General features: G+C 47.4%; 1 protein-coding gene, 2 long non-coding RNA genes and 1 pseudogene across 3 annotated transcripts; 1 reads left to right on the top strand and 3 right to left on the bottom strand.

Annotated features, from left to right (window-relative positions):
- Positions 1-45,121: 45,121 nt before the first annotated feature.
- LOC139059362 (uncharacterized) lies at positions 45,122-47,117 on the top strand. The gene is made up of 3 exons (XR_011514111.1): positions 45,122-45,445; positions 46,403-46,515; positions 46,857-47,117. It is a non-coding gene; the product is annotated as an uncharacterized lncRNA (long non-coding RNA).
- A 9,015-nt stretch (positions 47,118-56,132) lies between these two features.
- Positions 56,133-56,860, bottom strand: LOC139054398 (uncharacterized; annotated as a pseudogene).
- A 2,149-nt stretch (positions 56,861-59,009) lies between these two features.
- On the bottom strand, positions 59,010-61,771 carry LOC135902854 (uncharacterized). The gene is made up of 4 exons (XR_010564627.1): positions 61,655-61,771; positions 61,468-61,590; positions 60,737-60,832; positions 59,010-59,126 (listed from the first exon to the last, which is right to left on the bottom strand). It is a non-coding gene; the product is annotated as an uncharacterized lncRNA (long non-coding RNA).
- Positions 61,772-62,705: 934 nt separating this feature from the next.
- On the bottom strand, positions 62,706-67,104 carry LOC139054392 (uncharacterized). Its single transcript, XM_070531326.1, has 3 exons — positions 66,955-67,104; positions 66,557-66,737; positions 62,706-62,752 (listed from the first exon to the last, which is right to left on the bottom strand). The coding sequence occupies exons 1-3, from the start codon at positions 67,102-67,104 to the stop codon at positions 62,706-62,708; spliced, it is 378 nt and encodes a 125-aa protein (XP_070387427.1).
- Positions 67,105-72,089: the final 4,985 nt, after the last annotated feature.

The raw sequence follows: 72,089 nt of genomic DNA, 5'->3' as shown, positions 1-72,089 counted from the left end.
AACAGCTTACTTGTATCAAGGTCGCCTTGCCACAGTTGTAGAAATATGATTACCGGTCAGACAATCTATATTTATATATTCTGGGAATGTCGCAAGAACTTTCTTGCATTCAGTCTACTCCATCTTCAAGTAAAATCCCGGAAAGCCCAGCAAACACAAAACGAGGATAACAATATCCGAATCTACGCTTTTCAAAACACTTGAATGTGTTCACCTATAGCAATTTGTATACCATATATGAGTAGTGCTGTAACATTCTTTCTCTTCTGCCTAATCAATTGCTACTGAAGCTTGAGGTATGCTGAGGAATGGTACTAAATAAGCTAACCTAATGTTTTACTTCTGTAGTTCTAGTCACAATTAAGTTTGAAGGCTTCACAAAATTGTAGTAGACGATCTAACGTGGCTTGCACTCCCACTCTTCGCCGTAACAGCGTATAATCCATGGTAATATATATATATATATATATATATATATATATATATATATATATATATATATATATATATATATATATATAACAGCGTAAAAATATGAATTGGTTATAGAAGCGAGTACAAAGGAACTTCAAGACATTACACCCGTCTTAAAGCGCTTAATTGAAAATAACGTCTGAGTGCATAAGCGTCCTGGTGCTATGTCATCGCTCATCAAGGATGTCACTGGCAGCGTCATAGCAACGCCACGCCACTGTGCTTTTGGTTACGTGCATTGGCCACCATAGCATGGCTTGTTTGTGTTCCTTAACACACGACGGGAGTTCCAAAGCAGTACTATTAACCTTACTGTGTGTGTTTCATGAGTGTTTTAATGTTGCACATTGCTAGTCGACGCAAATACTGAGTGTTGCACCAGGTTGACTGATCTCGGCTTGCTGATCTTACAACGCATAGTTGCTATATTGTATTATGGTAGCATATTGACACGTGTTCTTATCTTTGTCGGACGATCACGTTTCCCCGCCTAACAATAGTTATCACCCAGCGCGGGACGCGCCTGCATGTATCCGAAGTTTCTGGAAACTTATCGATGCTTCTCTCCGCTGTCCGTTGTCGCCGAACCTTATGTTATCTGATTTCATCGCATGACGCGAATGGTGTAGAACTTTGTGGAAGGCACGCGGTCCCGACGATTAACCTGGAACATTCGACGATTGATGTATAAAAGCCAATGCGCTTGACCGGTTGATCAGATTTTGACGATCGCCGACTGTGTACGCCGTTATCGCCGTCCTTTAAGTGTAGCCTGTTTTTGTGGGCACAGGTACGCGCAATAAAAGTTAGTTTCGTCTTCCACAGTATTGCTACTGTCTTCTTCACACGCCACTCCACGTGACATCTGGTGGAGGTGTTGAGTAACTGAGGTTACGCCTCAGGAACTCTAAGCGATCGCTGAACCTCATCTTTCACGATGTCGGCGATCGAGGCCACTTGAGGCTGCGACGAAGGCAAGACCTTGCGCAGATCATCGCGCACAATGGTCCTGATGGTCTCTTGAAGGTCGTCAGAACCCAGTCCTTGGATGGCGTGCTGCGGCGATAGCACCTGGCGGTTATATTGCCGGGTGCGCATTTACAGAGTTTTCTCGATCGTCGATGCCTCTACAGAAAATTCGGACCGCCGGAGGACACCTCATCATGCCGACTGGAATCTGTACGGCAAGAATAACCATTCATAACCGGACTTACCCTGCCACCTTCGTTATCCTCCAACAGTGTTCACGAGACGTCATTCTCGGTGTGGACTTCCTGAACCAACACGGCGCAATCATCGACCTGAAGTCCAAGTCAATAACGCTGTTGGAAGATAAAGCGATACCGCCGGAGAGCCCTCGTAGTCACCACGCCTTGAGTGTGCTCGAAGGTCAAGTGAGCATCCCGCCTCGCTCCAGCATTGTTATTTCGGTCGGCACCGAAAGACCCGCTGACGTAGAACGCGTCTTCGAAGGCGACCAACGTCTACTGCTAGACCGTGAAATTTGCGTCGCAAGAGGTATCGCTCGACTGCACTGAGGGAAAAGTGAAGTGTTGTTGACAAACTTCAGCCAGGAGTTCAAGCACATCAACAAGGGCACGACGATCGCCTACATCGAGGAGTTTCTGGAAACCAGTAATGCATTTGTCTTCTCGGATTCCGCCGCATCTGCCCCGACGACCATGGTTCCCGAACCACACTACGAGATTAATCCAGTTCTTCCCGTGAATAAGCAACAGCAGCTCAGAAGTCTGCTCCGACGATACAGAGGATGCTTTTCGACGTCATCGAGGATTCGACAAACACGAGTCGCCAAGCATCGCATAATCACCGACGAGTGCGCTCGACCACTCCGCCAAAGCCCTTACCGAGTTTCGCCGCGAGAACGTGAAGCTATAAAAGAATAAATCGACGAAATGCTGCGCGACGACATCATCTATCCGTTGAAAAGCTAGTGGGCATCCCCTGCTGTCCTGGAGAAGAAAAAGGACGGAACCCTACGTTTGCGCGTCAATAATCGTTGTTTGAACAAGGTCACGAAGAAGGACGTATACCCCCTCCCACGGATAGACGACGCATTGGATCGGCTCTGCAACGCTTAATACTTCTCGTCGATGGACCTCAAGTCTGGCTATTGACAAATAGAAGTCGACGAAAGAGATCGCGAAAAGACTGCCTTCATCACCCCAGACGGCCTCTACGAGTTCAAGATTATGCCATTTGCACTGTGCTCGGTGCCTGCGACGTTCCAGCATGTGATGGACACGGTTTTAGCAGGATTGAAGTGGCACACCTGTCTCGTTTACTTAGATGACGTCGTCGTCTTCGCCGGAAATTTCGACTATCACCTTAGGCGGCTTGCTACAGTACTAGAGGCCATCAAGTCATCAGGGCTCACTCTGAAGCCAGAAAAGTGCCGCTTCGCTTACGATGAGCTTCTGTTCCTAGGCCACGTCATCAGTAAGTCTGGAGTCCGCCCCTACCCGCAGAGGACAGCTGCCATCACAAATTTCCCGCAGCCCATTGACAAGAAGGCAGTGCGTAGATTTCTTGGCATGTGGGCCTACTACAGGCGATTCGTCAAGGACTTTTCACGCATCGCATAGCCGCTGACACAGCTAACTAAATGTGACGTCGTGTTCAAGTGCGAAAAACCGCAGGCCGACGCATTTCAAGAACTCAAACGACGCATGCAGTCCCCGCCCATACTTGCGCACTTCGACGACCACGCCGATACCAAAATACACACTGACGCCAGTAGTCTAGGCCTCGGTGCCATCCTAGTCCAGAGAAAAGATGGACATGAACACGTGATAGCTTACGCAAGCCGGTCGTTGTCAAAAGCGGAAGGCAATTCTTCTACAACGGAAAAGGAATGCCTCGCCATCGTTTGGGCTACAGCGAAATTTAGCCCTTACCTATATGGCAGGCCATTCAAAGTGGTCAGCGACCATCACGCGTTGTGTTGGATAGCTAACTTTAAAGGACCCTTCAGGACGGCTGGCACGGTGGAGCCTCTGACTACCCCCGCAGGGGCGTCTGCGTCAGCGGGCGTTTGGTGTGTTGCGACACCACGTACCCGAGCACACGAGGGTTGGAGCCTCCCTCGTGTAGCCGTGCGCGGCTTAGCCGTGTCTGGGGAAAGGGGAATCCTGGGGGCTGAGCTGATGCTGGGTGTTTGGACCTTTAAGGCCCCCCGGCGGAGGCAACACACCCCTTTGGCCTCTGCTTCACATAGGCGGCACCCCCGGACTGACCCACCCGGGGGAAAGTGGTAGTTGCCTTTTCCTGTCTCTCTCTCCCTCTAGCCTTCGTCTTTCTCTCACTTTTCATCTTTCCTGTCTTCTCCTAGCTTCTCTTCCAATTTTTCCAGGCAGCAAGGGTTAACCTTGTGTGAATAGCCAACCTAGGTTATTTCATATTTGGTTATAGTGGTAACGTACGGCTGGCGTTTGCAGGCCCTGTTTTTCAGGCCCTGCAGCGTCCCCTTGTAGGACTCCACGGTGGGTGGCTCGCGTTACTGCCGAAATTCCACATATATTTATGGATAGCTCCTTTCCTCCACTCCCTGATCGCCCTCAGAAAAGATGGCGCACCGATGAAGTTTTTCAATTTTTTGGACGCCAAATCCACAACTTCCCACGTTTCCACGTAGTTCACTCGGAAAAACCCGGAAAACCAGTGCGCACTATTTCACCGTTCCTTGTATCAAAGACTTGGACTGATGTTTTTGGAGCCGGTTATAAGGCGACTAGGATGGCAAGCGGTGATCTCCTTTTAGAGCTCCGCGATAAGAAACAATACGAGAAACTGCCTAAGCTTGGGTCATTTGGGGATAGCCAACTAACAGTAACCCCGCACCGTACTATGAACACCACCCGCGGCGTTGTGTCGGACGATGGCTTGCTCGAGCTCACTGAGGCCGAACTCTTGGAGGGCTTCAGTGAACAGAATGTAATCAATGTGAAAAGAAATAATATTAAACGAGATGGCAAAGAAATCCAAACCAAGCACTTGACAATCACCTTCGGATCAAGTGTCCTGCCAGAGTCAATCGAGGCAGGGTATATCAAGCTCCGTGTTAGGCCATATGGGCCCAATCCGCTCAGATGTTTCAAATGCCAACGTTTCGGCCACAGTTCGCAGAGCTGCCGAGGCCGTCAAACCTGTGCGAAGTGCAGTGCCCACGAACATACCTCTGAAGCTTGTGAGAACACTCTCCATTGTGTAAACTGTGAAGGGGAGCACGCCGCATACTCGCGGTCATGCCCATCCTGGAAAAAAGAAAAAAGAAATTGTGACGATAAAATTCAAGGAAAATATTAGTTTCAAGCAGGCACGCAGGCGAGTATCCTACCTGCCCAAAAACACATTTGCCGAAGTGGCGCGTCAGGGGGCAGCGCCACAACGGTCTCCGGCGACTGTCCGTCTCACACCCAGTGAGGCCGCAGAAACGCTATCCGCCCCCCTGGCGGGTGCAGCTAGCGCTGCTACGCCAACCCCGCAGCAGGGGCCATCTACCTCCGGGCAGGTGACCTCAAAGGCCTCGTCCAACGTGCCGAGGCCTTCATGCCAAACAAAGCGCTCGGAAGAGCGCCTGTCCAGCGCCTCGCAAGAGGCGATGGACACAACCATCAGCAAGATGGCGCCACCAGCGCCTAAGGAGCGGCGAGGCACTCTCGATCGCTCCAAAAGAGACAAAACTCCCGTCATGGCGCCTGAAAAAGGCCCGTGATCTTCCCCTTATCTCTTAAACACACAGCACCCAATACATTATCATAATGGAAACACAAATACTACAGTGGAATGTACGAGGACTTTTGCGTAACCTCGACGACATTAAAGAACTGTTACAGAAACATAATCCAAGGTTGCTGTGTGTTCAAGAGACACATCTGAAACCCACACAGACAAACTTTTTACGTCAGTACATAATCTATCGCAAAGACCGCAATGAGGCTAACGCCTCCGGCGGTGTTGCAATATTTGCGGAAAAATCTGTAGCTTGTCAACAGATTGCCCCCCAGACGCCCCTTGAGGCCGTATCGGTTCGGGCAATCCTTTTTAACAAACTGGTGACTGTGTGCTCTTTATACATACCGCCTAACTGTCGCCTCGAAAAAACCGATTTCCATAATCTAATTAATCAGCTTCCTGAACCCTACATACTCGTCGGTGATTTTAATGCCCACAACACGATGTGGGGAGATTCGCGATGTGATGCGAGAGGTAGATTAATTGAAAATTTCCTTTTGACCTCTAGTGCCTGCCTGGTTAACAAGAAGGAGCCGACGTATTACAGTGTCCAACACAACACATATTCAGCAATAGATTTAGCAATCGGTTCTGCTTCTCTTCTGCCCCTCCTGGAATGTTCCGTGATCAATAATTTGTATGGAAGTGACCACTTCGCTCCGATTTTAAACCTGATAACTTTGCATGAAAACCCCCCGCATATTCCTCGATGGAAATTAGCATCGGCGGATTGGGAGCATTTTAATGAATCATCTTATTGATCACCAGATTTTATAAATAATTTTACTATAGATGATGCCATTGCATATTTTACCGCTTTTATTATTGATTTAGCCGAGAAGTTTATTCCACAGACGAATGGTAGTTCACTAAGAAGACGTGTTCCCTGGTGGAACGAAGACTGTAGGGAGGCGCGCAAGAGACAGAGCAAGGCATGGGGCATATTGCGCAGATCGCCTAATGCCGAAAATCTAATTCACTTTAAACAGATTAAATCACAGGGAAGGCGGACACGACGTCAGGCAAAGAGAGAAAGCTGGGTTAGGTTGCTCTCCGGCATTAATTTATGCACGCAGGAGGCAAAAGTGTGGAATGGCTTGAGAAAGCTACAAGGGCAACAAATCCATCCAATGCCTCTGGTGAACGACCAAGGGGATACCTTGCAAGACCAGGCAGACTCTCTTGGGGAACACTTTGAGCATGTGTCGAGCTCAATACATTATTCTGAATCTTTCCTTAGATATAAAGAGATAGAAGAGCTTAAGCCAGTTATATGTAAATGCAGACACGACGAAGCGTATAACCGGCCATTCCGTATTGCAGAGTTGAGAGCTGCCTCGATCTCATGCAACAGCACTGCATCAGGACCTGACCGAGTGATGTATGACATGATCAAAAACTTCTACACTGACACACAAGTTACACTACTCGCACTCTTTCACACTATTTGGGCTGCCGGATATCTTCCGCACACATGGAAAGAAGCAATTGTGGTCCCTGTTTTGAAGCAGGGGAAAGACCCATCCCTGGCGGCAAGTTATCGCCCCATAGCTCTTACGAGCTGCCTGTGCAAGCTTTTTGAAAAAATGATTAATCGCAGACTCATACATTTCCTTGAATTCAACAATATACTTGATCCCTATCAGTGTGGCTTCAGAGAAGGCAGGTCGACAACAGATCATCTTGTACGCATTGAAGGATATGTTCGTGATGCATATGTACATAAACAGTTCTTCTTATCAATATTCCTTGAAATGGAGAAGGCGTATGAGACAGCATGGCGTTACGGCATCTTGCGAGACTTGTCGGTAATTGGCATCTATGGAAATATCTTTACAATATTTGAAAGCTATTTGTCACATCGCATCTTCCGCGTGAAAATCGGCAACGTATTGTCACGACCTTTCACACAAGAAGCAGGTGTACCCCAAGGAGGCGTGCTTAGTTGTACGCTCTTTATTGTGAAAATCAACACGCTTGGTGCTTCATTACCACCTGCCATTTTTTATTGCATATACGTCGACGACATTCAAATTCGTTTCAAATCCTGTAACCTCGCAGTATGCGAGAGGCAGGTGCAGCAGGGTTTGAACGAGGTTTCCAAGTGGGCAGACACAAACGGATTTAAAATCAACCCCCACAAAATTTCTAGTGTTCTTTTTACTAGAAAGAGAGGCCTTGTTCCAGATCCTTGTGTCCAACTGCATGGACATCAAATACCTCTCAACAAAGAACACAGATTTCTAGGTATTATACTTGACTCCAAGCTTACGTTTATTCAACACATTAAATATCTTAAAGAAAAATGTCTAAGGACAATGAATTTACTTAAAATTCTATCCCACACAACATGGGTAGTGACAGGAAGTGTCTGATAAATATTTATAAGAGTCTAATTCGATCACGATTGGACAATGGTGCCGTCGTATATAACTCTGCCGCTCCGAGCGCACTAAAGATTCTAGATCCTGTTCACCATCTAAGTATCCGCGTAGCCACTGGCGCTTTCAGGACAAGCCCTACTGAAAGCTTATACGCGGAATCAAATGAATGGTCCCTCCATCTACAGAGAACTTACATCAGCCTTACATATTTCCTGAAAATACATTCCAATCATCAACATCCATGTTTTCACACTGTTAACGATATGACATGTACTACACTTTTCCATAATCGTCCCTCTCTAAGAAAGCCTTTCTCGCTTCGAGTGAGGGTGCTTAGTGATGAAATACGTGTCCCACTCCTCGAGCTTCATCTAATGCATCCAATCAAGCTGTCACCACCTTGGGAGTGGCAGCTGATAGAATGTGACATATCCTTTTTAGAAGTAACAAAACACGCACCAGAGATACAAATCTGAATGCGTTTTCTAGAACTCCAGCACAAGCACTTCTGTGCAGAGTTCCACACAGACGCTTCGAAGTCAAATGCCGGGGTGTCTTATGCTGCCTTCGGCCCATCCTTCTCGGAGTCGGGTGTACTGCATCCTGAAACAAGTATCTTCACGGCGGAGGCCTACGCAGTACTGTCTTCTGTAAATCATATAAGAAAATCAAAATTTCAAAAATCAGCGATATATACAGACTCCCTAAGCGTCGTTAAGGCCTTGATGTCACTCTATAAACACAAAAATCCAGTACTTTTTGAAGTCTACATCGTCTTGTGCAAAGCGTACATATCTAACCAGCATATCATTATATGCTGGGTGCCTCGCCATAGGAGCATCGAGGGCAACGTTCTGGCGGACGAGATGGCCACGTCTATCGCATCGCAAGCCGCTAACCCTACCGCTGAGGTGCCTGTCACAGATCTGAGGCCTTTCTTGCGAAGGAGATTGCGGGACCACTGGCAACGCATGTGGGACGCGGAAACGAATAATAAGCTCCACCTGATAAAACCACAGTTAGGATTCTCGCCCTCTACTACAAAATCGCGCAAAACAGATGTCCTATTCTGTCGTCTCAGAATAGGAGACACGTTTGGCACCCATAATTTTCTACTCACCGGAAGTGAGCCCCCAACCTGTGGTAGATGCGGGGAGAGGCTGACCGTACTCCACGTCCTCCTGGAGTGTCGGGAAGCCGAATCTGAGAGAAAGAGACATTTTTCCTTAGCATACCGACAGTACATTACCCTTCATCCTGCGATGTTGCTTGGTCCAGAACCGCTTTTTAATACAGACACAGTTCTAGGATTTCTCAGAGGTGTGGTCTTACATGTTATTAGTCCCATGCATTCGTAGCGCCTCCTCTCTCCAGAGGATGCCGCTGCGATAATTGTTTTGCATAGCACATGCCTCCAGGCCCTTGTGCTCCATGCCCTTGGCCCTTGGCAGTAGTGCTCTAGCATTTCTCATAATCTTATATTTTTACCTATCGTATCATTCTTTTTAAATGCATCGAAGTGTTCATAGTACAAGTCATATGTCATCGCCATAATTTTATTACACAGATTTTACGCACTTTAGAGGGTATATTTTAAGGCCCCTTTACAGACAGGTCGCACCAATTTCATAGTTATCATAGTTACACTGCACAACCACCACCACAGACATGGCGCTCTTTGACCACACCTGGCCCTTGCGCCATTAAACACCAAACATCAATCATCAATCAAAGCCTCTGACTACAAGAATACGACATCACTGTAACATACAAATCCGGACGAAAACACTCAGATGCTGATTGCCTATCACGCGCCCCCACTGACCCGCCGCTGCAAGATGACGAGGATGAGTCGAGTATTTGGAAGGGCACGCCGACGTTGTCCGTAGGGAATTTAAGCGTGGATTGTCTTCGTTCACGTTTCAAAACAACCTACTCGTGAAGAACAAGAAAGGGGCTGGCAGATGGAATGGCACACTTCCTACCTCCTAACCTCCTAACCTACCTCCTACCTCCTACCTCCTAACCTCCTAACCCTACTAACCCTCCTCCTCCTAACCTAATACCTCCTAACCCTTCGCATCCCCAACACGCTCCCAAGCCCCCGTATTTCTTAAAGATTTCATTTTTCTCTTTCTTTTTCTTTCACCCCCCCCCCCCTTTGTTGTGTCTTGGCACGACCCTGGCTCCCCCTCCTTTTTTTTTTTTTTCTCCTTTTTCCCCCCTTTTGTCCGCTTCTATTTCCTTTCTTTCCTCCCCGCGTGCCCACTCTCACACTCTTGTCCCTTCGTCTTGAGAATGAGGCTCACAGACGTCGGACGAGAACGCCTGTTCCCTCTTGTAATCTCTCTCTTTAAAACCAGCCGCCAGCGACAACACCCGCACGTGACGTCACTACACTAACCCTTTAAAACTAACACGCCGAGGATGACGAGGCCGCCTTTGACGAAGATAGGTCCACCTATCGAAACGTTGGCCAGCCTGTCTGAGGCACTTCAACCCTGTTTTAAAAAAGTTTATACCACAGTACTCGTGAAGAAGAACTTCTCACCAGTCCGCGCGAACTACTTTTGTTCCGTCGGCACTGCGTCCAGAAGTACTGCACGCCCTACATGACGATTCGAGCGCTGGGCACCTCGGTTTCTCCCGGATGCTATCGAGGATACAAGAAAGGTATTGCTGGCCGCACCTAACCGCCGATGTCGCCCGTTACGTCAAGACATGCCGAGACTGTCAGCGACGCAAGACACCACCGACAAGGCCAGCGGGATTACTACAGCCGATCAAGCCTCCTTACCAACCTTTTCAGCAGATCGGGATGGATTAGTTGGGATCGTTTCCGACATCAACTTCCGGAAATAAGTGGATCGTTGTGACGACGGACTATCTCAACTACTTCGCTGAAACTAAAGCTCTACCGAAAGGCAGCGCAGCCGAAGTGGCGAAATTTTTCGTCGAGAAAATCCTGCTGCGACATGATGCTCCAGAAGTCCTCATCACCGACAGAGGAACGGCGTTTACAGCAGAGCTCGCGCAAGCCATTCTTCGGTACAGCCAAACAAATCACAGGAGGACAACTGCCTACCATCCGCAGACGAATGGTCTCACGTAGCGCCTGAACAAGACCCTCGCCGACATGCTAGCAATGTACGTCGACGTCGAGCACAAGGCGTGGGATGCGGTCCTGCCGTACGTAACATTCGCTTATAACACCGCAGTGCAAGAAACAACACAGACCACGCCATTTAAGCTGGTTTACGGCAGGAACCCCACGACGACGCTCGACGCCATGCTGCCGCACGTCACTGAGGAGGAAAATCTGGACGTCGCTACCTATCTCCAGTGCGCCGAAGAAGCCCGACAGCTCGCCTGCCAATGGATGAAGCACTAGCAGAGGACCGTCAGCCGACACTGCAACCTCAGACGACGCTTCGTCGAGTACAAGCCCGGCGACCGTGTTTGCGTATGGACCCCGATACGCCGGCGAGGACTCAGTGAGAAACTACTGCGACGCTATTTCGGACCCTACGAGGTCATCCGACGTATTGGCGCACTAGACTATGCGGTCGTGTCAGATGGCATTTCCCATTCACAGCGCCGCCACGCACGATCTGAAGTGGTCCACGTAGTGCGCCTTAAAACCTTTTGCGGACGCTGACGAACTTCCGTATTTTGTTGTTTTCTTTGCTACGAGTGCTTTTCTTTATTACTTTCGTTTGTTTGCAGCATCGGGTCGATGCTTTTTAAGAGGGGGGTAATGACACGTGTACTTATCTTTATCGGACGACCACGTTTCGCCACCTAACAAATGTTATCGCACAGCGCGGGACACGCCTGCATGTATCCGAAGTTTCTGGAAAGTTATCGATGCTTCTCTCGACTGTCTGTTGTCACGGAACCTTATGTTATCTGATTTCATCTCCTGACGTGAATGGCGTAGAACTTTGTGGAAGGCACGCAGGTCCCGACAATGAGTCTGGAGCATTCGACGATTGATTGATGACCCGTTTATCAGATTTTGACGATCGCCGACTGTGTTCGTCAGTATCGCCGTCCTTTAAGTGTAGCCTGTTTTTTGTGGGCACAGGTTTGCCCAATAAAAGTTAGTTTCGTCTTCCACAGTATTCCTACTGTGTTGTTCACACGTCCCTCCACGTGACAATATATTACCACTTTTTTTAGAAGCTTTTCCGGAATAAAATTTGATGGACGCATCGTCTGAAACGACTCGATTCGGAACATGTCGATTCTGCAGCACGGAAAGCTAGCAAGATCTGTCACGGCAACTGAGAAAGACAGCTCGTGCGAGGTGCCGCTAGACGAAATGTGGAAGGTGTCTTCTGCATGGCCGTATTTTTTATGTGTTCTTCGCGTAAAAGATCAACTTAACTGACAGAAATCGCTCTTTTTACAGCGAAGCAGTGTACCTCGGGTACCGTGTGCTTCCCCGGCATGCGTTTCCAGGAGGGGTTCCTTGGGCAGCTTACGTCCCTATAAGGTACACGGGGCGTGGTCAGGTATAGAGACGGGTAAGGAAGAGGGAAAAATGGCTGTGGCTTAGCTAAGGTTAAGCCCAGGATGCGAAGCATACTAGCCTTTATTTTAGTTGTTGAACCATTGTTTAGCCTGGTGAACTGCTGTTGCTTGGCTATATTTGGTTCGGCTAGACGAAGAAACAACTCATGCAGGCGAGCGCACGAGCTGAGACCCGGCTATGTAGCTACGCGGCCGCAAGCGAGCGCACGAGTTGAGCCTCCGCTTTTGCAGCTGTTATGACGTCATATGGTAGCTACGCGGCCGCGCGCGGCGCAGCAAGGAAGAGCGTGGTTGTGCGGCTAGTATGCTACGCATAAAAGGATGTGGGCGACGGGGCTGCAGCAATGCATACGGATAGGTGGAAACATTGCTGCGACGGAGCCTGTGCAAGTGCCCTGCGCTTTTGTGTTTATAACGTCAAACGCGTCGGGGGCACTGGTGCGACTGGAGCAGCGGTTGTGTGGCACTGTGGTGTCGTATGAAAAAAAAACTGTTTTCTTAATGTACGCTGCTTAAGCAGCCTCTCTGGCAATCCACCGCAATATTAAAGTAGCGCCAACACATATTTCGGCACTTTAGAGGCAACTGCAATTAGCACGTAATTTTCGTTCTCAATAAAATGATTTCGTCCGTACTTCTTTGTCGCCTGGTCTCTGTGTTGCTCTGCAGAGGGAATTTATTATTGAAACAGAAAATAATATTTGCTTTGCAGTTTTAAATAATTCACCACTTAACCATACTTGTTGCTTGGCTAGTTGGCTAATCTTAATACACAAAGTTAAGACGCAACCAGAGGAGGATAAAACGTTTTAAGACAGGAAAGAGCGTCTTTCGAACAAGTTTGTTTCATTATCCGCTTATATAGTGCAGAAACTGTCGTTCAGCGCTGCGTAAATCCACAGATGTATCGCTGACACAGATGCTACGTTTCATGTCAATGAAATAGGCATCCATTAATTCCCGTGACAAGGAATATTTGCGTTTACCAAGAATGCAGATACGGAAAAGATCTGCTCACACATGCAGGAATCGCACTCCGTACGCAAATGTACATTAATCTTATTCTTGACAGACAGCTCATGACAGACAACCCCCCTAATCACGACAGACACCCTCTCGCAATAAAGTGGAATTTCGTACACCATACCGACCGCGGAAGTCACATACGGTCTTGTATGCTGTTTACTACAAAAGGTCAGTTTCTACGGCTCTGAGATGCGTAGGCACAGGCGGGCAAGCTTCTGTGGAGCCGAAAAAACAATAGATACTTTGTACCTGCAGACCACTTTCTATATATCGTGAGCCACTTTAGGCATGTACAGAACAATCTGCAGCCTTTTTTCACAGTAGCGGCTTGGCTTTCCGCTTACCCATCAATATTTATGGAGGACTTCCGCTACTTCCATTGTGATGGAACGAGGGTATACAGTTCCTCGGTGCCGTGTAACCTGAGAGTTAAAGGTCGCCTGCATTTTGTTAGATCAAGACCTCACCAACCGTGCCGCAAGACACAAGAGGCTATTGCCCTTTTAACTAGTTTAGTTTGCACCGAGACACACGGTAGAAGCTCTATCCGCAAGCTCGGGCAATACGGCCAACAAATTCGTCTTTCAGAAAAAATAGACTTAAATGTAAAAGCTGCAGCTTGTCATGTAAAGGAAGCTCATGCATAAAGAAAAGCCCTTTGCCATGTTGTCCAATTAAGGCTAAAATTTCTTCCACTGTATTAGTGGTCGTCCGGGAAAGGTAAGATTTTAAAATCACCAGAAAGACGTTCACATGCCTGAAAACATCTTGCACTTTTGCAGCATCAAAAGCAAAAGCCAAGCCCCAATCAATAGCAGATAAAAATGCGTTACATAAAACTGGCACGCCAAAGGAACTAATACAAATACCCTTAGGCTGATTGTAAACACAACCATCATGCGAACTAAGTGTCGAACAAAGATAAAGTTTTAGCAAAGTCACAAAGTTATTAATAGACATGCCTGCACCACTCCCAGAACAGAGAACACCATTTTGTTCGATGCAGTCCAGAACTACCATTAACAGTTTTGCATGTGGGACTGAGTCCCACCGGCGTTCAGGTATTGCAGATACTGTGTGAGATCTCTTGAATTCTTGACAATAAACGGGTCATCTACACCCAGTACACTAAGATGCTTTAGAAAAACACAGCTAACATTTTGCAGCCAGCATTCACGCTGTGTAGCGACGGACCTAAATGCCATATCTGACTTGTGGGTTTTACACTAAAAGACACTGGCAAGGAGTTACGTTGAGAAACATTACCAGCATTACATAATTTCTCGAGATGACGTTCGTTACACAGCGTTGTGGCCTTCGCCTTTACCTTATTTATATGGTCCTTTGCTGGGATGACATTCTCGGCGAAATCTTGGGCGACTTCTCCATAAAAAAAGACCCGGCGCGGTAACATAACAAGGCCATCTTCCTTGTATGCCAGTAGCAGGTGAATGTTGTTTCGTTTGAAGTGACGACGTCACAGTTTAGATCATGAGGGTTTGGCAGTCTGTATCTGAGGGCCCTCAGAAGGCAGTGCACAGCATCCAAAAGGCACCGTTCGCGGTCGCTGCTACCACCTTGTTGACTACACGCCTGTTAAGTGCCAGCAAGACATGCGCCTATACACCAAATAGAGTATGCGGGTCCTTTCTAGATTGTGATCTAAATGTCTTCACGTACCGCGACGTCTCCCAGTACAAGAAACTGAGCCGGCTTACACATTGCTCGTCTGGATTCCCTGGGCAGGCGATTCAGCGTACAACGCTACCAGAACTCGGCAGTTCAGGCAGCCGCTTGGTTAATGACTTGAATTTCCGTTTAGCAATCGACCCAATGACGATTTGGTGGCAAAACATCTTCAGACAATCGTTCATAAGCCGAATTCTCCTCCACAATGCCTTTTTCCGTTCATTCCTGTATTCAAGCTTTGCTCCTTCCTTGATTGCGTCTTAATTTCGGGGAAAATATCCACCGCTGGTTACGCACTCCCTAATGCGAAATTCCAGCGCTATTAGACGTGGTTGTCATTTCGCGATATATTGTCTGGCGCGGAAAATGTGTCTCGTGCGGAACGTTGAAAACGGAGCGAAGTGAGGCACTACTGCTTTGCTAATCTGGAGATCGCAAGAGGCACCGTTTGAGTGAGGTGTGGGCCGGATTCACAGCAGCCGCCACAAACAGACCTTCGCTCGTGCAGTGCTTCATTTTCATACACACGATGCGTCATCTCGTAGCCATCGTCGCCGCAAAGCCCGCCTTGCGCGCTACTACCATCTTCTCACGCTTTCGGCATATCCTTCTCCTCCGCTTTCCGCCTCATGCTGCCGCTGTACCCTCCTCTCCTCTTCCCTCCTCGCTTTCCGTTCACTATCACCGTCTTTCATCTTCCACTGAACTCCACGTTTGCTTTCATCCTTGACTGTGCTCGTTCGCTCGATTACGAGCGACAAAGCCGATGCTCGCCGCAGTAACGAGCGCCTTTGAGCTGCGCTCTAAAACAGCCGCGGGTAAAACTCCTACCTCGCTCCCATTAAGCGACACGTCGCGTACGCTATGCCTCGCCGTAGTGGCTACCGGAGGTGACATCGGTAAATATAATAATATCCTTGAGTTCTACTTGCCGAAACGAGACTTATTATGAGGCACGTCATAGTGTGGGGCTCCATATTAATTTTGACCGCGTGTGGTTGTTTGGCGTACAGCTAACGCATAGTAAACAAGCTTGTTTCATTCCGACCCCATCGCAACTCGACTGCCGTGGACGGGTTCGGTCCCGCGACCTCGAGCACAGCAGTTGAATGACTAATTAAATCATGGGGTTTTACGTGCCAAAACCACTTTCTCACTTTGAGGCACGCCGTAGTGGAAGACTCCAGAAATTTCGACCCCCTGGGGTTCTTTAACGAGCTCGTAACTTACACGGATGTTTGCGGATTTCGCCCCCATCTATATGCTGCCGCCATGGCCCGGATTCATTCCCGCGACCTTGTCCCCAGCAGGCCAACACCATAGCCACTGAGCGACCACGGCGGGTCGCAGTGCAATGCCTAGCCACTAGACTACTGCGCCGGTCGTTCCATCGCTCCGCTGCAACGTTATCAGAGGTGGCGACGTTCGAGATGATCCGAACATTATTGTAACGTGGATGAAAATGATATGTAATGCCTGAAAACATGATGGTATACTAACCTTCACGCAAGAAGAGGAAGCCAGTGGTATAGCAGGAAAAATCACATATGCAGTTTTTGATGCAACGCTCTGCACATTACCACCTGTGCTGGTACATAGCATCTGCAGTCGTCTGCTGTGCAGAGCGTCTGCTACTAAATACTTGTAGTGCAGCGAAATCTGGAGAGCGCGTGAGCCAATAAGAGGAGATAACTTTCAGACAGCGGCAGTACACAGAGTATCACTCCGCAACTCTGCTGTTTTCACCGGGGAGATAGCAATAGACGAAGAAGCAAGTGGTATGCCTAACCTTCCTATTTGTGTTTGCCACGGTATACGCGTACAAATAATTTGCGTATATTTATTGCTATATTTATTCATTGCTATATTTATTTATTTAGTTAGTTATTTGCATCTCGAACGCCTGCTTAAGGGATGGTATACGAGCGGTGGAGCGTTTGTATAAGAAATGTTATTCGGTGCTTTCTTGAAGACGGCAGCAAGGCACTGCCATACAATTCAGGAGTGAGGGTGTTCAAATCTTTCGTAGTTTGTATGAAGAACGACACAAGATGAGAGGAGGTGCGAGCTGGAGCAGGGTAAACATCTTTATTGTGGCTTCCAGGGAAAGATGGTCAGTGCCGAGGTCCGATGAATGAATTGCACAACTGGAAGTAATGCAATTTATAAAAAAAGGCTAAGGTGGGTTAGTTTACGTCCGTATTCAAAGCTGGGCAAATTGGGACATGCTTTTAGTTGGGTGTAGCTGGAATGTTAAGAACACTTGAAAAAAAAATATCAGTTAGCCGCATGGTTCTGAATGCTTTGAAGGGTTTTTGTTAGGCCAGATTGGTACCGATCTCATTCTCAGCACGCGTAGTCTACCAGTCTAATTATATGACAGAGGGCGTAACTAGAAACATGTTACTGCGCCAGTAGCCTCGAACGTTGTGGGCTTAGGGTGACAAAGATAGAAGGTATTTTACAGAAGGGAGATAGGTCGACCCGAGCTAACGCGCTTTAGCATGCTACTCTGCACAGGAAGAGGGGGAACGGGGACATAATGGTATGATGAGATATGATAATTACGTAGAAAGAGGGATGCAGAACGGTGAGAGCAAGTTCAACATTCTGATGACAAAAATTAAGAAATGGCGTCCGCGAATCCCCTGCAGGGTTCCATATCTTGTCTATACTGGCCAGTTCAAATGAACTTTCAGATAAAGGCTCTGAGACAAACCAGTGAGATATGATCACAGCGAGGTACTTGCTGAGACGTACCGACCATGCAGCAACGAAGCATGTTGCTCGACGTTTGGTGCACACTAATGTGGTTTTGTTCACATATCACGACATGAGCCAACCTCTGCACCAGTGCTGCACGTGGTCGAGATTTCTCTAATGAGCATCAGTGTCGCAAGTGTCGGCAATGAAGCCATGGATGGCATAATCGTCTGCGAATAAAACAAAGTTGAATGATATAGATGATGGCAGGTCATTAATATAAATGAGAAAGAACAATGCGCCTAGGACGTTGCCATGAGGTACGACAAAAATTACTAGTCAGAAGGTAAGAGGCCGAAGTCGCACGGACAAACTGTGAGCGATTATTCAAGAAACAACGTGTCCACGGGAAAGCGTGTTGGTCAAGGACCATACGAAAGACTTTTAGGAAAGTCGTCAGATGCGGAATTTTACTGAACGCCTTGTCAAAATCGAGAATGGCACCTACTAGCAGGTTAATATCAAGGCAGGAACTAAAGCCTCTAAATAATAGGGCGAGATATGTTTCACATGACCTAGTATTTTGAAACCCATGTTGTGTGACAGATTGCAGGCCCTTCATAAAGCTGGAATAAACGATATGTTTCATTAATTTTGAGAGGATGCATGTAAGATATAGTGGTCAGTACGTACGATCTTAGACTAATAAGCTGGTTTCGGTGCAGGAATAATCTTTCCTATCTTCTAGTCATGTGATACTACGCCAATGAATAACGAGTGCTCACAAATATGCATTAAAGGATAATAGTAATGTTCTTTGTGTCCTTTAGAATATTAGTGTTGATTCCATCAGTACCAGCGGATGAAGTAAATATAAGACATTGAGGTGTCGTAAAAGATGGTCTGAGGCGGATTATGCTTACGTGGAAATTCTGGAATATGGCCAGGAGGTTGATCAGTGAAAACTGAAGAAAAGAAACGGTTTGACACATTTACGAACAACAGAGTCCGCGATGGAATTATTGAAATTGTCCCTTTAGTAAAAGTTTTGAGTGGGTTTAGGGTATAAAACCCTTCATAATCCACTCAATTATTACAAAACATAATAGGTAATGTATACCAATGAAACGGTCGCTTGGTTTTCGAGGCCAGATACTCTAATTCCTTCTCAACAGAATAGTATTCATCCCAGATGGGCGGCTCTTACAACGTTAAGAGAAAAAGTATCTTTTTACTACTCTTTAGACGTTTAAGCGTGCTATTAAACCACGGCAATGATGCGCGCTTTTTTGCAGTTAAGATAGGTAAACGTTTCATCCAAGCTTTCAAAGGTGACCAGTCTTATTCGATGGAACGCTCTGACAAAGATGGAATGAACCATGCGTAGAAGCTAGTTTGCTGTTAATGTTTTCTAAGTCTGCCTTATGGTAAAGAGCAATGACACTTTAAAAAATCCGAGGACACGTAAGCACTTCTCATGAATTGTGAATGCGAAAGCAATTATGTCTAATTCAAGGCCGCTGACCTGTTCTTTGAGTCAGGAACTCCTTGATGGCAAGGGAGTGCGTTGAGACGCTTGGCAAGGCTTCTTCGATGGCACAAGGTGCACTTCGATTAGTAGCGTCACGCTACGTCGCCCGAATGCCATAGAATCTAATCATTACGGTCCCGATGTAAGCTGCGATGATTTGACGTCACCGCTTTCGTTTCGCTGGGCTTGGCGATGGAAATTTCTGTCAAAGGAATATAATGTCATAAGGCGGAGCGCACAGGCAAGCTATCTAGGAGGTGCTGGTTTAGCCAATGTGTAACATATTAGGCTTCTCAGCGACGGTTGATACGTGCGAATCTTCCTACCGCCAACCTCTTCCTTTCAAATGTGTGCTGTTCTTATAGCAAAGCTCTATTTAGAAATCCGATACGTCCGTTCGTCCATCCATGTGTCCCGTTTACGCCGGAAGGTCCTCCTACACAAACCCATGAGCATGCGCCAAAAGGAAAGAAAAAACTGGAGGACGCTTAAGCTTCGCCTTCAAGAGTGGAACGCGACAGCGTTCCCGTCGACCCGCCAAGGGATGTAAGACAATGGGCTACGGCGCAGCGACTACGCGCCCCGCATCGGACGCGGTGAGCGTCGAGCAACGCAGCGTTCGGCGCGGCAACGAAATGTGCCCCTGAGCAAGCGAGGCACGCCTCACTAGAGGCGTGTTTGCACCACTTTGAAGCATCGAACTCGTGGCTCAGTGGTAGCGCCTCCGTCACACACTCCGGAGACCCTGGTTCGATTCCCACCCAGCCCATCTTGCAAGTTGTTTTATGCGAAGCATATTACGAGAGCTCAACCCAGCTCCTCAGGCGCGGCGGTGTCGCCTTCAATACCACGTGACACCGTGACGTCACGACAGAGGAGAAGTGGCTTAACTCTTGCAAGATTGGCTGGGTGGGAATCGAACCAGGGTCTCCGGAGTGTGAGACGGAGATGCTACCACTGAGCCACGAATACGAGGGTTCAAAGCGGTACAAAAGCTCCTCTAGTGAATGCGGTGTTGCCTTAGAAACGAGCTGTTTCTAAGGCTCAGGCGTGCGTCGCTTGCTCAGGCGCACGTTTCGTTGCCGCGCCGAACGCTGCGTTGCTCGACGCTCACCGCGTCCAATGCGGGGCGCCTAGTCGCTGCGCCGTAGCTCATTGTCTTACACCCCTTGGCGGGTTCGACGGGAACGCTGTCGCGTTCCACTCTTGAACGCGAAGCAGAGTAACGCATGAGTTGTTTCTTCGTCTAGCCGAACCAAATATAGCCAAGGAACAGCAGTTCACCAGGCTAAAAACAGTGGTTCAACAACTAAAATAAAGGCTAGTATGCTTCGCATCCTGGGCTTAACCTTACGTAAGCCACAGCAATTTTTTTTATTCATGAAGTGCCTGCTGGCATTTATCACTCACGGCCAACGCCGCCGACACCGACGCCGTAGACACCGGCTTTTTTGCGAGACGAGCTCCTTAACGCTGTCGCGTTAAAACAGAGACGCGCGATTGGCTGCGCCAGTAGAGACGTCGTTGCTTTCCGTCACCGCCGAGCGCGCGCAGCAATTTCAATCCGGCTCCGAAACGGGTAGTCCCCGCGCCATACGTACTGCTGAATAGCAGTCGGCGTTTGATCAGCGACGCCGCAAGCAGAACCGTGAAGGCGCTCGTATACGACGTGCCCATGCTGCAGCCCGGGCCCAAGAACGAGCTCCTGCAGCCGAGTGCAAGCAGAAACAGCGCACCGAAGATGCTGCAGCGTACGAAGCCGTCATTTAATGAACCATCGGGATTAACCCATTGATAAACACCGGCACGCACGTTCCAGCTTTGCTGGTTAACCAGCGGTGATTTATTTACACATTTATTTCTTTACAGCCATTATTCAGCCGGAGTCAAAACGCAGGCGAGAGCTTGCGTCGGGAAACAGTACGCGCATAAAAAAGGCTTCCAAGAGCGAGGGTGACGTGCACTCATGGCGATGGCATCTACCCTCACGCAACACCTGCCGCTCCAGCGCAGCCGCAGGTGTGCCCGTTCACCTGCTTCGCTCCGTAGAGATGGGCACGTGGCGTGGCGTCGCAGCAAATGGGAACGCAGCGCCGTTTCGCTGCTATAGACGAAGGCTTCTCCGCTCAATGGGTCATTTGATGCTTTGGCATCAAGATTATTCGGACGAGGGGACGTAACCAAAAATGAGGCATGCAGGACTACGTGGTCACTAAGGCCAGGATGATAATCGTGTGAAGATTAAAAGTCCGCACGTGAAGCAAATATAAACAAGATCGAGCACATTACTGTTCTCGGTCGGTTGTTTTCGTGGAAGACAGTAGAGTTGGGAAAGATTAAATGTTTATCACGTGTTCACAAAAGCCCTCCCAATGGAGTGATTGAAAGTTAATACTGCTATATATTGCCAGGTGATTCCAGGGAAACTGAAATCGCCACACAAAAGGATTTGAGCGTGACGATACTGAGAAATAACCGAATATAGAGCGACATGAAAATCTTCAACGAAAGTAATGTCAGTGTTTGGCGCAAGGAAGCAGAAGCCCACAACTTCGGTATACCATGCATTTCAGAAGGACAAAATGATTTCAAGGTCGGAGGGAACACCGACAAGCTCCCGATGAACGCTACGGTGAGCTGCCATGAGAACGCTCCACCACGCTTGTTAGCCCGAGATATTACAAGTGGCGCCCTCTCTCGTGTGACGTTAGTGGGCGTACTCCGTTGCGACGCAACGTGAAGGCAACTTGAAGTAGTCGGCCGGTGTGCTCTGCTCGAGTATGCGAAATGCGAGTCCGCAGGTTGGTAGAAGAGTATATAGAGAATTCTCTAGGGCACCATTCCCTGCGAAATCGGGTGTAATCGCAGTCGTCGCCACTCTTAGGGTGCACTGCTTCTGACGCCATCCGACAGTCATCCGAGTGTACACGTGCGTGTACGACGGTGGTCTTTCGTCATTGCAGTTGGCACTCAATGATTTGTCAGCGTTCTTTGTTTTTATGATGAACTGCAGCAGTTGCCCTGCAGCTACTGTGTTTGCGCTGTAATACCGTGTCCGGCTGTGCATCGTGTGCTGTGTATTCGGTCACCCTCTCCGCTGGCCGAAGACTTTCCCATTTTTCGACGCCAAGCGCGTAAAGCGTATCACGAAAGACCTTTGATACCATTCTCAGGAAGCTATGGGGTAACTGTGGCGCCTTAATGCATGCACTTCTTTAGCGGCATTGCAGCAAAGTGCGGTCTAGAATGTCTGATGCGAGGGTGGACAAAATTATTCGTGAAAATAAAGTTATGTAGTCTTCTGCTGCAGTGCTTACCTTCGCAAGGTAATTTTATTTAAGCTTCGTTCCTTTCACCGTGACACAGCTCAACTCCAAATGCCCGTTAGTCGGCTATGCTTAAACTTTTCTTTGTTCCGGCCAAGGGTAGCGAGCACATTCCATGGATGTGGTTCGTCCAACGATGAGAATTTGTGCTATTGTCTAAGCAAATCAAGCGAAACCTTTGCGTAGACATCATCATCATCAGCCTGATTACGTCCACTGCAGGGCGAAGGACTCTACCATACTTCTCCAACTACCCCGGTCATGTACTAATTGTGGCCAAGTTGTCCCTGGAAACTTCTTAATCTTATCCGCTCACCTAACTACCTGCCGCCCCCTACTACTCTTCCCTTGCCTTGGAATCCAGTCCGTAACCGTTAATGTCCATCGGTTTTCTTCCCTCCTCATTACATGTCCTGCCCATGCCCATTTCGTTTTCTTGATTTAGACTAAGATGTCATTAACTCGCCTGTGTTCCCCCACCCAATCTGCTCTTTTATTATCCCTTAATGCTACACCTGTCATTCTTCTTTCCATAGCTCGTTGCGTCGTCCTCAATTTAAGCAGAACCCTTTCCGTAATCCCCCAGGTTTCTGCCCCGTACGTGAGTACTGGTAAGACACAGCTGTTATACACTTTTCTCTTGGGGGATAATGGCAATCTGCTGTTCATTATCTCAGAATCCTGCCAAACGCACCCCAGCCCATTCTTATTCGTATGATTATTTCAGTCTCATGATTTAGAAACGGTTGCGTTGACAACTGTTTTCTAAGTATTTCAATCTGTAAACACATCGTACGTATTTAGAACTAAAACAAGCAAAGTGAGAAGCTTACGTTTAGTGGTAGTTGACGGAACAAAGAGTTAAAGCGCTAAGCACACAAATGAATAGGACACAGTAAACACACGGGCACAGAAATATGCACAACAAAATGTTCAAAGGCTTTCCGGTGTCATTTTTTTTCTCTTCAGACCATAATATTTTATAATGCTGATAAATGTTTCGTAGTTGCTTCCGGCATTTTGAAAGTGCACTGAACTGAAGCAGTTTTATGTTAACCGAAACAAACGTGAAATATTTGCTGTAGAAAGTCATAATGCAATTTATTTGCAAGAACATAGGGCAAGGCGTACTTGACGATTGCGAAACATGGTAGACCAGGGGACATATATTGTTAGAGATAAAGCCTGCGAAATCTAAATTTTCTATTCAACTACAATATCTCTTAGCCGAAGTGAAATTTTGCGATATCACCCTGCGAGCGGGATTCATATGGAAATTTGAGTATACTTTCATTTACTAGCTGGTACTGTGCCTGCCCGCGAGGCCTGTGGTTATGTGAAAAAATATATGTACGTGAATATAATTCTGGAATTTTCAACGTGAAACCACCATATAGTTATTGGGCACACCGAAGCGCAGGACTCCGAATTAATTTCGACCACTTGCATACACTTACCGTGCATTTAAATCCATTTATACATGAAAATTCTCGCATTTTGCCCCCTTTGATATGCGGCCGGTGTGGAATCAGTGACCTCAAGCTTGGCAGCGATGCGCCATAGAAACTGAGCTAACACATAACAGATACATAAAAAAGCGGTTACATAAAAGATGCAATATATATCTATGGCTTGTAGTGCTCCTAATGCTCGAATTTATTAGTCCAACACTATCAAAACATACAGATAGTAATACGAGAGCACTGTGCTAAGTGAGCACACAGTGCGAGCGCGAGAGAATGCGTGAAAATGAAGCTACTTTAGCGGGAGCGTAGCAGACGATATAGACAAGTCCCTCGTCTGACGTCACAGGAGTTCCATTCACAGCGCCGCCATTGGTGGCGCAAGAGGCTAATTACTGCGGTCATTCCTGAAGATATGGAACCTCGGAAAGAAAAACAGGACTGCGTTATTGGACTTGGACAAGCATAACCAAGTCTCTGACAACGCATCAACATTGGGTTGTGCTTACTAGAGTAAAGCTTAGCAGGAATCACGCTTGGGCCGAACTATTCTAATGTTAGTGTAAAGAAATGAAAATGACCTTGCGTGGCAATCAGCGGGACGTGAGGGCCCTAGCTAAGGAAAACTGGAAAGAGCTTGACTGGTCAGATGAGAAAAAAAATATACGTCTTGTCCATCAGGAACCTGTCATGTGGCATCTTAAGGAGTTTCCGCTGTGACTTTGCATATTGAACTATAGACGCTTGCGCGCTGTCTGAGGATCAGGTCAACAATGGTCTGAAAAGCAGTATCGCGAAGTTTTCAGCTTGCTCGGGAATGAAGAGAGAGAGAGAGAAAACATTTATTCGGACCATCGAGGTGGTTGCTCTTAAGGTCGAGTGGTTGGTGTCCTCATTCCAGGACTCCACTGGCCATGGCTGCTCGACGTACTTGCTGGGCGAGATATTCTTGTCTCGCCAGGTTATCACCGGTCAGCTGTACCTCCCACCGCTCAAATGACGTGCTGGGCGTCTTTAAGTGTTGAGGTTTGCCTCCGCACCCCCACGAGATGTGAAACAGTGTAGGGTGTGTGTCGCCGCACCAGGGGTAGATGCCGCGATATGTGTGCGGGAGAATTTTACTGTATCTGTGTAAGTTTAAGTCGTTTAAGTTTTATCTGTAAAGTGTAAGTTGGAGAGCTACTGCATCTTCAGTGCTGAGCTTTCTGTGAGGCGGAGGATAAATCCTGCGGTTGGGTCGCTGGACCTCGAGTCGGTCGGAGTGATTGGACGCCAGGGGCATGAAGGTGAAGGGTGGGGATTGATGAGACGATGGGTCTTGCCCCGGTCGGTCTGGAATGCGTTCTTTATTCTCGAAATGAGCCAACACGAGCATGGGCTTCGTCCCATTCTCCTGAAACGTGTCAGGCCTGTGTACGCTTTAGATATTCATTGGCTGAAGCAGGATGTTAAGATGCGAACTACAAGGGTAAAAAGCTAAATTACCGGTCTGCGCCCACGACTAGGCGCCACGGTTTTTGAAACAAAAATAAGAAATACAAGGTTTGAGCGGTGGGCGTGGTCTTCAGAATATTCTTTAAGTGATCGTTGCGACATGCGATGCCTCTTCCTCACATGAGGAGAGAGAGAGAGAAAGAAAGCTTTATTTCGTCCAGTAAGGGTTTAGCGTAACGGACCAAATAAAGTTTTCTCTCTCCCTCTCTCCGCATGTGAGGAAAAGACATCTTATATCGCAACGATCATTTAAAGAAGACATTGTAGGCGCGCCTCCATGCCCACTGAGCGGCGTGAAGGTTTGAGATCGTGTTTGGTAACGGCGACTGCGGCGACGCTGCTCTGTGCTGTCTGGCGTCTCGGATAGCCAATGGCGGCGGTATAGTTTCAGAAAAGACGCGGTAGAGCAGAGCTGTGCATTTTGTGTTGTGGGACAATACAAGGCTAGTAATCCATGCACATCGTCCAATCACTCGTCCGACAGTATAGCCAGGGTCCCAACAGGTACATATAGGTACATCTCGACTGGTGGTCCATGCGTGCAGGCAGGCGAAGCGGACAGCGACAAGCAGGCCATCCGAATAACAGACGAAGCTGCCAGACTTCACTGCGTGTCGACATTTTATGCTTTGCGCTCATCGCAGATCCCTTTCAAGAAAAGTTCGGTAGGTGTCACTCTCTTGTAACAGAAGAAGGCGAAATCCTGCAGCACATTTGGTAATACATGAATTTACACACTCGTGCTTAGACTTTTGCCAGACATAACGAGCCGCAATTGGAAGCACATGCATGGCACTAATGCACCCTCTTCACTACGGTGCAGCGGTACGTGCTTCTTCCGCAGGGCCGTAATTGCGCGGCCGTCCTCGCGAGCCGGATGAGCGTCCACGCTCCTCCAACGTTCGCAGCCGCCACCGCTCCGGCTGTGACGTCAATGCGCGAAGCATGCTTGCTTGCCTTTCTGCGCAATGGCACTTGGCGCGACGGCAATAACTTTGCTGAAAACCTCGGCAGACACCTAAGAGTGCTTACGTGTGAGAATGCGAAAGCATTATACCGTTCGGACACCTCGGAATGTCATGATGCTCTAATTTTACGCACTCATGGCGTGGCGCCAGCTCCTCCGCACCGTCATGTGCACCGCCCAACGACGCACGCCAGCGAGATGGCTGCGGCGTGACGCGTGCAAGCAGGCACGGAATAGGCACACCTTTCGTAAGCCAGAGCCGTGGAGCAGCTGTGGCTTCAGGGAAGCGTGCTCATTTCCCACCACAAAGACCCGGGTTTACTTCCCACCCAGGCCAAAATGTACCAAATGTTCGTTTCAAAGCCTCTAACTTAGGAGCGCGGAAAGTCGGGCGAGTTGGTTGAAATGCATACTGAAAAGGTTTGTGCGTAGACACGAGGAGAGGGCGAGAAAAAACAAGGTCGACCGAAACAGGACAAAAGAAGGCTGTTATCTTGAAAATCATGTGTTTCCCCGTGCACCCGGTTGTGTTGGCCAAGAACCAAAACTCTCCATCAGAGATGCGGACGGAAGTCTGACTGACGCACTCCCTCCGTAACCTCCCTAAACATTGCCAAACGTGTGGCAAGAACAGTAAGAGAAAAACGTACAATGGAAACCACCCTTCGACAAAACAACAATTCTACTCAGGCAGCGGGATCAACTCGGGCGCGAGCTCACGAAAGCCTTCCATATGCGTATCGACGGAGATAAGTGCGCCAGTCAGAATTCCATCTGCTTTTCTGATAGCGATATTGCGGTTGTTGGCCAACTCACTCTGCTTCACGCGGTAACACGTGATGTTGAATACGACAGCGTTATTTAGTTCTGTTTCAGTTTTCCTAAATATTCGTGCATATGTTTGGAAGAAACTTCAGGTGTGAGTTAGCGCTCATCCTTGTTTTTTTATTGGCTTGTCCTCTTGTCTCCGCGCAAGCGTTTCCAGTATCCAATAACTTACTTTGTTTACAAGATCGTTGCTGAGAAACGTTCCACCAATCGGAGCATTTTTGGACGTGATTTGGCCCGTTGCGGCGTCGGCCTATTTTCCCCACGGCGCAGTTTCGCCAATGCCACCACCAACATAGACACTTAAGGCTTTCGTCTTAACGCGGCCCGCGCAGCCTCGGTCGGACACCCCAAACGCGGACGATGCCGGAGTACAACCAGCCCCCGCACCACACCTTAAAGTTTAAGCGATCGCCACAAAGAGCGAAAGATCAAGCATGGCGCGTTACAGCAAGAAGTGTGCAAGTGGAGATGCTGTAATTTGATCGCTCACTTTAATGTGTATCCTTTCTGCTAAAGGCGCTCAAAGCGGCTATAAAATTGGTCTATAAATGAACATCCATTAAATTGTATTCGTTTAGAATATGAGAAAATAATTGTCTTCATTTCACTTCTTTTAATAAAGTTTCTGAGCTGTTGCTTGAATAAAGGTTTTGAGACTTCAATGACGTCTGATATGTAGCAGCACACTGGTATGGATTGCAGTCCCAGCCCTTGTCTTTTTAAATGGTACAGCAGCAATATTGGCGAACGGGGTGATTGTTTAATTTGAAGAGCATCCAGCAGTTCATTTTAATTCGATTACAATAATATCTCAGCCAGGCTATGCGCCTCCAAGCGAACGCGTTGAAATACGAATTTTATCAGCTGTCGCATTTCACTGGCTTCCATCGTTAATTATCTGACGAGTATTCCCGCGTAATTACGGGTTGGTTGAAAATAGATGTGCTGGCTGACACGAAAGTTCATCGCTGGTTCCCAACACAGTCTATTTGGAGGATACCCATGCAAGCGGATTAACCTCGTAGCCAGTGCATGTCTACACCGGTGAGTAAAAAAGCACGGCTTCGCATTCTCAACATTGAATTTATTTGCGTGCGAGGCAGATAAAACAAATTCTTGTAGTCATTTCACGAAACTGGGAAACAATAGTAAGTATAATGTTACTTCTATTTAAAAACAATTCAACGAAGGCTTCTGTTATTTTCGCCATGTTGCTAAAATTCCTAGCACAGAGTACAGCATAAATAATAAATAGTTTTGCCTTGCTCATCAAAAATGATCCACTGCGATAGATTCAAAGCGCATTACCGCAAGTTTACTTGCGGTGATACGCCAGGATTAATTGCATTTGACACATAATAAAATTAATGTGTTTAATCCTTTGTATCTGGCAAAAGAAATGTAAGCGAGGCTTCATCATGCACAGAACACACAAGGACAGCATTGAAAGAAATCCGCACTCACTGTGTGTGTGTGTGTGTGTGTGTGTAGTGTGTGTGTGTGTGTGTGTGTGTGTGTGTGTGTGTGTTTGTGTGTGTGTGTGTGTGTGTGTGTCTTCTTAGTCATAATAGAATCACAACCTTACTTACACTTTCACCATAGTAATTGAAGACTTGAAGACTTGAGAAAGATCAAAGACTTGAAAAATTATCGCCCGATCAGCTTACTGTCAGTTGCCTACAAACTATTTACTAAGGTAATTGCAAGTAGAATCAGGAACACCTTAGACTTCTGTCAAGCAAAGGACCAGGCAGGATCCCGTAAAGGCTACTCAACAATAAACCATATTCACACTATCAGTCAGGTGATAGAGAAATGTGCGAAATATAACCAACCCTTATATATAGCTTTCATTGATTACGAGAAAGCATTTGATTCTGTCGAAACCTCTGCAGTCATGGATGCATTACGGAATCAGGGTGTAGACGAGCCGTATGTAAAAATACTGAAAGATATCTATAGCGGCTCCACAGCCACCGTAGTGCTCCATAAACCAAGCAACAAAATCCCAATAAAGAAAGGCGTCAGGCAGGGAGATACGATCGGTCCAATGCTGTGCACAGCGTGTTTACAGGGGGTATTCAGAGACCTGGATTGGGAAGAATTGGGGATAAAAGCTAATGGAGAATGCGCAAGACAATGTCATCAGGGATTCGCTGATGACATTGCCTTGCTTAGTAACTCAGGGGACCAATTCCAATGCATGCTCACTGACCTGGAGAGGCAAAGCAGAAGAGTGGGTCTAAAAATTAATCTTCAGAAAACTAAAGTAACGTTTAACAGTCTCGGAAGAGAACAAAAATTTACAATAGGTACTGGGATACTGGAAGTGGTAAGGGAATACATCTACTTAGGGCAGGCAGTGATGGCGGATCCGGATCATGAGACGGAAACAACCAGAAGAATAAGAATGGGCTGGGGTGCGTTTAGCAGGCATTCTCAGATCATGAACAGTTGGTTGCCATTATCCCTCAAGAGAAAAGTGTATAATAGGTGTATCTTACCAGCACTCACCTACGGGGCAGAAATCTGGAGGCTTACGAAAAGGGTTCTACTTAAATTGAGGACGACGCAACGAGCTATGGAAAGAAGAATGATGGGTGTAATGTTAAGGGATAAGAAAATAGGAGATTGGGTGAGGGAAGAAACGCAAGTTAATGCCATCTTAGTTGAAATCAAGAAAATGATGATGTGTGGTGTTTTGTGGCGCAAGGGCCAGGTTTGGCCAAAGAGCGCCATGACAGGTGGTAGTGTTAACGATGTATTATGGAAGATGTGACTTGGCTGTAACGTGGCCTAAAAATAGTCGCTGTAAATGCGTAAAATCTATGTACTATAAAATTATGGCGATGACCAATGACGAATACTATGAACATTAAAATCCATCGTAGAAGAATGATGCAAAATAAGAATATATAGGATGGTAAAATTACTTGGAGCACTGCTGCCTCGCCAGAGCCCCTGAAACACAAAGGCCTAGAGGCATGTGCTATACTAAAGAGCTATCGCAGCGGCATCCTCTGAAGAGAGGACCCATTACGAACATGTGGGGCTAACAACATGCAAGACAACATCTTTCAGAAAACTTAGGACTGCGTTGGTGTCAAATAAAGGTTCTGTGCCGAGGAGCATTACGGGATGTAGGGGGATGTGCTGCCGGTATGCTAGGGAAAAATGCTTCCTTCTTTCAGATTTGGCTGCCCGACACTCCAGGAGGACGTGGAGGACGGTCAGCCTCTCGCCGCCTCTACCACAGGTTGGAGGATCATTTCCAGTGAGTAGAAAGTTATGCGTGCGAAACGTGTGTCCTATTCTGAGGCGGCAGAATAGGACGTCTGTTCGCCGTGATTTTGTTACGGAGGGCCAATAACCTAACTGTGGCTTTATTACGTGCAGTTTATTATTTACTTCTGCGTCCCACATACGTTGCCAGTGGTTTCGCAGTTTTCTTCTTAAGAAAGGCTTCAGATCTGTGACAGGGACCGAAGCAGTAGGACTAACTGCATGCAATGGAATGGATGTGGCCATCTGGTCCCCTAGTACGTTTCCCTCAATGCCCCTATGACCAGGTACCCAGCACATAATCACATGTTGGTTAGACATATATGCTTTACACAGTGCGGAGTAGAGTTGATTAATTACCGGATTTTTGTCGCTACAGAAAGACATCAAGGCCTTCACAACACTAAGGGAGTCCGTATATATAACTGATTTCTGGAGTTTTGACTTATTTATATGCTTTGCGACCGACAGCAGTGCGTAAGCCTCAACCGTAAAGATACTAGTTTCCGGATGCAGTACATTGGTTTCAGAGAAGGATGGGACGATGGCTGCATAGGACACCCCGTGGTGTGACTTCGATGCGTCTGTGTAGAACTCCGTGCAGGAGTATTTGTGCTGGAGTTCCCGGAAGTGCATTTGGATTTCAATCTCTGGAGCATCTTTTGTAACTTGCATGAAGGATATATCGCATTGTATCAGCTGCCACTCCCAAGGAGGTAGCAGCTTGGCTGGATGCATTGGGCAAAGCTCGAGGATTGGGACACGCATTTCGTCACTAAGTTACCTCACACGCAGCGAGAAAGGCTGTCTTACGGAAGGACGATTATTAAATAGTGTAGCATATGTCGTATCGTTAATGGTATTAAAACACGGATGTTGAGGATTAGAGTGGACTTTCAAAAAATATGTTTGGCTGATGTATGTTCTCTGCAGATGAAGTGACCACTTATTTGATTCTGCATATAAGCTTTCAATAGGACTTGTTCTGAAAGCTCCAGTGGCCAGTCGGATTCCTAGATGGCGGACCGGATCTAGCATCTTTAGCGCGCTCGGGGCTGCAGAATGATAGATCACGGCACCGTAGTCCAACCGTGATCGGATGAGGCTATTGTAAAGATTCATTAAACATTTTCTGTCGCTGCCCCATGTTGTGTGGGATAACACTTTACGTAAGTTCATTGTTTTTAAGCATTTGACCTTGAGGTACTTTATGTGTGGAATAAACGTTAATTTAGAATCAAGTATGATGCCTAAGAACTTGTGTGCTTTGTTCACAGGAATTCGCTGACCATACATTTCGATAGTGGGTTCTGCAAAGAGCCCTTTTTTTCTTGTGAAAAGCACACAAGAACTTTTGTTGGGGTTAACTTTAAATCCGTTTTCTTTTGCCCATTTGGACACATTGTTCAAGCCCTGTTGAACTTGCCTCTCACATACAGTCAGGTTACAGGATTTGAAACCTATCTGTATGTCGTCTACGTAAACAGAATAAAAAATGGCTGGCGGTAATGAGGCACGAAGGGTGTTCATTTTCACGATGAAGAGCGTGCAGCTAAGTACACCTCCTTGAGGTACACCAGTTTCCTGTATAAAAGGTCGTGACAATACATTGCCGACTTTCACGCGGAATGTACGGTTGGACAAATAGCTTTCTATTAGGACGAGCATATTGCCACGGATGCCAATTCCCGACAAGTCTCTCAAGATTCCATAGCGCCACGTAGTATCGTACGCCTTCTCCATATCGAGGAATAGGGATAGGAAATATTGTTTATGTAGAAAGGCGTCGCGAATGTTTCTCTCAATGCACACAAGGTGATCGGTTGTGGACCGCCCTTCTCTGAAGCCACATTGAAAGGGATCGACGATATTGTTGAGTTCAAGGAAATGTACAAGTCTGCGGTTAACCATTTTTTTCAAAAAGCTTACAAAGACAATTTGTAAGAGCTATCGGACGGTAACTTGCCGCCAAGGAAGGGTCTTTACCCTGCTTAAGAACAGGGCCCACAATCGCTTCTTTCCATGTGGATGGGAGGTATCCCGTAGCCCAAATAGCGTTGAAAAGTGTGAGAAGTGTGAACTGTGTGTCAGTGTGTAAGTTTCTGATCATTTCGTACATGACTCTATCAGGTCCCGGTGCAGAGCTTTTGCATGTGGTCAAAGCAGCTCTCAGCTCTGCAATACTGAACGGCCGGTTATAAGGTTCATTCTGTCTGGATTTTCGTATTATTGGCTTACATTCTTCTATTTGTTTGTATTTCAAAAAGGATTGCGAATAATGGTTTGAACTCGACACGCTCTCAAAGAGTTCTCCAAGTGTGTCTGCCTTATCTTTCAGTGTTTCACCTTGTGTGTTCACCACAGGAAGTGAATATGTTTGTCGCCCTTTTATCCTGTTAACCCTGTTCCAGACTTTGGCCTCATCTGTATAGGAGTTCATAGCAGATAAACACTTCTGCCGACTTTCTCTTCTGGCTTGTCGGCGGGTTCGCCTGCCTTGGGATTTTACTTTTTTTTAGATTGATAGAATTCTCCGCAGTGGGGGAGGCGCGTAGCAACCCCCACGCTTTGTTTTCTTTCTTACGAGCGATCCTACAATCGTCGTTGCACCACGGGACACGCCGTTTGCATGCCAATCCATTTACTTGTGATATACATTTAGTTGCGGCATCTGTTATGAAGGCTGTAAAATATTCCACGGCAGCATCAATTCCTAACGAGGACATGTCATCCCATGATATACTAGTTATGTTTCAAAATTTCTCCCAGTCTGCTGTCTCAGTCTTCCACCTAGGAGCCTGTGGTGGATATTCGTCTTCTTTAAGTGTTCTTAATAGTACGGGGAAGTGGTCGCTTCCGTAAGGATCGTTCGTAACTTCCCATTCTAGTTCAGGCAGTATGGACGGAGAAACGATGCTCAGATCAACTGAAGAAAAGGTATTGTTTGCAAGACAGTAATATGTGGGTTTCGTCTTATTCAGAAGGCACGCACCAGAAGAGAAAAGGAACTGTTCAACAAGACGACCTCGTGCATCTATACGACAGTCGCCCCACAGGGAGCTCTGCGCATTGAAATCGCCAACAATGTAAGGTTCTGGCAATTGATCAATAAAGGATTGGAATTCATGCTTCGTTAACTTAGAATGTGGGGGGATGTAAAGAGAGTTTATAGTGATAAGTTTGTTTAGAAGAACAGCTCGAACCACCACTGCTTCAAGAGGCGTTTGTAGCTGTAAAGGTTGACACGCAATGCTTTTATGGATGACAATGGCAACACCGCCCGATGATGCGACACAGTCATCGCGATCTTTGCGAAAAGTTATATACTGTCGGAGAAAGTTTGTGTGTTTTGATTTTATGTGTGTTACCCGGAAACACAGCACTTTTGGATTGTGTTGGTGGATGAGTTCTTGTACATCATCAAGGTTTCTCAGAAGACCTCTGACATTCCATTGTATAATTTCTGTATCGATATTTAAAGTGAATTGGTGCTGTGTTTACGCAAATGGAAGTGATGTCTTAGATTACAGAGCTCTTGCGAGGCCCTGTAGCCGGGGTTCTGCCTTTTCTGGAGCGTTCGAGGGAGCCTCGCCACTCCTTAGGCGCTTGGAGCGCCGTGAAGATAGGTGTTGTGTCCGTTGCCTCTTGTGAGGCGCCGGACACGCGCTCTTGTGAGCGAGAAGTTTTTCGAGAGAGTCTCACCTCGGAAGGCGAGACCCCTGCGCCCACCAGCCCGGAGGTCGATGGGGCTCCCTGAGGGATTTGGCTGCGCCGGCTGTTGCCAGCGCTGGAAGGGGCCTGGGAGGTTTGGGCAGCCTCGTCTGCGCCCACCTTCGGAGTCGATAGCCCCGTCTGCTGTGTTGGCGTAGCAGCGTCAGCTGCAGCCGCCGGGGGGGGGGGGGGGCGGATGGCATCACTGCCGCCTCGTTGGGTGTGGGTCGGACAGCCGCCGGAGACCATTGTGGCGCAGCCCCCTGACGCGCCACATCGGCGAAGGTGTGCTTTGGCAGGAAGAATACCCGTCTGCGGGCTTCTTTGCAACTTATGTTTTCTTTTACTGTGATCGTTACAATCACTTTCTCTTTTTTTAAATATGGGCACGACCGCGAGTACGCGGCGTGCTCCCCATCACAGTTCACACAGTGGAGAGTGTTTTCACATGATTCAGCGGAGTGCTCATGAGCACTGCATTTTGCACAGGTATGGCGGCCGCGGCAGTTCGATGAGCTGTGGCCAAATCTCTGGCATTCAAAAAACATCTGAGAGGGTTTGGGACAGATGGTCTGACCCGGAGCTTCACATATCCTGTCTCAATACTCTCAGGGAGCACACTTGAACCAAAGGTGAGAATTAGATGTTTTGTTTTGGTCTCTTTTCCATCGCGCCTTAGCAGAATTCTCTTAACATTGATTACGTTTTGTTCGCTCCAGCCTTCTAATAGTTCAGCGTCCGTAAGTTCCATCAGGTCATCATCCGAAACTACACAACGGGTGGTGTTCATCGTGCGGTGCGGGGTAACTGTGACTGGGAAATCTCCAAATGATAGAAGATTAGGCAGTTTCTCGTGTCGTTTTTTGTCGCGGAGCGCCAAAAGGGGATCACCGCTAGCCATCTTTGATGCTTTATATCCTGGTCCAAATGCCTCAGTTAGAGTTTTTGAAACAACAAAAGGTGAGATTGTCCGTGCTTGTTTTCCTTGTTTTTCAGAATGGATTACATGGAATCGCGGGAAAGTTTCTTTTTGGCGTCCAAAAAATTCAAAGATTTCTTCGGTGCGCCCCCTTTTCAGGGAGCGATCAGATAGTGGAGGGAAAGAACTAGCCATAAGTGGGAGTGTATTTTCAGGCAGTAGCGCCAGCCACCCATCATGGAGCCCAACAAGGGGACGCTGCAGGGCCTGTAAAACAGGGCCTACAAGCGCCAGCTGTACGCTACCGCTATAACCAAATATGATATAACGAAGGTTGGCTACTCACACAAGGTTAACCCTTGCTGCCAGGAAGGTCGGAAGTAATAAAGAAATGAGAAGGAGACAGGAAAGGTGGAAAGTAAAGGAAAAGACGAAGGCTGTAGGGAGAGAGAGACAGGAAAAGGCAACTACCGATTTCCCCCGGGTGGGTCCGTCCGGGGGTGCCGTCTATGTGAAGCAGAGGCCAAAGGGGTGTGTTGCCTCCACCGGGGGGCCTTAAAGTGGTGTCGCAACACACCACGTGGTGTGACGTGGTGTCGCAACACACCAAACGCCTGCTTGCGCAGACGCCCCTGCGGGGGAAATCAAGAAAAAGAAATGGGCATGGGCAGGACATGTAATGAGGAGGGACGATAACCGATGGTCATTAAGGGTTACGGACTGCATTCCAAGGGAAGGAAAGCGTAGCAGGTGGCGGCAGAAAGTTAGGTGGGCGGATGAGATTAAGAAGTTTGTAGGAACGACAAGGCCACAATTAGAACATGACCGGGGTTGTTGGAGATGTATGGGAGAGGCCTTTGCCCTGCAGTGGGCGTAACCAGGCTGATGATGATGATGATGATGATGATGATAGTAATTGAGGCTCTATTTTTTTCGACTCCAGCCTCCAAGACGCTCCTGATATTTCTTCTCCGCTTTGGGCTCTACTGGCTCTGAACCTGCAAGTCAACAGTAAATCTGTCACCACTGAGCCAGAATCCATACAAGGTATGTTTCTGAACACTTCAGCTAGGACCGGTATTTCTTCATTTATTGGACTATCTATTGTTTCCCCATTTTTTCTTTGCGTGTTTGCCATGGCTTCGTCATTTCTCTTTTCAGGAAGATGGACGAAACAAACATTAGTTACTTGCAAGCTGCCCACGCCAAGCTATAAGAAGCTAACAGTCAGCATGAAGACAACAGGTCCTTTTGAACTAAGTGGCTCACCATGAAATGTTTTTGAGTTCACCAGACAGAGGTGCGTGAACCCTATCGAAAAAGCAGCACTCTACAGTTTTGTATCGTACCGAGCGGGAATGTTAAAATGTGGCATATGAGCTCACTTGCTTTTAGGGGCGTTTTGTGACAATCAGAGAAGTAACATGTTAAGTCACAACTTGTTACTATATATACCCCAGAAAGCAGAGTGGAAAAAGGTGCCGCGGTACCTCAACTAGGTCAACTGGTAAGAGCATCCCACTGCTCAGCAGCAGCTGCAGCGGCCACCGCTGCTAGATACTTTTTAGTTGTAAAACTCCGCCTGGGAGCGGCGCGAGAATGTGACCCCCTGTCGTCTCCTCTCGCGAGGTGGCGGTGCCGCCACGGTTGGCCCGGTTGGCTACGGAAGCTTCCCAAGGCAGCAGCGCGCCGCCGACTCAATGCGTTTTTTAACGCGACAGCGTTAAGGAGCTCGTGTCGCAGAAAAGCCGGTGTCGTCAGAATCGGTGTCGGCGTCAGCGGCGTTGGCCGTGAGTGATAAATCCCAGCAGGCACTTCATGACTAAAAAACAACTTGCAAGATGGGCTGGGTGGGAATCGAACCAGAGTCTCCGGAGTGTGAGACGGAGGCGCTACCACTCAGCCACAAGTTTTTTTTTTCTTTATTGCCGACTTCGACGTTCTAAATCATGGTTTACAAAGGATAAAACATGTGAGCCACACTTTGGTCAACATGGTACTAAAGTCTTTTCAACATCGCTAATTCATCAAATACAGAGATCCATTGCGGTGGATCAGGCAGCGCTTTCAAACCATCTCTCACACACACAACACTCTCAATGAAATTTTCCCGAGTCGGTCGAGCAACAATGTCTCCGTTTTGGAATTGCAGTCTAGTTTTCCACATTGCGTGGAGGCTCAGGACCATAATAAGGTCATACGGGACATCTAACGTATTCCATATGGGTCTAAGGGTAAGTGTTTTTTCAATGTTCTCTGCAGAACATCCCAGTGAAAGATGGCGTCCCAGCAGTCTAGGAATGCATGTTCTATTGTTTCCGGTTTTTTGCATAATAAGCAGTCGGTGGTCCAGGGGATGAATATACCCTTTTCATGAAGCCAGGTCTTAACGGGAAGTGTGTTTGTGTGTAATTTGAAGAAGAAAGATTTAGCTGACGGCCGTATTGGCATTTTTTTTTACTCTCTTTAAGACATCTTGTCCTGGGCCTCCACGGTGTGGAAGACCGTACAAAGGTGCAGGGAACATCGTGTCCACGAGATCTCTGTATAGTTTTTTTCCTTGTAACGGTTGACAGGTATAGCTGTGAAAAACGTACATTCAACATCCTATATGACCATACCACTTCACGCAGGTAACCAGTCACAGCTCCTGGCATGTTGTGAACAGTCGAAACAATGAATCCTGAAATTTGTCTACACAGCCGTACCTGTATCACTGTTCCGAGAAACGGATCTTTTTGATCCCGTAAAAACACAAAACGTGACACGACTTGTCGCAGAAACAAATGAGCTAGACCAAGCCCACCTTTCTTGACAGGGAGGAACAAGTTCGTTCGACTCATCCTCTCCCAGGTAGACGCCCAAATAAATGTAGCGAAAACTCGGTGAATTTTTTGTACGCTTACCCTCGCAGCACACAACACATTCATAACGTACCATATCTTAGATACTAAAAAGAGGTTGCAGACAGTGGCTCTAGAAAACATTGACAATTGCTTTCCTCTCCACCCGTCAGCCTTTTCCTTTACTTTCGAAGCTTGATCGAGCCAGTACGATTCAGGTTCACGGTAACTTCCGAGAGGCACACCCAAATACTGCGTTGGTAATGACGACCACTTCAATCGATAAAGGGCCTCCGGCGTGTCTTTCCAACTACCATGCCAGAAGCCGTAACTCTTATCCCAGTTTATCTGGGCTCCAGTTGAATCGCAGAACTTTTCAACGACAGTCGTGGCCTCCTTAATGCTGGCTGTGTTTGTGCAGAAAATCGCGATATCGTCGGCATATGCCAAGATTTTTACGTGTGCTGCCTGCAGCCGATAGCCTGCTATGCGCTCGTTATTTCTGATCGCCAAACAGAGTGGTTCGAGATAAGCAGCAAATAGAAGGGGCGACAGCGGGCATCCTTGCCGCACAGACGAACGCACGCGAAAGCTATCGGTGAGCTCCCCATTAACAATAATGCGCGTTGAGCATTCTCTGTACGCCATCGTGACGCCTTCCGTTATGACGTTGCCAACATTCGCATGTTCCAGTATGCAGAACAAAGCCTTGTGCGAGACGAGGTCGAATGCCTTTGCCAAATCGATCTGCATCTTCGCGACGTGGTCGCCAATCGCATCGCAACACTCAAGCACACTTCGAGCCACGTGTACATTTGTTGTGATACTGCGGCCTTTAATGCCACAAGTCTGGTGCGGCCCTACCAATGTTTTAATTACACTTTGAAGTCGTTTGGCCAAGGCTTTCGCGAATATTTTATAGTCGACGTTGGCTAGAGTTATCGGGCGATATGACCCTGGCAAAAAAAGTTTTTGCTCATCATCACTCTTCGGAATTAGCACGATATATGAGGTTGTGAAAGACAAGGGCAATCTTTTTCGCTCAAACGCTTCACTTATAACTTCGTGAAGAACGCGGGCCAATGCAGACTTGAAGGTTTTATAGAAAGTGGCTCCCAAGCCATCGGGCCCAGGTGCTTTACCGATGGACAACTCATCTATTGCGCACTCTATCTCACTCAGGCTTATTGGTAGTTCCAGACGTGTCCTAACTTCTTCATCGAGCTTTGGTATCAATGAGAGAAATTCTTTTTCGTAGCTATCTTTAAGGTCCCGCGGGTGACCTAATATTGCTTTAAAGTGATCGGCGATCCCTTGTTTGATGTCATTTTTGTCGCGCGTAACGTGACTGCCTTTAGCTAGCTGGCGGATTTCTTTCCGACATGCGTACTTTTTCTCCTCTGATAAGGCTCGTTTCATTGGAATTTCTCCCGCCCACAACTTCTCAGACCTTGATCTCACAAGTGCTGCTTTATATTTTTCTGTATCTATCCTTTCTAGTTCAGTTTTCACTTTCTTTAATTCGTCAACATACACACCAGGCTCGAGACTTTCCATGCTGATAAAAAATTGCAGTTGCTGGCGAAGGTTTGTTTCTGCTTGTGTCTAATGACACTGCTTCTTTGAATGGCCAACATTTTGACTCTCTGTTTCAATTCTTCCCATTGAATGGAAAAGCTTACTGGCTTGGCTGAAGTCAGGTTTTCTAGTTCCTTCACTACAGCATCGACAAAAAGATCGTCATGTAACAACTGCGCATTCATTTTCCAAAGATCCCAATTTAAGGTGTGTTTGCTTTGTCTTTTCCCGAACGTGGCAGTTACCAAACAGTGATCGCTGTATGCTACAGCTTGCACATCATATTCACAACATAAGGGCACTAATTCGGCTGACACGTATAATCTACCTAATCGAGCGGGGCTATCACGCTGAAAGTGGGTAAATCGCGGGCGAGTACCACTGGCAAAAACACTACCCACATCTTCCAGGTCATAATCATGCACCACTGCATTTAGAAATTCGGCACTTTTATCACGAACGCGTGAACATTCTGCTCGGTCTTCGGTACAGCAAACACAGTTAAAATCTCCCAGCAGTATTACGACCTTGGAACAGTTTACGTACGCTTCAAGACGCTCAAAGAAAGATCGACGATCCGTTTCAACATTCGGCGCATAGATACAAATAGCACGATAATCCACATCACGAAAACAAAAATCAGCCACCAAGAGACGCCCAGTTTCACACGAAAACACTGATTGCACAGAAATGCCAAACTCAAAACTCAGCCACAAGTTCGATGCTTCAAAGCGGTACAAAAGCGCATCTAGTGAATGCAGTGTTCCCTTAGAAACGAGCGGTTTCTAAGGCTCAGGCGTGCGTCGCTTGTTCAGGCGCACATTTCGTTGCCGCGCGGAACGCTGCGTTGCTCGACGCTCACCGCGTCCGATGCGGGGCGCGTAGTCGCTGCGCCGTAGCCCATCGTCTTACACCCCTTGGCGGGTCGACGGGAACGCTGTCGCGTTCCACTCTTGAAGGCGAAGCTTAAGCGTCCTCCATTTTTTTTTCTTTTGCTGCTTTTCGCGGCGCTAAATATTCAAAAAATAGCCTTTTTACATAGTGCACTCTGTAAAAAGCAGCTAATAGGTGAATGAAGAGGAGAGTGAAGCCTTTCGTTGTGGCATGTTGTTTTATGTACGCATGAAAAAAAGAATAGGACCGGTACAACGCCGGATTGATGAATCTAAGCATGCTGCATCGATATTCACAAAAGATGCGCTTTCTTGGTTGCTACAGCTACTGCTTTCTAGTTGACAGTTTGGATCCCTGGAGTAAAAATAGATCCGCATAACAATGAAAAAATGCAGTACTTCGCACGTGAACGCGGACACATGCTCTGCACAACCAAGAAGAGGGAGGCAGCACCCCTCTAGATCATCTAAAACCTTCCAAAATATCTCTCCGCAAAGGCCTGCCTCATCCAGGGAAGCGGACACACTTCTGTTGGCTGTCTTCATAAAGCCCAGCATCTTCGGCGTCGGGTGCTTTAAAGAACCTTGCTTGAGACTTCTGTACTCAATTAATTTAAGTAACTGTCGCAGCCAACTGCTGGGATTTCGGAGCTTATGTCCGCTATGCATAGATGACATGGTGTGCCCTTTCTGACTTTATGAATCACATATCCACACAGATAATAACCAGCATTGTCCTCTATGTTTCCTCGAGCATAAGCGTGTTCATTGCGAGCACGTTCTGGTGAGCTGCTTGGCTCCACGCAACTTATCAGCGTCACCTCAATGGCATTGCGAAGACTATGTTTTGACTTGCAGGCTTCTCTGGTCTGCTTGAATGTGTCGTTGACACCGACGAGCACAGAGCCTGGCACACCTTCCACACTCCAACGTAGCGCCAAGTGTATACAAGCTTTTAACAGGTGTATACAGGCTTAGAAGGCGGAATATCTGTGTGAAGTTGTTTATAGTTGGATGGGACTCGCCTCCACCGAAGGAATGCACTAGTCCCAAGTGTCGCTGAAAAAACATGAGTGGGTGAATTTCCTAGCAAACAGTGTAACGTGAATGCAGTCACAACAAACGTGAACAGTGTACCTCCAATGGATCTTGATTTAACTTGGCTGTCAAAACATAGAGCGCACCTTGACGCAGCAGATTATCGACAATGTCTAAAGTCGACATCAGAGTTACTCGCAGCGACTCTGTCGTTTCTTATGATGCAAAAAGCTTCAGGTTCTTTTGAACTGCGTTCTGTTCTGTCAAGTAGCAGTTCCAAAATATATTTGATGACCTGAAATGATTAGTTTAACAAGTTTATAGCCCTCAGGAAATGCGCACGAAATTGAAAGGCGGTGGTCTGGTACACTATTTCGTCGTAGAATGCTTGCAAGGTTTTATTAACACAAACAAAAAAAGCAGGAGTAAAAACAGACAAAGTGATAGGAAGGGCGCTGCACCCTCCCTAGCTATCACTTTGTTTCTCGTGGTTTTCCTGGTTTCATTGCCGTTTCATTGTTTCATTGCAGGCATGTTTGCTCACAAGACAAGCAGCATTTTCCTGACACACAAATAAGAAACACGAGCAAAACGTGCCACGCTGCTGCACGCATCAGCGTCTCTGTCCGCCCGCACAAACGTTGCTCGCACCGCCCGCCTTCGGGCCGACAGTGTCGCGCGCGCCACCCCGCGGGCGCGACAGAAAGGGGCCAGGTGCCGCGGCGGAGTTTGACAACTGAAAACAATCTAGTAACGTTGGCAGCGGCGGCAGCGGCGGCAGCAGCAGCAGCAGCAGCAGCAGCAGCAGCAGCCTGTTTTATGTGCAATGCAGGACGAAGGCCTCTCCCTGCGATCTCCAATTACCCCTGTCCTGCGCCAACCGATTCCAACTAGCGCCCGCGAATTTCCTAATTTCATCGCTCCTCTTAGACTTCTGCCGTCCTCGACTGCGTTTCCCTTCTCTTGGTACCCATTATGTAACCCTAATGGTCCAACAGTTATCTTACCGGCACATTGCATGACCTGTCCAGCTCCATTTTTTTTTCTTGATGTTAATTAGAATATCGTCTATACTCATTTGCTCTCAGATCCAAACCGCGCTCCTTCTGTCTCTTAACGTTAAGCCTAGCAATCGTCGTTCGACTGCTCTTTGCGACGTCATTAACTTGCTCTCAAGCTTCTTTGTCAGTCTGCAAGTCTCTGCCCCATATGTCACCACTGGTGAAATGCACTTATAGTACACCTTCCTTTTCAATGACAATGGTCTGCTTCCTGTCAGGAGCTGGCATTGCCTGCCGCATGCGATTTCCATCTCATGATCAGGGTTCCCTGTGATTAATTGACCTAGGTAAATGTACTCCTTCAGAGAATCTAGAGGCTGAATGGGGATCCTGAACTCTTGTTCTTTTGCCCGGCTATTCATCGTTATCTTTGTCTTCAGCATACTGAACTTGAACCCCACTCTTACACCCTCTCCGGTAAGGTCCTCAATCATTTGTTGTAACTCGTCTGCTTTGTTGCTGAATAGAACAATGTCATCGGCAAAACGAAAGTTGCTAAGATATTCGCCGTCTATCCTTACTCATAAGGCTTCCTACTTTAATAGCTTGACTACTTCTTCCAAGCACGCAGTGAATAGCATTGGAGAGATTGTGTATCCTTGTCCAACTCCTTGCTTTATAGGTAGCTTAGTGTTTTTCTTGTGTACAATTAAGGTAGCTGTAGAACGGCTGTAATTATTTCCAAGGTATTTACATAAGCGTTATGTACACCTTGATTACGTAATGCTTCTGTGACTACTGGTATCTCTACTGACTCAAATGCCTTTTCGTAATCAATGAAAGCCGTATAGAGAGGCTTATTGCACTCTGCGGATTTCTCGATAACCTGATCAATGACATGGATGTGATCCATTGTAGAGTATCCCTTCCTGAAGCCGGCCTGTTCCCTTGGTTGACTGAAGTCCAGTGTTGGCCTTATTGGAGATTATTTTGGTAAATATTTTACATAATACTGGCAGTAAGCTAATGCGCCTATAATTTTTCAATTCTCTAACGGTGGTATCAGGTATCAGTTCAGCACATGCCTATGACGTAGGACCGTCAATGCTATAAAAGCAGAGGCACTTTCGAATAAAGGACATTCGTTGCTGCCCTGGTTTCCTGCGTCGTCGTCTTTTCTTGGCCACGGCAGAACATTAACATCTCCCTTTTTGTAGATCAGTATAATGTTTGCATTCTTCCAGTTTTCTAGGACCCTTGCAGTCGATACACACTTCGTATAATGAGCCGCCAGTTTTCGAAGCAATATGTCTCCTTCATCTTTGACTAAATCGACTGTTATTCCATCTTCGCCTGCCGCTATTATAGGAGGAGTTTCTGTATCCTGTTCATTACTCTTTCTAATGGAGGTGTCCTAACTCCTGTGAACATTGTACAGGTTAGTATAGAATTCTTCCGCTTCCTTTACTGTATCTTTGAGATTGCTTGTGATATTACCCTGCTCGTCTTTGAGTACATACATCTTGGCTTGTCCTATGCCAAGTTTCTTTCTCGCTGATTTCAGGATGCGTCAATTTTTTACGGCTTCCTCAGCCTTTCTCACGTTATTGTTTCGGATGTCACCCATTTTTGGCGACACACTCCGCGGATATTTCTGCGCACCCTCCGTCTTATCATCCTGCCCAGCATAACACAGCTGCACGCTAGAGTGCGTGGCCGATAAAGCATAGCGCAACCGCCACGTCACCCTAGGTATGCGTCACCGAGGGGTGGCTATGAAAACAGGCTGCCTGGCTGAGAAGGACCGCTTTCTACCTTCCGCTACATGGACGAACGTAGTGTTGGTATGCCCGTCCGCTGCGATCCTTAGTCGAATAAAGAGTCGCTACGTTTTTATGTTAGGATTCGTCCTTCGGCAGACACGACATCCCACACCTTGTTGATCAGTTTGGCAGTTCTGCGATTTTATCTCTTGAGTTGGACGCTTTCATTCTACGTCGTTTCTTTATTAGCTACTTTGTTACTTGCGAGAGCTTGCCTACTGGTTGGCTTAGTGTCTTGCCTCCCACTTCAACGGCTGCTTCTGAAGCCAACCTAGTTACGGTTTCATTTATTGGCTCCATATGATCATTATTGCTCTGTTCTAAGGCTGCGCATTTGTTTGCAAGTACCAGCCTGAATTTGCCTGCTTTTTCCCTTACGTCCTCAAGCTTGACCTGTTTCTTCTTGAGCTATTTTGCTTTTTGTCTCTCGCAACTGGGGTGAATCCTAGCCCTCACTAACCTATCCTTACTGCACTTTACCCTACCTATCACTTCTACATCCTGCACTATGCTGGGATCAGCAGAATGTATGAAGTCAATTTCATTTCTTGTTTCACCATTAGGGCTTTTCCAGGTCCACCTATTGTTGCTGCGCTTCCTGAAAAAGTTGTTCATTCTTTGAAATGTATTCCTTTCTGCGAATTCTACCAGCATCTCTCCTCTAGCGTTCCTAGAATAGACGCCGTAACTGACGGTTTGCAAAATAGTGAGCGCCATCTATCGTACAGCAAACGAAGCTTCGGCGCTCTGGGTGCGAGGGTGGATGGTTAGACAGCGTGTTTCATTTGTGGGCTTGCGCCCATGCGACAGCGACTTTCCGTGCTATCTTTCATCCAGCGGCTGCTGTAAAAAAATGATTGAAGACGACGTCTTTCCGTGCCAGTTTTCGGACGCTGCATGGACTTCCGACTTGACCAAGTGTAACATCCAAACTGACTGTGTGTGGCGCTATCTAAACTCAAAAACTTCAACCGTTCGTTAGGCGCATCGAGGCTGGGCACTGAGAGAAGAAAAATATGTCAAGAATATCAGAGTGAATTTAGACACTGGCGATACCACTATCGGTCTGAGGAGAGCGATGTGTCTTCCGTCGATGAGGAGTGGATTTTACGTAGTTTCCGCGTGGTTTGACAAAGCAACAGGCAACGTCGTTGGAGCCCACTGAAATCTGTCGCCAGGTGAGCACACTTGTTTCTATATCGGTTTGTTGTGCAAGACATGGGGGGCATTACAGACATGAATATTAGGGGGCGTAAGCCGCACGAAACCTATCGGAGACGCTAACCTCCGGCCGTATAAAAGAACCCAAAGCGAGCACCAAAAAGCACGAAAGGCCAACAATAGAGTTTGCCTTCCCCAACGCTTCGGTGTGGCTTGCGTCCCCTAATCTAAAGCTCTGTATTAAAATTGATTTTTTCATCCGCGTGCTGTGCTGTTCTTTGTCGATCTGCAAGCTCTTGCACAGCGTTGAACGAGCTGTCGAAGCAGCCGCAGCCCACACGAGTACGGGAGGTCATCTTGCCCCGCGAGTAGCCGGCTTCGAGAATCGTGTAGGTTTTGGGACGTGTACGTATCTGTTACAGGCGTACGCTTAAAAAGTGTGCCATATATTTTAGAATATTGACAGTTCTGTACGGAGGGCAAATACGCAAATGTGAACGCTTGGACAGGCAGATTGATTTCGTCCGGTAGTGTGAAGATCGCGAAATAACGCGAGCGACACCAGTGCGCAGTCGCACACTCTGTCGGTGTTCGTCTGTATTGAGTTTATCACTTTTCCGGCAAACGCGGTTGCATTTAAGGGTGTCCCGAAGCTTGCAGATCGAAACAAGCAGCAAGTAGGACGTTGAGAGTTTGTACCAAGAGCAGCGAGGTAGCGCAGCCTGTGTGCCGTCGTGTCATCTCTGCGTGGCAGGTGTCGTGAGCACCCTTGGCAGACATCTGTTGCATGCCACCTTTGCACCTATTTGTAGAGGGCTTCCAAATGCATGCACTCCAAATATTCAACGCAACACGAAATGGCCATACCTGTATATGTGTTTGTGATCGTAGTATTTATGCTTTACATCAGACGTCATATCTTTGCCTGTATCTTTTATCATTATCACATATATTCATCTATGTTTGGCTTGCAGCCTGAGTGAAAGCTGCCAGCATGTGGCTGCGGCGTTGCTCGCAGTTGCGGAGAAGGCAGCTCACAAGACTACCTGCACCGACGTACCCTGCAGATGGATTGTGCCTTCAGAAGGTGTGCAATGTATTGTATTATTCCAAACAAGCATGGTGTTTTGTAGTTTGAACTCGCTTCAACATTGAGTGTATGCTTAGACCTGGGTGTTTCAAATCACTCATGCTCTCCAGCCTTAAAAAAATTTATTTCACTGGACGCTACAACAGGGCAAACAGTGACGTTGTGTTGCAGTTATAACGCACCATTTCTTGAACTCGTGTTTCATAATGCACCATGCTGACAGCTGAACTCACTGAAATTACAAGGTACCTTCCTGCAGAAACACAATACTGAGCACATTTAATAGAAATGAGTACATAAAGTTACATTGGTAATATACTGCATATGTTTTATTCCAGCCAAGAAGCCAGCTCCAAGGGTGCTCCTGAAAGAAATTCCCTTCCAGCGACACTTAGTAAATCAACCGGCTCGCACGAAACGAAGGAGGGATTATAGCCCCACCAGTAACTTGCTGCCATGTGGCGATGTGGCTGCTCTGGGAAAAAAAGCTACGCACTTGTTTCCCTACTCTGCAGGTATTGCACTACCTCGGCACAGCAGAATGCGCTCCTAAGAGAGAAATGGACACAGCAAAGCCCAAGATTGCAGATGAAGATAACCTGTCAGACACGCATGTACAGGGCGTAATAAATGCGCGTCTGCAATCTCTGCCAGCCTTAGATGGTGCCGAGCGTGAAGCTTTACGCCTTCAGGCTTTAGGACAGGCAGATAACAAACTGTGGAATGCTGCACGCACTGGTCGCCTAACTGCATCCATGTTTAAACGGTTTTGCCGTTGTGTCAAGCCTGAAGGCTTGCTAAGGACAGTATTCTATCCATGTGGTAAAGCAATGTCAGAGGCAATAGCATATGGACGGAAGCATGAGAAGGATGTTGTTGATTTGTATGTGCAGCTCCAGCAAATGAGAGGCACAAATGTGCAAAGCCATGAAACTAGGCTGCACATTCATCCGCAGTATCCTTTTCTGGCAGCTTCACCTGACAGAATTATTGTTTTAGATGGAGAAGAAGGTCTTTTGGAAGTTAAGTGTCCCCTCTAGAAGAAGGGCCTTACAATTGAAGAGGCAAGTAAGGACAGAAAGTTTTTCTGTGCCCTTGAGGAAGATTATGAAGTAGTACTCAAGAAAGATCACCCGTATTACTTTCAAGTGCAAGGGCAAATGGCCATCACTGGCCATGCATGGTGTGACTTTGTAATTTGGACAGAAAATGAGCAAGCAGGTGAGCCAAACTGCATTCACATACAGAGGATGTATTTTAACAGTAATTTTTGGGAAAGTGAAATGCTGCCAGCCCTGCTGCATTTTACTAAGTGAGCATTTGTGCCAGAGCTAATAACAAAGCGTGTGAAACGACTGGGCACCCTTTATTTAAATGGACAGTATGTTTCATACAAGAAATTGCCACAAGGTTTCTATGTTTGTAAGCCTGGAAATGGTCTTGCAGTGACATTACGGAGGCTGAAGTGGATGAAGCTGTAGTGCCAGGATGTGTGGTAGTTTGAAATTATGGGGTTTTACGTGCAAAAACCACAATCTGATTATGAGGCACACCGTAGTGGGGGACAGCAGAAATTTGGTCCTCCTGGGGTTTGTTAATGTGCAACTAAATCTAAGTACATGGGTGTTTTCACATTTTGCTCCCATCGAAATGCGGCCACTGTGGTCGGGATTATATACCGTGACCATGTGCTTAGCAGCCCGAAACTATAGCCAGTAGCCACTAAGCAACCACGGCAGATATGTAAATAGTTTAGCTTAACTTCTTGGGGGGAGGACATAGGGGAATAAAGTTGCACGTTTGGCTTCTTCATGCATCATATTGAATGCTATTGGCATAGCGGAAAAAAGAAGGGGATAAGAGGCGCATAAAAACATAACACATGCAGCGCTAACTTTGAACAATAGATTTATTTCCAAGATGAGCAGTACATAAGTCGTACTCCGGAAATTTCAGCAAATGCAAAAAACACAAAACATGCACGACAACAGCAGGCTCATGGTAGGCTATTATCATGTGCGCCAAAGTTCTAAATGTTTTGTTGATAATACATAGCCATGTGTGCTGACGCATGCATCAGCGAACCTTTCATAGTATTATCAACAAAACAATTAGAATTGTCGTTCATGTCATAATAGCTTACCACAAGCTTGCTCTAGCCTCATGTTTTGTGCTTTTTTCGTTTGCTGACATTTCCGGAGCATGTGCCCAGCGACGCACGCAGTGGACGACATATGTACTGCTCCTCTTGGAAATAAATCTGTTGTTGAAAGTTAGTGCTGCATGTGTTATGTTTTTCTGTGCCTATTCACCGTTTTTTTTTGCGCTATGCCAATGGCATTCAAATGGAACATGGTGGAAGGAATGTATGCGGGGCAGGTGGTTGTGTAGCATGCCACCACATCAACATGACAGCAGTTCCGCAGCATTGCATCTGAAGGTTGCAAATGTGCCTAAGTAATCTCAAATGATAATTCGAGAGTTATTTATTGCTTTGAATGTGCACACATTGTTTCATACATAGCAGGCAACTCTAAAAAGGCTAGAGCGGCTTCTCTCACTGTTTGCATTCATGACCAAAAAGTGCTTCGCATATGAATGAAAAGGTATGGCTACATGTCATTTAATCTAATGTAACATTAAGATTTAGTGTGTTCCTCTGTTGTGCAATATTTACTATAAGTGTGCAATATATCCTCTGTACATGAATGAAGTGTGCCCGTTACTGGTACTTCTTAACATGCCGTCTTCTTTTAACTATAATGTGCAATATGTGTAACTGTTCCTTTACCTTTGCTTCTTAAGAGCAGCTCTTGAAATTGCAATACTGTCCTTTCATTTCTTCATAACAATCACCCCTTGCACACTGCTGTGTCATAGTATGCTACCTATAGATAGTTGTTCTATTATTTTATGCTTTTAGTCTTGATGTGTATTTGTGTCAATTTAGCGATACTAATGGCTTTGTGTGTTCACTTCCTCTTCATCTGGTCATCTATACAATGCTGCTTGCCTGCAGAGTAGTGCAATTTCACTTGCAAAACACCGCGATTCTCCTGTTCGACTACTTGCGTGAGGGACTGACTCGCAGTACTGTCGGGCATGTTTTGCACCCCTTTAAAGTAAGCGCTGTCGTGGCTACACCAATGTGTGCGTGTGGTTATGATGCCTTTCAATGTTGTGCAATGATTACTTTTACTTTTTACCGTAGCTCTTGACAGTCCTGTTCAGTTTATTCATAACAATCACCCCTTGCACGCTGCTGTGTCGTAGTAAGCTACCTATAGATAGTTGTTCTATTATTTTATGCTTCTAGTCTTGGTGTGTATTTGTGTCAATTTAGCGATACTAATGGCTTTGTGTGTTCACTTCCTCTTCATCTGGTCATCTATACAATGCTGCTTGCCTGCAGAGTAGTGCACTTTCATTCGCAAGGCATGGTGATTCGCTTTTGTACCACTTGGCAGGAATATATACCGAAGAGTTGGGCTGTGGAATACGACTATTTCATGCGAACTATTCCTGTTCAAGTATTTGAAAATTAACCAAACCTTCTGTTAGTGTTGCTGCTGTTCTGAAAACTTTTTTGCAGCAATGCAGAAACAAAGTAAATAATGCAATACTTGTTTTAGGTTTTCTCGCAGTAGCCTACATGACAATCTGTGATTTTTGCTTCTATTATGTCAGTGTAGTAGGAGTTCTATTTTTAAGCTACGAGCACCGATGTTTCCAAGGCAACTTGTACTTAACATAGTCAACATACAAGCATGGTGCGAGTACTCCTGCTATACACACATGCATCCATATTTGATTATTTTATGCTCAATACGATTATTCGAAGAATTTCATATTGGCCCACTACTAATGTTCAGTTATGTTGAAGACCTCTTTTACTGTAATCTTTGTTAGATCTACATTGCATCTTGTATTTATCAAGTTTTCTATTCATGGGAGCCAGTTTCGTGTTTGTAATAAAGAAAGTGAATTGCCTGTTACTCTGGTCATTTATGCAAACCTGCTTTCCTGCAGAGTGGTGCATTTTCCTGTGTAAGGTTCTGTCATTTGGTATTTAAGGGCTACTGTTTACCAACGGCATTTATGGTATGCATTTGTAGAATGTAGTCAGGCTTCTGCGCCTGTATAAGGAACTTATTCCTGCATTAATGCTTGACATTTATTGCTAGAGATATGCTTATTGCCACTGAGAACTCATTCTGGAATACAATGTTAGGCTCACTGAATATATGCGAGTCAGCTCCCGTCACAAACCTGAGTACACATGTGCATTGATAGTCTCGCAAGGTTAGATACAGTGCAACAATTTCAGGATAACACGCAATTACGAGCCGCTGTGTTTAGACATTTGAAGTTTATTTCCAATGACGAGTAGCATATGGAACAACCGTCGTGTATAACAGATTGAAGACAAAGTGCAGAGGCTGCTTGCATGTTCAGAATAACTGATATCTGAGAGCAAGTGAAAACAATATTCTCAAGAGACTGCTCGCACAACCACTGTCACGATAAATTCAATTGGGTATCACTTCATCGGAGAACGCACATGCGTTAGCTTGGAGTATTTGCTATCAACCTGAAGCAGGGCCATGTATAAATTATCACCAGCATTAACATTCTGTTTGCACTTGCAGTTGAAAGCATTGCATTGTTGAACTTTATGAAAAGAATATGGGCCCGCACTTTAAATTCTGCTCCCTGCACTTGCTAGAATTTTTGTCCAATGCGACACTTTTCGTAGTAATCAGCTTAAGTTTTTTCATGAAGGCACTTCTGTGTTTTGCATGCATTTCCATAGGCAGCATCAGAGTTCATCTCGAGGTAAAAAAAAAAGCTTAAATTCTGGGGTTTTAGTGGAATTATGAGGCATGCTTGTGGTGGGGGACTGCAGAATAATTTTTACCACTTGGGGTTATTTAACATTCATCAAACGAATGGTACACGAGCGTTTTTTTTTGCATTTCACGCCGGTTGAAACGTGGCCACTGCAGCTGGGATTTAATCTTGTGACATTGTGCCTAGCAGCGCAACACCATATACACTCAGCCACTACAGCTGGGCTGAGCTAAAGCCTTCTCTTAAATCTAGTCTTAAATCTGCCAGCTTTAATTTTCTTTTTAATTGTAACCCCGTCTTTCTGGTTGCTTGTGTGTTCATGTACTGCACCTTAAGGTTTCAGGAGTAGACCGCACTGGAACCTGCTCCGAGCTCTCGGGGCCGGATATCGCCTGTTTCATTCGCGTGTGCAACGAACAGACTGGACAGCTGGGTTGTCAAGAAACAAATCACACCTCCTTTATTCTGCGTCATTATCTATAGTCAAAGGTGGAAAGACTTAGTAACGGTGAGGGGCAGGTGCATGCACGTGGCAATCGTGCGTGTAGATAGCGCATGTGCTTTCATCAGACATGATATATCACTTGGTGATCTTCAAGGCGCCCCGATGCTGGGGGCTCATTCGAAGATTGGTCTTGCAGTGTCTGATCGTCGCCCTATGGATGGTCTGGAAGGGCTGCCATTTCTCGGGCCGCCATGGGGTCTGCTCGATCGAGCCGTCCTGTAAGTTGTAGGACTGAATACGAGCTTCTGGCTGGCTGGTAATCCGGGCGCTTAGCTGAAACAATATGGACGGCATGCACAAAACGTTCTTCGTTATTCACCCGCACTGTATACGTGACGGCACTAATACGGCGCGTGATGGTGCCTGCTAACCAAAGAGGGTCCCCCGGACGAGTTCCTTTCACTCACACCTCGTCACCTGCTGTGAACTCGCGCCATGTTGACCTTGAGCGGGCAAAAGTGGGCTGACGCGATTCAGTCTTCAACTGGTTAATCAGCTCCGGGTCCAGGAGGCTAAGACGTGTTCTTGGGGGCCATGTCAAAAACAACTGAGCTGGTGTAATCCCTGTTGATGCGCAGGGCCTGTTCCTGTACAGGAACAAAAACTGATCAACGCAATGCTGCATATACTTGCCACGCTTTTTATATTCTCCAATTTGCTTTAGTAGGCTTTTCTTGATGGTTTGCACAAGTAGTTTCGCCGCCCCATTCGAAGCAGGATGATAGGGCGGAGAAGTGAGGTGGTGTATGGCATTAGAGGCAAGGAATGTTGAGAACTGAGCAGACGTGAACTGTGGTCCATTGTCTGTGACGACCATTTGCGGTAGACCGAAACTGGCAAATATTCTTTGCAGCTATAGCACAGCTGCTTCCGCTGTAGTTGTTTTCATGCAGACAAGTTCTGCCCATTTGGAATAAGCATCTATCAGGACTAGTAACCAGCATGAATTTGCAAAAGCGAAGTCCAAGTGCACTCTTTCCCATCGTTTGCGTGCATGGGCCCAAGGAGTGAAGTCTACGTGGGATGGCGTGTTTTGCCTAAATTGACAGACTGCACAGCTCTGGACAGTGTCTTCTATGTCCGAAGTTTGCTGAGGCCACCACACATGGCTCCTCGCAAGCATTTTCATTCTAGTCGCACGTGGATGTCCTTCGTGCAGCAATTTTAAAACAAGCGCATTTGGCACAATTATGCGATTGCCCCAGGTCATGCAGTCTCGATCCAACGATAGTTCATGGCGTCTAGTAAAGTATGGTGCTACATTTTCATCACCAACTTTTGCTGGCCATCCATTTAATGTGAAGAAGTGGACCTTCAAAAGGAGTGGGTCCTCCTTTGTTGCTTTCCGAATAGCTTCAGCTGAAAACGGCATTTCATCTGTTGCCGAGAAAAAGTGCACATAGTCACTGACGTCAGCTTCTTTCTTTAGCGGAAGCCGCGATAATGCGACTGCATTAGCGAGAGCCTTCCCTTTCCTGTATACCCATTTGTAACGGTATGCCGTAAGTAGCAGCATCCAGAGCTGCATTCGGGCAGCTGATAGTGCTGGAATGGGCTTGTGTCCGACTAAGCCATCTAATGGCAGGTGATCAGAGTATACAGTGAACTCTCATCCATAAATATATTTATGAAATCGTTTGATAGCGAACACCACGGCAAGCACTTCTTTTCCTATTTGGGAGTACCCAGTCTCTGCTTTACTGAGGCTTCGCGAACCGTACGCTATCGGTTTTTCATTTCCTTTGATTTCGTGGAAGAGTACCGCCCCCACTCCGTATGCAGACACGTCTGCTACAAGGCCTATGGACTTCTCCAGATGAAGGTTAGGACACTGTCACTCGTTAACCAACGCACGCTCCTCTGGAAGCACTTTTCTGCGTCTTTGGTTCACTGCCACTGCCGAGTTCCCTTCAGTAATTGATATAGGGGTTTCAGCTGTGTGGACATGTTGGGGATGAACTTGGAGCAAAAAGATAGCATCCCAAGGTACGCTCTTAGTTCCGATTCATTCCTTGGAGCTGGCGCATTCCTAACAGCTTCAACCATTTTCTTGCACGACTTAATTACACTTGCACTAATATGCCCCAGATAGGCGACAGAGTCTTTGAAGAATTTGTATTTTTCTTGCTTGAGCCGAACGCCGTGCTCCCGAAACTGAGTAAGGACGGCTTCAATGCATTCGAAACAGTCCCTTTCGGACGCTCCAGTGATGAGGACATCATCGAGGTAGCAGGCAACGCACTTCACGTCTTCTAATACAGTGAAAGCTCGTTGATTCGAACTTCAATAATTCGAATTTATGGATAATTCGAACTGTACGATTTGGTCCGGCCAAGCTCCACAGAAGTCTATGTATAAAAAAGTCCGTTAATTCGAACGCGAGAAGGTTCCCTCACGGATAATTCGAACTACGCTCGCCTGGCACACGGCCAGAGAAACACGCCTACTGCCTACACACAAGGCTGCATTGCCTCCGAAACGGAGAGAACGGCGAGAGAAGGCAAAATCGGAAAAAAATCTAACCTGCACGGGGTGAGCCAGAAGCCAGCAGCGGCTGCCGCCTCTCCGTTCTACGTAACCTCCGAGACTTCTTGCCCGTTGCGAATCTCGGAGGCTTTACAAATCTTGTACAGCTGGTAATGTTGTGCGGAGATGGCACGGCAAGCGCCAAAACACAGCGAATCAAGTACGTCGCAGCTGCGCTTGCAATCAAGAACCAACGAATCAGGGCCTTCGCCACCTTCACATGTTCAGCGTCTTTGTCTCGGCAGTCTTCATCGGTTGTGCACCTCTGTTTTCAGATTAGGAGGTATCGGCCATCGCGATTCATTGTGATGGTGTTAAGCCTCCGCTAACGTTCGTTTCGGTGGACATCGGTGGTGGAGCACAGTCGGACCCAGAGCTTCGACTTGAAGATGGCGTGTGCCCGCAGCAAACGCCATCACTTTCTGACATGCCCTACTGCTCCCAAATCGCAGTGTACTGTTGCTCTCCTTCACTTTCGTTAGTTCGAACTTTCGTTAACTCGAACTAAAGCGGCTTCCCTTGCGGTTCGAATTAACGAGCTTTTACTGTACTTGATCCATCACCGACTGGAATATAGCTGGGGCACTGGAATTTCCATATGGCATGCGGAGGCACTGAAATAAGCCGATGTGCGTGTTAAGCGTCAACAGCTTTTGAGAGTCGGGGTGCACTTCTATTTGTTGATACGCAGTGGTCAGGTCTAAGACCGTGAAGACCTTACCCTCCGCAATTACTGCAAAGATGTCTTCTACTAAGGGTAATGGATAATGCTCCGTCATTATGCAAGGATTTAAGGTAATTTTGAAGTCTCCACACAGCCTCGCCTTCTTGTCTGCCTTGGGGACAACGACCACTGGTGTTGACACCTTGCCTTTCAATATGGACAGTCTCCAGCATCGTGTTGCTTCGAACATCGGTAACAAATTACCGGCTGCAAGACCCACCGCAGTCCTTGCCTTTCGTCTTTGCTGACCCTTCTGAATGACGTGGACGCCTTCATCGAGAAAAGTCTTGTCAGAGGTTGGGCGGAAGCGTTTGGATTCTTTCGCAGCCAGTTCCGCGCTTCTAGCTAGGTCATGCAGTTTTGAAGCTTAGCTCCTTTTTCTTCAGAAAGCTGGCTTGAATTGAAGCGCCGCTGAGGCCAGCCATGAACCTGTCTCGAAGAGCATCGTCCAGGAACGGCCCAAAGTCGCATCTTGCTGCCACATGGCGTAGTTCCACTGCAAAGGTGCATATTTGTCTCGCGTTCCATCTGGTAGCGGGGATTAAACTAACCTTTCGGCGATAACTTTGCTTCCCGGAGAGTAGTCTTCTTTCAGGACAGCAACGATTTCATCGAATGATTTGTCTTCTGGCTTCGCTGGTAACAACAGGTCCTTCAGCGTTTTGTAGGGGCGTTTACCAATGGCCGTTATAAAGGCAGATTTCTTCAGGCTGTCATCTTTGTTTTGGGTCACTTTCCAGTAGTGGTCAAATCTTTCAACATAAGACATGAAATCTTTTTCGCCATCATTGACGAAAGGCTAAAAATCCAAAAACTTCGCCATTCTTCTTGTACTGCGCAATCTCGGCCTAGGCTTCGGATCCCATCTTCGTTGCCACTTGTAGCATGCATACAGACGCTACTCCGATAGCAGGAATAGGAACGGCTTTATTCCCAAAACGTGCGCTGTTTATCTAGGTACGAAGAGGGGGTGTGGCCTTGACGTCATTCTGTCACAACAAAAATTGCTCAATTGATTTCGTCATCATCTTTAATTAGCAGGTTTCGGAAGTTGCTTAGGTAACTGCACACTTTAAATACCTGCTCTGCTGTGTCAATCATGCAGATAGGAAATGGCTTATCCAAAATGTGAAAAGCTTTGATGCGGGATATTGCTCTCTCAACATGCACCCTTGCAGCGGCAATACGACGTGTTTGCTCCACATCCTGCGCAGGCATTTGTGTTTCATGGCGTTCTCGGAATGGGGGACGGTACACTGTCACACCAGCAGGTAAGTAGGGGAAAGTTAAGCCTTTATTGACCATGATGGCATCCCCTACTTCCAAACAATCTAAAAGCCCACAACTTCCAAGGATTGTCTTGTCTGATACAGATCCGCCCCAGAGATGAGACACAAATGCTATGTAGCCATAAGGGGTACAGCCAACAAGCACTTTGTATGTATTGAAGTGCTTATATGAGAAAAAGGTCTGGCGCTGTGCACCTATTGACGAAGGAGGCTGAATTCTAACTTCTGTTGCATCCAAAATACGCCTGGTGTTCTCAAAGAAGCGGAAGCATCTCGGAACATAAGGCCCAGTTTCATCTCGTGATGGAATAGAGGTGATGGCTGCAAGCTCACGCTCAAGGAAGTTAATCCAAGTAGCAAATGTCCGGCGCACTTGGCTTTCCGACATCGTGAAGTAGCGCGCAATTTCTTTCCCGGCATACCAGTCCTGAGGCGCACTAGAATCATGAAAAATTCAGTCACAAGGCCATTTTCTTTAGGTCGACCACGCGCTTCGCAGTAATTCTTCTTTGTCCATCCCCAGTATGACATGTTACTTGCACGTGGCTCCAGGTATTCAAACAATGACTGAAAAACTTCATAGCTGGGAAGGCCTGTGTAATACATACATGCTTTTGGTGACGCTTTAATTACACTCAGTGTTAGCATCTGCGAGCGAGCTTCATCAAGCTTTCTCTCGAGGGACGCATTCTTCTTCTCTAATGTTGCAACAGTTTGGTGCAAAATTCCAAGCCGTTTTTCCATGTTTTGAGCAATTGATTTCCAATGTTCGTTTTCCAATTGTTGTTCCAAATCTGTAATAGTGGTGAAAACATATTAGATCATATTTCATGACTGGTCAGTACTAAAAATATTGACAAATCAAGCACATTTTCATTTTTTCTACACAAGCTTGGCAAGTGCAAGTTGCACCCAGCACTGTTTACATGCAGCATTGACTAGCATTGCCTACAAAAAAAATATTTAGAATATATGCTCCACCAGGAAGATTATGCGGTCTGTAAAATAATAGGAGGAAGATTTAACTGTTGTGAATAGGGTGATTTTCCCACCTACTCTTAAAGGGACACTAAAGGAAAATGTTAGGTTGAGCTACATCAACAGATTTTTCCATTGTGTATCATTGCATTTCGTTTGACAGTATTGCACAGAAAGTTGTCATGGAAGGTCCCGCTGCTGCTCTTCAATTTGAACCATCCACACCACAAAGGACAAAATAAATTCCACATGACCTCCCTCTGTGACACTCTCTGTGAATCGGCCAATGCAGACATTACACAATAGGCAACATACGTCACAAGGAGTGGTGCCATTCCAATTTTTGTCATTTTCTTACTTATGAAACCTCTATTCTAGCTATTAATGATGAATTTGTTATTCAAAAGCCTATTATTTCAATCTAGATTGCCGTAATTTTTTTCTGTAGTTTCCCCCTAAGGAAAGCGCTGTGGGAAGTTCAGCATTTCAGTCAAGCATGAGGAGAAATCTGAACACCTGCTGAAGTCCAAAGTGTGCAGCAGTTTCGAAAAAATCTAAGTAAATATTACTGTTGCCTTCCCACTAAGTCCAAGTATATGCTGATATTCCATTACTAGAAGGGCTTCACCGTGAAGTGGCAGTTAATATAAATAACTGCCTTCAAACTGCACATGCTAACAATATTTACCATTACATGAGGCATTCACAAATGGTGTTTCTTGAGATGAAGCAGATGAGCCAGAAGGTGAAGCAAGTTCCTCTGCAAGAATGGCACATGAACAAAGTTGCATCTCGGGAAGTGAACATATTCTTATTGGCCAGCCTTACAGCTAAATTAAGTTAGTTTAACCTTCCTATTTGATGCCAGGAGCACAGAAAAAAGTCATTATGATGAATGGTTTGAGGAAGTCCGTGCTCCCGGTGACGTACAGCAGAATGCAACATTTGCATACCAGTTGACATCCTATGCAAGGTGCTGATGCACGCACGAGACCACAGTGGTGTAACTGTCTTTACAAATACTAGCTCAGTAATGTAATGTGAAAAACACCGTGGGGTAAGGGTGGAACGTTTTTAGACACAGGAAAGCAAGGGCAATGGTAGCGCATTACACCCTGTGCAAGGTGCTGATGTAAGCACAAGACCACAGCTGTCTTTACAAATACTCGCTCGGTAATGTAATGTGAAAAGAACAGTGTGGTAAGAGTGGAACATTTATAGACACAGGAAAGGAAGAGCAATGGTGGTGCATACAACCCATTGTGCAAGATAGCTTCTGCGCCGTGTAATCTATGTGGTTATCGGAGGAAAATGTTTTAGCAATAACCTCCTAAACACCAGAGACTAAATATTATATACATTATTCGTTAATTATAACTACCACATATTCCACAACTTTTCTACAGCTACAAACAAAAATAGAGGCAATTCTGCTGTCATTACTGCATTACAATACCTTTAAGAATGGTAGTTCAATCATTAAACCATCCATTGCAAACTTATGAAAGAGCAGTGGCTCTTCAAGATGCGCTTGGGAATGTGAGCATGTGCGTATTGTAACTTGGTGGAGAGAAACTTGTCACAAGTGCACAAAAAAATGCATAGTGATATTTACCATTTGGCAGAGCCTCCAACTGTGGTGCCTCCTCGATGTTTGCGGATGTGACAATCTCCTTTGCAAGTTCAATATACTTCAGTTAAAATAAACAGGTGGCTCCTGGTTGATGAGCCTCAGCTTCATATATCAGGAACCAAAGAAAGAAGCAACACTTTGCCTGTATGACTGCACATACCAGAGCTAATTTTTATTTCTGTTCAATTTGCCTGCACAACCTGAACCAGTTCAAAAGGTGCTGAGCCTGCCGTTTGTTCAGGTGGTGCAGCAATGGCACCCTCTAAGCCATGCCTTTCATTTCAAATGGTGCAGGACTGGTTCATGATATTGCTGTAACTATGCCTACTGACTGCCAACTTTGTGCAGACGTGCAGGTGTGAAGCAGCAGCGCAGTCACTGAAACCCTTCGTATGAATGTCTGCTGCGTTTATGCAATGCAGAGTATTCATACCTCAGAGGCTGACCATACCTGCATTTCGGGACCTCTCAAAGCAAGACGGTTGATGCATTCTAGGCAGAAAAACGCCAGCACCGTGTCTGCACCTCGGCATTTTTTTCAAGCAACAAGTCATGCCCGCACCACTTAGATTGAGCTGAAAAATTTCTGAACTCCTCGTGCCCCCACTATGAACTGGTTCACAATGGTGCAGGCAAATCAAACAGACATTTTATGAGTCAAAAGTAACAGAAGTAGTCTGCTAAGAGCAAGTGCCTGCACACTTTCTTAAAAATGGAATCCTGTTAACAGAGCCCTAGGCATCACTGCAAATTAGGTTTGTACTTGGGGCACCTCCTGGGAGTGTTTTACAGCAAACATTTTCGGAACCGGTTCATTTTAAGAGGAGCATGTTGCCATGCTGCCAAAAGGCATGCTTCACAGCCAGCATAGGTGGTTTCTCCTACTGCCTCAACTAGAGTTCGCAAGTGCTCTTCTCTGCATTCTCCCAAACCGGAGCCAAGGGACCGTGCTACATTTACGTGGCTAGTACCACTTCCTTTTTCTTTCTGTTCCTCTCTTTGCTGCATGGCGCACTCCCACTGGCACCCATCATTCTGCAGTGGATGAATTGACCTAAGTCATGTGCCATAATCAATTATGCTGTAGTCAGTGTGCCCTATTAGGCATTTGTGCATGGGACCTTAACTCTATCACTGTCGTGCCCTCGAGAAGCAGGGTGCGTGGGCTTCCATTAGAAATTTCAAATATTTTCACTCTGCGCAGTTGCTTGGCACTATGCTGACATGATTGCCACTGCGTGGTCTATGTGCTATGCTTTTCCATTTGCAATGGCCAAAAACTGGTGAGAGGTCCTTTAGAGATTGGGTTAATTAAATTTTCCTTTTTTTAGTTTCTAGCCCCACAAAATTTTGTGTGGTGCTTGAGCAATTGTTTTTGCTCGTATGGCCTAACTATTACTGCTGGCAACAGATTTCATTGAACAGATGACTGGAGGGTAAATGTAACTATTTACTTTCCCACAATCCAGTGTATTGAGCTACTAAAGACACAGGAATGTTTTACAGTGCTTGGATCTCTGCCAATGGTCAAGCAAAAAAAGAAATTTTAATCCACCCCCTGACCAGCACTACTACTTTCCTGTTCAAAATATTTACATTCTTTGCTAAAACATTTTTTTTAAATTATACCATTGTGTACACTTACATACAAAGACCTAGCAGAGCAGGTTTGTAAACATTTGTTGAAACAAGTAATGTTGGCAAGCACTTACCATTCTCATTTGAGCTGGAAGGAGTTGTTTGAGGGCACCGTGCAGCTGCAGAATCAGACTTGATGATTTGTTTACTAGATGTGCAGCTGGTAGCACCTGCCATAGATATTTTAAAAAAGGCAGTAAAGATGTCACATGAAACATCGCATGCGGTGCCGCAAGCATGAAAACATTTACCTCACGCCTTCGCTCTACATGCCATGCATTCTTCGCTAAAAAGATAAGTGCATTATTTCTGTAATCGCCGTCACTGGAGTTGATATTCACTGCGCTTAAAACGCCACAGAAGTATGGCTTCTACTTTACACACACTGCAGAAATATGAAGCTCCTTGCGTCTCAGGAACTTTGTGCACTATATAATCCCAGTCACAGAACGCAGCAGGTCCATACTGTGAAATGTTGGCAGAAAGATCACAGGGGCGCGCAAACTGCGCGAGACCAGTGAACTGATGTACAGTTATGACAAAAAGAAGCAAAACAGCTAACCAAATTGTACACGCAGTCGTTTTCGTGGGACGAATGCGCTGCTTCGAGCAACAAACAACAATGGAGACGAGAAACGAAACGAGTATCGGTTACATACCGCACGCGAGAACGAGCGAAGATTGCCCGGCTTTCTACAGCGGCCAATTTATCAATCATTAAGCACAGCGCTTGAAGGCGATATTATTTTTTACGCATCCACAATCGCTTCAGTGTACTAGCGTTGAAGTATATTCGGTGACTCACATTCTGTGTCCTGTCTGTTCATCCAACGTCTATGCCTCCGCACTGCCGCTGCGCCGACAGACCGTGCGTTGGTGAACGCGCTGGGCACATAGTCGGGGTGCTTGCTGAAGTTCGACGGGTGGCCTGTGGTGAGATGAAGTTAGTTATGTTGTCAAAATACCTCGTGTAAACAGAACGCTTAACCTACCTGTAACAAAATGAGCTCCGCAGATTCTGGAGTACTCGCTCGGTTGCCAAGCTGAGCCATCGAGGTTTACTCGCCTTACGGCTCGTATCCATGCTGCTCTCCTCGCCGGATACGTCTGCTCAGACGGAAAGCGAAATAAACTGATGCTCCCTTTGCCACTGAAGCAATTTGAGCACCCATACGCGACAGAACTAGCCGGCATGGTCACAAAAAGAGCGCGAACACATTCGCACCTCCACACAGGTGGATGTTCGTCTGCTTTTCGCATCTAACCATGCAGAGGGCGCTAGTGACAGCCGTGTTCACGCATGCGCAGCAGTATTTTTGCAAACCGTCAATTGGCAGTTGATGGTTCACCAGCCTGCCTTTTCCCCACTTTTGCATTGAAGTCGCGCATTACTACAGGATACTGAGTTTGCACTTTTCTCATCGCCAATTGAATATTTTCATAAAACAGATCTACTTCCTCATCATTGTGACTGGATCTTCGAGCATTGGCTCGTACTACTTTCAATTTATACCTCTTAATAAGTATCATTACGACTACAGCTACCCTCTCAATAATGCTGTAGACGCCGTCAATGTTGCGCACTATACCCTTATGGATTAGGAATCCTACCCTATATTGATTCTTCTCTAGGAGACCTCTATTGCAGAGGACATGTCTGTTATTCAGCAATGTATAGGCCTCACCAGTTCTTATCTCACTAAGACCGATGATATCCCAAGAAATGTCTGCTAGGCCCTCAAAGAGTACTGCTAAGCTGGGCTCACTCGAGAGGGTTCGGGTGTTAAACGCTGCTAAGGTCAGTTTCCATTGGCGACCTGTGCGGACCCAGAGATTTTAGCACCCTCTTCTGCATTACAGGTGTGACCGCCGAGGGGCATTGGGTAACTGAGGGCCACTGAGGACCATTGGGTAATTTATTGTCATTTGGGAGGGAGTGGCCGAATACTGCACCAGGCAGGCCAATTCATGTTCTAGCGACGAAGTGTTTTGTTGAAGCTTAGTGGGCCTTCCTAATTTGGTTCTACCTGGATTAGTATAGCCCTACTCGCTCTCGGCATCATTTGTCGGTGACAGGCGTCCCTCCAAGCCTGGATATGTTGTGCACGGCAGGAGGTGAATTTCAAGCTCACCATCGTCAAAAACAAGAAAGAAACTTGATAGAGGGAGTCAGTTTGAGATTAGGGACTTGACCTCACTGTTATTTTGTAGCCCAGTTTAGGCGACTACAGCAAAGCGTAGGACGAGTCCATGCCTGCTGTATCGGTCAATAACCGGAAATGAGGCACGCATATGGGTTCCGCGAAGAGGGGACGCGGGCAACACTCACGCGTGAAGAGAAAGCGGATTAGTGGCTGCACCTTAGAAAAGGCACTAGCACTGCACCCCCGCTCAGAACAAAAGGGTACAAGGGCCGAGCTGAAGGGGAGCGTTCGGGGAGACGAGCGTGAAGATGAAAGAAGGGGGGGTGCTTGAGGTGCCACTGCTAAGGATTCCCGTGAAAATGGCGGTAGCTTTACCACTTAGCCGGCTATGGCTGAGGAATGCTTTTATGTGCCATTGCCATCGGGTCCCAAATATGGTGTTTGTAGTTCGAGCGAACCGGCACACAGCTGCACGGGAGCCAGATTTCTCAGTACTGGCAGGGTAGCCCGCTGTTCGGCGGATATGGAGTTAATAATCCGCGATTTCACGGAACATTCTCGGCAGCTTGTATGGCGGCCGGTTGCAGGTGAAAAAAGGGAAGACATCAGGGGCAGATACTCGCAGCCCAACGTAGGGGAGAGGGAGGTGGCCCATGTCTTTGAGAAATCCTATCCCCTGGCGTGTTCTAAAGAGTGCCACTGTTTCAACCAATGCTGTGTGCGGCACGAAAGTGGTTGTGCTATTGGTTACAATGATGTGAACTCGCATGTGTGATTGGCTGGTTTGCGAATCCTTTGTACAACTGAGGGCTTAAAAAGTCATGTTTTGTTGTGTGGTGGGGAGTGCAGCTTCGGGCTTGGACCCGGACAGACGCTTCGGCGTTTGAATAAAGCGTCACTTCATCGGACAACGGCTCTTCCTTCGCGCTGCCACCGTGCACTAGAATCATCGAGGGGCGCCGACTTCGGACCTTTAACACCTTCCCTCCTTGACTAGCGTTGAAGCTACGAGAGGACAAGGGAAAGGAAATTAACTGAGGGATTCGAAGTTCTGACTATTGTGACCGAGCATTCGACGTAGTTCAGTCACATATTCTCATATGCCGCAAGGCTGCCTTATCGCTGACAAGTACAGCCCAGAGGGCTCTACACGACAAAACATTTTTTTATTTATCCGCCATAGATGTGTTTTCCTGATAGCGGTGGGTAACTCAATATAGGACGACTTATACACGGTTCTGGCCTCGTAGTTCTGGAATCACATGTGTGCAGGCGGCCGTGAACTCGGCTAGGCAAACCATACAGGCGTACCGACGACCATTCAAGTTGTGACTACATGCTTGTGATCTACAGGAGAACAAACAGAAACCAGCGAAAACGAATATAAGTGCAAATGTGGAATAACCGCACGCAACCTACGACTTTCTTCTTTTTACTTTTTGAAAATCTGTACGTGAACTTTGCAACTGCGGATGTTACGCTATTTATTTATTATTGTTTGGGTGCAACTAATATTGCATGCTACTGAAAACCTTCTCATCGCTTTTTTTATTCCTTGAGCGCTGCAACTTATTTGGGGGGGGGGGGGGGCGTCGGGAGGGCACTCTCAATAGAAAGTCAGCGCGAGGCATGTCGGTAGAGTCAGTTTAGGTCCATTTAGTATATCTCAAATGCCTGAAAATATGCTTGAATTATCCGGGGTATACGGGTTTTGCTAATCGCGGCAGGTGGCACGGCATAGTACTTCTCAATGGTTCCAACATCGTGGTTTTGGAGCCTCCCGTACGCAAGCGGCCATGAACGCGGCTAGATACACGGTGTATTTTCGGCGAAATTGAACAGCACTTAAACGTAGTGTGAAAAAAAAGAAAATAGAAAATGATAAATCTTTCAGCGCTTACCGCGAATTCTCTAATCGCGTCTGGAGGGAGGTGCACCAAACAGTTCACGGTGTCGGCTGCCTGTCTCATGCATCGGAGAAGTCTTTTCGAACGAGTCGGAACTGGTACTGATCAGCTGTGCAAAAACTGAGACGTCGGATGTGAGGAGGGTGCATTTCCCGGGACTTTCGCTCAAAGGCAAGTTCTCAGTGGCGAGACGGGCCGCCGAACAATAGCACCCAGCCGCTCGTTAAATAGGCGACCTTGGATCAGCCTTGCTGTATGGTTGGAAAGCGCTTATACGACGCCTCCTTTTAGCTACAGCGTAAGCTTTTTTGCCCGCGATCACTTAGACATCGTTTGCACACTTCGCGCGGGAATCCTACTGCCGTTGCGTTTGCCGCCGAACTTGCAATACCTGCAATTGTGCAGTTGTGGATATATGCTCGTGATCTACAGGAGTACACAAAAAGGGGGGCACTCAGTATGTCGCTTCCAGTTAGCAGCTTCAAGCTTCAGTGAGCAGCTTCAAGTTATATTGCAGACTGCAATATGTGTGAAATTCTGAACTTGCGTTATTTCATAATGTTGTCCGAAAGTAGCGCTGCATAGCTAGAAAACTATGAAAGGGCAAGAAAAACAGTTGGACGTTTTGCTTTTGTGTGGTGATTGCTGTGTAGTGTTGATCTTCAGCTATGAAGTACCCACTAGCCCCAACACACGTCTTAATGAGACCTTTCTAATGAGCTTTTGTTGCTCGAGTTATGAAATTTCTTTACTTTCCGTCATTTTTATTTTTATTCTCACCAAAGCGACTTTTTTCTATACAGGATTAAAGCGGGAGAGGTCGACACTAGTAACAATGCCACCAAAGAAAGCAGTACCCGCGGCTCCGCAGCGCCACTATAGAGTGGACAGCAGCATCGACAAGCGAAAATCAGGCCCAGAATGGCTGTTCATTGCAGCGCACGAAGATCATATTCTTATAATGAAGCACACGAAGAACAAGCTGACTATTCGCCGGCAGAAAAATGTCGGGGGGAGCAGAAATAGTCAAGTGTTTGCAATATTGCTTCCATACGGATTACATTGAATCGCTTGAAGCACATACATCCAACAGCATTCTCACCAATTTCTGCTGATTTAGTAAAAGTGGGAAGGCACTGAGTTAGGTTGCACTGGTTGCATAAATATGAAATACCAACTAGCCCGATCTTACACCTTGCTTCACTTCCCGATATTGGTGAGGGGAAAAAGCAATGAACGAATTCATACAACCGGGGCCCCGATCGGCGGCGTCGTGGAGTGCAGCAGTACCCGCTTCGAGCTCCGCAATATCCATGTTTTTCGTTGGTTAATGTTCCAGTAACCGACTGAAATTGTGTATCACCAGAACCGTGAACGCCTACTGAGCCCAGGGACAGCATCTTCTTGGACCTAGGCCCGTTTCCGGCGACTCCACAATTTCAAGAGGCTACAGGGTACGCGGCGTCGGAGCTAGCATAATTCAGAGCGAAGGCGCGCAGGCGGCCGCCGCGTCGCGCAGGTGCAGCGTCTGGCACACGACATAGACGCATATGGCGTCTCAAGAAATCGCTTCTATTGCGGCGGGCGCCTCAAATGGCGCACCGTCCCAACCGAAGCCCGTTACGGAGGAAGACGGCATGGATTTTTCCGAAGCCTTAACTCCTCGTGACGATGAAACTACTACAACGCTTCTCACGGACGCTGAGGACCTGCGGCTGAGTACAAGAGAACCCGACTCTGAGGGATGACTGACGTTGCTAACGCTTCGCCAAAAAACGGCAGCAAGTGGAGGAACGCCTGCAGGCGAAACGGAACGAGCCTTCGCAGAAGGAACAGAACTCACCTCCCATCCACCGATGCATGGTGCGACGGAACAAGTTGTCCCGGTGTGCCAGGACGGCTCCCACACCATACGGCGATGCATCTACAGTAAGGACGACAGGCTTGGCAGGATCGAAGTGCACCAGCACTGAAGCCTTGGTGATTAGCTCCTTGCTGAGCTGCAAGGCCCGGTCCTGCTCCTTCTTCCAGACCCATTATTGACCATCTCGAAGCAGAAGATGGAACGGCTGTAGATGCTGCGACAGGTTCGGCAGAAAACTCCTGTAGAAGTTGATGAGGCCCAGGTAGCTCTGAAGCTCCTTCTTGTTCAGGGGCTTAGGTGCATTTAGCACAGCATCAACTTTGCGGGGAGCTGGGACTAGGCCTACCAGGGGAAATGACATATCCCAAGTACTCAACGCTGGGGGCTAGGAAAACGCACTTTTCCAGCTTGAGCTTGAGGCCGGCGTCCTGCAGTCGTGCCAGGACGTTGTGCAGGTTCTGCAGAAAGTCCTCGTCATCGCTGCCAGTAACCGTGATGTCGTCCAAGTACATCGCCACGTGCATCATGCCCCTGTAGAGGTTATCTATCTCTTATTTTGTTATAGCGCAAGCTTGACAAGTGCAATAGAAGGCACATCTGACACACACAGCGCTGTGTGTGTCAGATGTGCCTTCTATTGTCCTTGTCAAGCTTGCGCTATAACAAAATAAGATATGCCGTACCAACAAGCCCCTAATGCTATCCTTATCTATCTCCCTCTGGAATATGGCTGGGGCCGAGGCCATGCCAAACGGTAAGCGCGTGTACTGAAAGAGCCCCAAAGTTGTCGATATAGTGACATACTTCCGGGAGGTATCCTGGAGCACAAGCTGCTGGTATGGATCTCTGAGGTCGAGCTTGGTAAACTTCTGTCCACCGGACAAAGCTGCCACGTACCGGACAATGCCCGGTACATGACCGTCTCGAACTTCCGGCCCAACAGGTACTGGTGGAAGCGTTCTACACCGAACATCAGGGCCAAACCTTCCTTGTCCAGCTGGCTATAACGTTGCTCTGCAGCATGAAGCCGTCAAGAAGCAAACGACCCAGGGCGTTCCTGGCCATCTTGGGTCCGCCTGGCAAATTTACAAGGAGCAAGTCCACGTGTTCTTCCGGGCAAACGACACACCCGAGGCCCAACAGCTGGACATTTTCCTGGCCAGCTGCGGCACCCATGACTTCAGCCTCTTGCTCGACCTTCTCAAGCCAGCCATGCCGCTGGGTGAGCTGCTTGCCATACTGTGCTCGAATTTCAACCCAGCACCGTCCACACTAATGGAGCGTTTCCGCTTCAACAACCTGAGCCGCCGGGAAGGAGAGACCCTCGGACAGTTCGTTGCTGCGCTACGAGGGCTAGCGAGTGCCTGCGCCTTCGGGGACCAACTGGACTCGCTGCTCCGGGACCGTTTCGTCTGCGGCATCAACAACACCGCCATGCAGATGCGACTCCTGGAGCTTCCCAACCCCTCACTGGACGACGCCATGAAGGCTGGGAGCCCGGCCACGTTTTCTCAAGCATCGTCCTTTGCCGTTCGTCCTGAAGGACGGGGTCACCCAGGAGCTGCAACGGTTACAGCGAGAGGGCATCCTCGTACCTGTCAAAACATCTGAATGGGCCGCTCCCAGTGTACGAGTCCTCAAGCGAGATGGCAGTGCCAGGATCTGCGGGGATTTCAAGGCTACCATCAGCCCCGTCGCTACCGTCGAGAAGTACCCGCTGCCCCGGGTTGAAGATCTCTGGTCAGCATTGCCCGGCAGACCACGGTGGGCCAGGACGGAAGTTCCTGGTGAAAACTGGAGCTCCCGACTCTGGCAAAGGCCCGGGACGGCACCCTTGGTCAGCAGCCAGCTTCTGCTTCAGCTGCTTCAAGAGCACTGTGGATTGGAGGTCCGGATGCAAGACGTCCCAGGGTAGTTTGACCATCCGACCCAGCAGGAGCTCACAGGGGGCACGGCCAGTGACATCGTGGGGCGTGGTCCGGTACTGAAATAATATCTGCGCAATCTGCGTCCGGAAATCCCCAGTCTGGCTCTTCTTGAGCTTGTCTTTGATGGTTTGCACCACGCGCTCGGCTGCACCATTTGAAGCAGAGTGGTACGGCGGAACCATCATCTGGCGGATTCCGTTTTTTGTCAGCCAGGCCAGGTACTCTGTGCAGGACCATTGTCGGACACGATGGCATCCGGCAGCCCCTAGACGATGAAGACCTGTCGTAGCGCTGCAATAGTCGCGCCTGCTGATGGAGTGGTGACAGGTAGAACCTCCACCCACTTCGAAAAGGTGTCCGTCACCAGGAAGTAATGGCCCTTAAAGCGTCCCCCAAAATCCACATGTAGGCGGGACCAGGGTCTCTGTGGGAACGGCCAATTTCCACATGACGCGAGGCTCGCTGATGCTCCTGGCAGATTTGGCAGCTCTGCACCAAGTGAGCGATGTCGTGGTACAGGCCAGGCCAGCAAACATGGGACCGGGCCACCATCTTGGTCTTTTCTATGCCAGGATAACCCGCGTGCAGGAACTGCAAAACCCTGGACCGGAGACTTCGTGAGATCACCACCCTAGAACCCCACAGCAGGCAGCCCTGCTGCAAGCTCAGCTTAGCGGTCTTGTGGCTATAGGCCTACTGCACCAATTCCTCTCCAGGGGACACCGCCTTGACCACCTGAGACAGGACTGGCTCCCGGCTGGTCACTTGAGATACCGCAGATCTGGAGAGCACCTCCGGGTACGCGTGTTCCAGCATGAACACTTCAGCGGGTTCTGGAACAGCATCAGGCACCTCTGGCGGGGGCAGGCGGCTCAGGGCATCAGCAAGTCCCAGGTCCTTTCCCGGACGGTAAACCAGCTGGTAACTGTAAGCTCCCAGCCTCAAGACCCTGCGTACCACTTGAGGTGATGCCTGCACAGGAACTGCCTTGTCAGGCCCCAGCAGCCCCAACAGCGGCTCGTGGTACGTTACCGCCTCGAACATCCGGCCACACAGGTACTGGTGGAAGCGTTCGACACCGGACATGAGTGCCAAACGTTTTTTGTCCTGCTGGCTGTAACGTTGCTCTGCAGCATGAAGCCGTCGAGAAGCAAACGACACAGGGCGTTCCTGGCCACCTTGGGTCCACCTGGCAAATTTCCCATCCTCGTGACACAAGCTACCACCACTGCCGCGGGATGACTTCAAGATCATTCTCCACACGCACCAAGGACTCCCGTTGAAAACTCTAACCAGGCCGATGCTAGCACAAGCAGCGATCGCGGCCTACCAGAACATAGTAAAGGGTGAGCATATTATACTGCGTATAAAACAGGGCTCATACATCGCAAGAGTCTCAGCGTCTGAGGAAGAGCCAGCTAATCTCCTACGCAAGATCACAAGTCTCACAGTCAATGAAAAAATGGACGCGTTCAAGGCGTACGCTGCCACAGGCGAAGGCGCCATCAGAGGTGTCATTCACTGACTCCCGGCGCACACGCCCGGACAAACAATCAAGGCAAACCTCCAGGTTCCTATCCAGGGCGTCGAGATAATCCAGGCAAGAATGCTAGGGGACTCGAAGAGCACAGTGATCAATTCCCTCAGCACGGTCCTACCACGGTTCGTCTACTATTGCAGTGGGAAAATGGCGTGCCATCCATACCGCAACTCGGTGTAGGTTTGCAAGATTTGTCACAGCGTCGGCCACCGCGCGGACGTTTGCCTGCAACCGAACACAAAAGTGTGTAGAATCTGTGGGGCGTTCGAGCGCAAAGACGGACACGAGTGCTCCCCGCGATGTGCCGCTTGCGGGGGGCAGCACCTCACGGGCGACCGAAACTGCAGGAAACGCCTGAACTAAACACGACCACAAGGCCGACCGAGAAGTGGAGCGCACAAAGCTGCTCAACAACACCGACCCCGGTGGTTTCAAACAGAGGACGAAGAATTGGAGCTCAGCGACTTTCCGGAGCTCCCTCAACAGCAAGAGAGAACCCCCTCCAAACCCAGACAAGCAGGAAGATCGAGATGGCGTACCAGACGGTGGAGTCGTCAGGGATCTAGGTCAACAGCCTGGGCGCGCAATGTCAAGCCTCCAGCCCCCAAAGAGGAGAGGGCTCCGCAGTCTAAACATCAGACACGGCGGCCACCGCCACACAACAGGTAAGTTGGGCGCGAATAGTGTTTCCCACTGCCGATCCAGTAACTGAGAGTTCCAGCCTATGAAAACATTTTAGCGGAGAACAGAACTTTAAAAGACAGTTTTGCAGAAATTGAAAAGGAGCTAGCTGGTTTCAAACAAAAGAATCAGCTCCACACGAATAAATCCAAGCCAGGAGAAACCAAGAACGCGAACCCACAGGTGACCGGAAAAGACGTTAAACTAGATACCATAGCCCGACAAATCCAACTGATTTTCACAGAGCTGTACAAGCTCAAACGACAGATAGAGGACTCCTCTTCTCACGCCACGAAAGAGGGGCCGAACAAACGAAAATGTGCCAGCCCAGGAACTCCTGCACGCAGGCCTAAAGCCCACAGCGAAAGTACTATAGACGGCTAATCGCCACAAGAGAGTAGCCGAAAACCTCGAGGTCTGGCAGTGGAACTGCGGGACTCTTAAAACTCAACACGCAGTACTTTTGAGTTTTATAGATGCCGGTTCCCCCGGATATAATATGCATACAAGAACCAGGCAAGAAGATACCGAACCTCAGAGGATACAAGATGCACACGCACCCTGACCATCCTCAGATAGCAGCACTGACACGGGCGGACATAGCGGTGAGCGTGGACTACGTCCCTAACTGCGGTGTCCAACACCAGGTTCTCACGGTCTGGTCATGTAGACGCTGCAAACCGAAAACAGTTATTGCCAACGTCTACAGCCCACCTGGAGACAGGAAGGCAAAGTTCGACGTGCCAGTGACGGCCGCATTGGGCAAAGTGAAAAGCAACGACCGTGCAATTATCCTAGGGCACTTGAACGCTCCGCACTCTGATTGGGGCTATGATCGAGGCACTCCTAAGGCCCAGAGGCTAGCCGACCTCGCGGAGGAGCATGAGCTGGTCCTGCTGACCCGACCGGGCGAACCAACCAGAACGGGAAACAGTGTAGCCAAATATACCACGTCGGACCTAACTTTCAGCAGCAATGGCAGAGGTGTTACCTGGACCAATCTAGGCGAAGACCTTGGCAGTGATCGATGCATTATTAGTGTCTCAGTATGATAGATCCGACAGGAACATGGACCACCACAAATAGAACACTCAAATTATACGATGGCATGACCGATGCGCTCATTGAGGACCTTAAGAGCGTCTACATAGGAGTACCGGACACATAAGTGCAATATAACTATGATGGACCAGATAACGCGGAGCTGGGCGCACCCATAACAGCAACAGATCTCTATGCAGCCACACAACATTTTCAGAAGAACACCGCAGTGGGTCCGGGCCATATTACAAATGCGATGCTGCGGAACCTGAGCCAGGAATCACTGAGGCAGCTTACGACCTATTTCAACGATTATATATGG

This window comes from Dermacentor albipictus, chromosome 1 (assembly GCF_038994185.2).
Source record: "Dermacentor albipictus isolate Rhodes 1998 colony chromosome 1, USDA_Dalb.pri_finalv2, whole genome shotgun sequence".
Taxonomy (NCBI): domain Eukaryota; kingdom Metazoa; phylum Arthropoda; class Arachnida; order Ixodida; family Ixodidae; genus Dermacentor; species Dermacentor albipictus.
Note: the sequence above shows the minus strand (reverse complement) of the source record. Positions and strands in the feature narration are given on the sequence as shown.

Coding starts and splice junctions, on each gene's coding strand:
- LOC139054392 (XM_070531326.1), bottom strand. CDS start 67,104: ATGATGCACGTGGCGATGTACTTGGACGACATCACGGTTACTGGCAGC. Junction 66,738..66,954: donor GCGTTTTCCTAGCCCCCAGC/GTTGAGTACTTG, acceptor TGGGTCTGGAAG/AAGGAGCAGGACCGGGCCTT. Junction 62,753..66,556: donor CATGCATCGGTGGATGGGAG/GTGAGTTCTGTT, acceptor CAACATATCCAG/GCTTGGAGGGACGCCTGTCA.